Consider the following 65,497-nt stretch of genomic DNA (forward strand, 5'->3'; position numbering starts at 1 on the left):
CCTCCTGGTTTAGTGTCACTGGCAAACTTACTTTATGTACATTTGACTCCTGCATCCAGATCATTTATAATGACATTAAAGAGCACCAGCCCTAAAATGGAGCCTTGGGGAAACCCACTGGTGGTCGGCCACCAGCCTGAAGTAACCCCAAACATGACTGTTTGAGCCCAGCACATCAGGCAATTGCTCACACATTATACAATGGACTTGTCTAGCTGCATGCTGGACGTTTTGTCCAGAAGGATACTGTGAGAAACAGTACCAAAGATTTGCTCAAAGTCCAAAAACCCCCACTTCTAACAGCTTGAGAGAATCCAGCCGTACTGAAGAGTTACAGCTGTGCTCTTAGAGAGCACAACAGCGGATTCACACCACGGTAGAGCCAGGTTTGCCTTTTCTGTCTCCTTGATACTTGCAAATGACAATATCTTTCTAAAGGATGGGTGAAGGAAGGCAAACATATTTTACACCGTTAAAGACAATTAAGTTCAAATTAACTAAAAGGTTTTGAACTGCAAAATTGGGAGCTACTTTACGTAACATCCAGTGGAAAATAGAAATTAGCAGGGCTTAGTCTCACCTAGGGAGGTACAAGCCATTGAAGACAGCACTATGCTGCAGAACCATGCACAGTACCTTAGAGAAGTCCCTAATTAATTAATCCTGTTTCCTGCTTCAGCATCTCTTATTTTGGTGGAGAAAAATGTCAGTGTGCACAAAACATCCCTCTGAATCATATTCCATCAGCAAACTTTGCAGAAGAAAGACTTTGATGGTAACTCACACACCATCCGGAGGTAAGTCGTACTGCTTAATTCAGCTATTGCGAAGCTATTCAAGTCAGAATGGAAAAACATGCGATCATCTGGGAGAAAATGAATGGATAAGCAGAGTTCTCATAGTAGTCCTTGGTAGTGAGGTGTAACAACATGATTTAACAGCCTCATCACCCTTTTCAAAATACTAACTAACTAAAGCAGGCGGTTACATCTTCTCAAGCCTGCTTCCAGCAGCATCAGTGGGTAAACGAGAGGGAGTGCATGGATTGGTGTGCAGGAAAGAGACTGAAAAGAGACTTTGGGTGAGTAGAAAACGTGAGGCAGCAATGTTTCTTGTTCCTCTTTGAGGAGCAGAAGGGAAGGGGCATCCCTAAACAAATAAAACGTCTGATCACATGGAAAAGGTATATTTTATTATAAAAAGACACAAATGCTTCAGACACAGTCCCTATGGGGGAATTATTGTGGAAGGCACTGAACCTCACCATCCAACGAATGCAAAGTTCTGTGTTAAAAGCCATGCAAATTGAGCAGCATCACAGAGGAGATCAACAATCTACCAAAGGTACTCTTCCATGCCTATGAGCATTGGTCTTTAGACTTGTTCAGGTGACAGCAAACTTCATTTTGACACATCTCACACAGGAAACAGTTCATTCTGAATGGCCCCTATTTCCTTTTCTCTGTACAATCTCCTAATGAGTGGTTGGTACTTCCCTGTCTGCTGTAGCTGAGAAATATTTAGACAGTGCAGTTTCAGATGGAGTTAAAAATAAAGTACGTGAAGGCAATGACCAAATGTACGCGAGACCTGAACTGACATGGACTCTGTTGTACTTGACCTAAATGGTCAATCACATCTGATCCTGGACCTTGCAGTATTATCCTTAGTAGGTCCTTAGGGGTTGCACTACTGATTTCCACATGCAGAGCAATTGGAAAAGCTTTTCAGATCTCAGGGTGTCTGTCAGTTGAGGAGCATCCCATGCTGCAAATACTTTTGCTAGCACCCTGCACAAATAGAAGGTACTTTGTCCTGCTCCCAGTTATGCCATTAACTCTACTGTGTAATGCACGCTCAGTATGGCTGCAGAGTAACAAACCTTTCAAGTTATATTGACAATTTAGTTGCACGTCTATATCTACGTGTGGTCTGAGCATGGAAACTGCTTACCTGCTCTCTGAAGAACATTAGAGTTTAACCAGTCAAATTGGTCAGATTTTTTCTCTTTCTTCCACTACAGATTGGACTTCAAATGGGTTAAAAAGGCTGTAAGAGGTTTACAGAGACAAGTAAGCAAACTTACAGCCATTCTTGCCTATGAAGACACTAATTTTCTCACTTGGCTTGCCTATCCCATTTTAGTCAATATGCTTTTTTCCCCAGGCATGGAGAAAGATACAGATTTCAGCCTGATAGTAACGGAGACAGTACCTGAGAGCAGATTAGAGTCAAAGAGAAAGTGATACATTTGACTTCTTCAGGACATAAATAGTTCTCCTGTAGCACTTAAGACCTTATCAGATTCAGCTGCCTTCTCTCTGCCTTTGACCTAAAGCCCCAGTGAGATAAGATTTGATGACTGGCTCCATGGCTAAGCAGGATGTTTACCTGTTATATTACATATGCACTGCATATGCATTCTCTTGAGTTCAAAATTATTATACAAATCCCAATAATCAATTAAAGTCTCACAAGTTATGGGATTAGGAAGTGTTATTATTGTCATTTTAGAGATAAGAAAAGAAAGGCTTTGAAAGGTTACACCATTTTTCCCCGGGGTCACTTATGCTGTGATATACAAAGGGGTCCCCAGTATAAACGTTCTTCATAAGGACTCCTCTGCTTCAATGTTGAGGCCTGGGAGAAACTCCAATCAAGAGCTGAACTGCATTTTTAATATGCTGTGCACCTAGCCATAAATCAGAAGATTAATGTTGACTTAGCTATATCCAGCATGTTTAGCATCATTTCATAGTCTAATACAGAAGACGAGTGTCTGAAACTCCTGTTTTTCCATCCTCTTACTTTTGGGAGACATTAAAATCTCCTTACCACCTGGTTAAACTGGCAAATATCAGCTTAAGCACTTGCGTTCCTGGTACATCTATTAATATCCCAGCAAGAAGCACATGCCAGGTGCATTACTTTGAGAGGCTTGGGGCAAGGATTCAGTCTAAAATGATGCTGGTCTCATTAAGAACCATGTTTTCCTCTTTCTCACTGTGTTCCTCTAATCTTCTTACAAAGCAAACAAGCCAGGTGTTTTCCAAGTACTTGTGAGGATACCAGACTTTGAATCCAGCTTCAAATGTTTACAGACTGAGTTTTGGGCAGTCATTGTACTGTTTGTATGAGGCATAGTGTAAGAGGGCCAGCTGAGAACAAAACGCTTCCCTGTTGCTCTTTCACATACCCCAAAGGGATTTATGAAGCTAATAAGTCATTTCAAACACCCTCTGGCACTAGCAGTGTAGCCATTTAGTGACTCTCGGTTACATCTTGAGAAATACGTTTCTATGTATATAGGTTATACTTTCACACTGTTTAAGGACCCACAAAGACTCCGAGGTAGGAATGAGTTGCACGGAAAACAACGCTTGTGTGAATGACTTGTCACTCCAGAATGAAGTTAAAGGCTGTCCAGAAGTTGTGTGAATACTGTGCTAAATCTCTCAATTTAGAAACATTGCTGGATAACAGGAGCAGATTCCAGACTAATACAGCTGCACAGCCCCTCTATCACACAGCCACCAATTCCTAGCGAATTCTGCAATATAGTGACAGTAATGGAAAGCAAAATGATCTCTAAATAATGGTTTAAGATGGTTACTTGATAAAGGGCACCACAATAATTATGATCAATGGAGCATGGATTCAATATATATTGCCCATTTAGATGCACCAGATTAGCTTAACAGCTTTCTTTAATGTTCCGAGTATTTGGTGTGTGTGTGTGGTTGTGCATGCGTATACGAGAGGGACAGCACTGCACATGGTGTATTCCCCATTACTTAGTATTTATCAATGCAGATGAGCATCTTGCTGTATGGGAAAGTGAAATGTAAAAGTTAGACTCTCAGTTGCAAAGACAAAGCGTAAAGAGTTGTGCTATTTTTAATGGAAATAACTATTTTATGCTTTTAGTGCCAACAATTGCAGAAATAGTATTTATATCTTTGCAAAATAACACACACACAAAGAAGGAGAGAGAAAAAATGTGCAGCTGGACTGAGTGCTTTTTGCTTCCTTGGGATATACTGAAACACAACAAAAGCTTGAGGAGAACCAGAGGCAGTGATGGGTTCTGACTCACACGAGGGGGGTCTAGGGATGCCTTGCAGATTCCCAAGTTTTTGGTTTGTATCACAGGATGAAAATGCAAGGTTTTCAAATAAAACTCTGCTAATTTTCAGTCTAGAATAACTGATGAAATAATCACCTCTAGGACAGTTTCACTGCCTAAATATTTTGCCCACTGATTTTCCATCAGCTCCACCATTATATGAAACTGATAGTTGGGCTGTATCATGAGATCGTATAATATCCTTTGGTCAAACAAGTGACCCTATTTACATAAATCTAGTGCATGAGCCCTTTCTGCTCCTCACTGGCCATATTAGTGCAGTATGAATGCCTCTTGGGTTCCAAAAAGATGCAGAACATTGTTATTCCTAATTTTGCCTGAGAAACAGAGGCATAAGTGGGATGGCTGAGCTGGGAGCAGATGGCTGAGTTCCCACTTCCAGCCTCATGCCTAACCACTGGTTTATGTTGCCTCTTATTATGCAGTGAAACAACTAACAGTTGAGGTTTTTGTTTCAGGTTGCTTTTGTGTCATAGCTTTGACAAATTTAGGACTCTATTTTGACAGGGAGCAGAAGTGCAATGGTAATTGTCACAAGACAGTATTGAACCTCAGCAATGAAAGAAGCAAGGCTATTCCAAAACTGTAGAGTGAATGCAAAATCTAACTATGAAGGCTCCTAAACGTATACATAATTCCCCTCAAACCCAACAAACTAAAAGCAACCAAAAACCCCAGACTGAAGTGTTTGAGACCTTGAATTTTGTTTGGCTTTGTTTGCTCTGTGCAGGTTCTTGTTTGTTTCTGTAGGCTACATTAAAAAATGCTGCTTCCAACTTTGACTGGCTCCCTAAGATGTCATAAGGATTTTTACAAGGTGTATTTTTCCATATATTGTAATGTATACAAAGGAAAGGCCCATCAGCTGTCACCTAGGAAGCGAGCCCTTCTTCTGGAATGCACTGCAGTGCTCTATACCACCACTGGCATCAGCTGCCTGATGCTGCGCTCCAGATGGAAAGCAGTTCTGCAGAGGTGACAAAATGCACCAAGCCCTGTCCTGAAGGTGATGTAAGTCATCATGTAGATGAGTTCAAGAATGATGACAGAGGACCGACATAATGATTTCATATCAAAGCCACTACAGGATACGATTTGGATGGCCCGTGGTGCTGTATTTAGGGGATGTATTTGGGCAGAAGCCTCTCATGGCATTCACTCCAAAGTAATGGGCAGAGTAAATGAATATGAAATGCAGTGCTTTAACTGCAGCCCCACATGCTGGCTCTGCTTCGTGAACAACGATGGCGATCGGTGAAATGATAGTAATGTGGGATACACAAATATTTTGGGTGAAATATATAATCAGTTAATTGGTTTATTAAATTATAAAACTTTTGTTTGCTTGAAAGAGCAATAAAACTGACTAAATGAATATTCGCCCCTTTGAAGACTTCTTACATTAATTATGTTTATGCATCACTTGCAGCAGTAATGTTAGACAAAGGGAGCTTTATCTTTATATGCCATAGCTACATTGTATTGTGGTACAAATGATGGCACCGACTTTGTGTCTACATAATTACTGAAATCTTATCCCTTTTGTGTTTGCACATCATTTTCAGTTTTTTGGAATAGTTAAACTCCATTTTACTTTTTAATAACATTTTAGAAATCATTCTGATTCAGGTAAACAGAATTTGATTGCTTTGATGGATTGAAAATGGTTAGCTCAGCCAGAGCTTATTTGATTTGTTTCTTCAGGGATTACAAAGAATAGGATTTTATCTATGAACTGACAAAAGAGGCAATCTCTGCATTTTTGCCTATGAAATAGCAGATCCACTAAGCCATTGCTCCTTCACATAGTGAATGTATTAGTCACGGGGTTGCTTTTTATTCATTTTCAAAGTTTTTATTCCACATTGCATGGGGTGTCAAGCTCTTTTGTTCTTAAAAAAATCAATCTGGAAAAATAATACTGCCGAATGGAGTTGGGGAGATTCAGCGGCCCATTAGATTTAAAGCAGATTTGAAAAACAAACAAACTCTTTCTCGCCAGTAACGGACATCTTAGACAAATGCTCTTCAACTAATGCAATGGGTTTAGCAGCCTCAAGTACCTGAATGCTAATGACCTGCCAAAGTTCAGGCTGAGAGTTCTCCTGTGGGTTTCCCGAGAGCTCAGTTTCTGACCCAGACAGATTACGTGGTTTTCCTGGTACTGCTCTTCATTTTATCCTGTGTGACATGACATTTGCAAAGCAGACAGCATCGAGAAAATGTCAATACAGGGTATAGATATGATACAAGACACCCTGAATAATGTGTTTGCAATTGTTCTTACACTGGGCAGAGCATTCACTGAGTCCTCTTCAGAGATGCTGCCAACCACCTGGGGGCTTGAGCCCGATGGGTTTGGTTCGTGGATGAATAGACCATAGCGAGATACTCTGAAAAGCAGTGGGCAATTTTTAGGGGAATTTGTAATTCACCAGCTCGGTGTTTGCCTCACACTGTGTCTGGGGAAAGAAACAGAAGCGTAAAGTTAGAATCATAGAATCCTGGAATGGTTTGGATTGGAAGGGAATTTAAGGTTCATCCAGTTCCAATCCCTGCCATGAGCAGGGACACCTTCCACTAAGCCCCTGTGTCCAACCTGGCCTTGAACACTGCCAGGGATGGGGCAGCCACAGCTTCTATGGGCAACCTGAAGCCGGTCTTCACTCTTCATCTCTGCAGCCAGGTATTGGGTGATGCACACGACTTCTATCCAATCACCCTCCAGGTTTTGGAGGGTTTTTCCATTTATTTCTGTTTGGGGTAGTGAACAGAGAGAAGTTTCACCATTCAGGGTGCAAAGAACATTCAATTTTCACTAATAATTATCCACTTGCTTAAACCAAAAGTGTTCACTGGCTGGGACCTTGTGTCCTGACCCTACCCAGATTTCACTGCCATGCTCTGACTATTGGAACACAGCAGGATTTCCTGTGTACGCCTTAAAGCTCAATTAAATTTGACATCATATATAGCCTACTCTCAAAAGAGTCCCTTTAACAGTAACAGCAGGATGTTTCTCAGAATCTCCATTTATGGCCAGACAGGATGAGAAATGTACGGTGTGTTACTTCTGTATCATCCCCATTAAGGATGAGGTTTTAGATTTGCTCTGTGAAATTTAAAAGGCAGTTTTCAAGTGCCTCAGATGAGAAGACCAGCTAGTGGAGATCAGGGTTGGTCCATTTCTCCTTTGATTTCCACCATCTGAAGATTTGTCCCAGCACTGGGTTGTTTCTCTTCCCTTTAATATATGCATACAGCAAACATGACTCATTCTGGTAACTCAGGTTCTGGAGGACAGCAGCACACAAGCTGCTCTAGGAAAGGTCAACTGTCCTGAACTCATGTCACTGTACCAACAGCTCTAACTCTTACAACTTACTGCAACCTAATACAGCCAGAGATGACACAGGATGGTGTGAGGCTCCAAAATGAATGCAGGGAGTTCTGGCACGCAGGGGATCTCCTTCTACTGCTTCTGGTTTATTTCACTTAAACAGGAATGCTTTTTCCAAGGTTAAACTTTTAGAAGAATACTTGTTCTCTTGGTTAGAGAGAAACGTTTCATATACCTCACTTTTATAATTAGGTGCCACCTTATGCTGATTTATGAATTATTTTAGCTTTAACTGGTCTGTGTTTCTGATGGCAAAAAATGATAATCCATACTCCCATGTAAACTTCAAAGAACTGCTGATAATCCACTGTGCTTGATCCCGAGACCTGGCAGCAGAAATCTGGAGGAGAAAACAATGTGCTGAGTATGATGCTGCGAGGGCTGGAGCAGCTCTGCTCTGGAGCCAGGCTGAGAGAGCTGGGCTGGGGCAGCCTGGAGAAGAGAAGGCTCCTGAAGGGGAGACCTTAGAGCAGCTCCAGTGCCTAAAGGGGCTGCAGGAAACCTGGAGAGGGGCTTGGGACAAGGGCCTGTAGGGACAGGCCAAGGGGAATGGCTTTAACCTGCCAGAGGGGAGACTGAGATGAGCTCTTAGGCAGAAGCTCTTCCCTGTGAGGGTGCTGAGGCGCTGGCACAGGGTGCCCAGAGAAGCTGTGGCTGCCCCATCCCTGGCAGTGTTCAAGGCCAGGTTGGACACAGGGGCTTGGAGCAAGCTGCTCTAGTGGAAGGTGTCCCTGCCCGTGGCAGGGGTTGGAACTGGGTGAGCTTTAAGGTCCCTTCAACCCAAACCGGTCTGGGGTTCTATGATTCTATGACTAACACCGTTGAAAGCCTCCCCAGGTAACTGCGGTGTCACTCAGACTCCGAACAGCACCTCTGACATTGAACTCCCACAGCCACTGATGAGACTAACAGTCTTCCCTACTGTTACCAGGATTCAGTGGAGGCCACTGCTTTTGTCTGGGTGAGGAGTGAACCTTTACCCTCCCATTTGACAGGGATGACTCCATTCACAGGGAGCAAAAGGTTCACCATGAAAGAGTTAAAGCCGATCGCCTTTTCAAAAGCAACAGGCTTGATCAGGCACTTGATGCTGTTTTACAAGGCCAGGTGAGCTCATTCATGAACATCAGTCAGTTCATTGCCAGCGCTCTGAACTCCCTCTCCTTTAACCTGAGATTTGAGTTGCATTCGTCTTGGGCTTAATCCTGTATTTAATTAAGTGAAGGTCAGGACGAGGGTCAACTAGACTAGTGAACTTAATCCAAGACCCATAGGTTATACAATAGCTGCTTTGGGGAGGTATAATTGTAGATGGGAATTGAAAGAAGACAATATAATTGAACAAGTTATACGATAAAGAAGGAGGGGAAAAGCAGGAATTGCATTTTTTCAGACGGAGTGGCACTGGATGCATTATACAAGAACAGCCACTAGATAGCAGAACAGGCATGATGCTCTGCTGCTCTGTTGGGCCAAACGCAAGACAAACCAAACCTGTCCCAGCAAATACAGTGTGTGTAACAGTGTTCAGCTGGTATCACAAAAGCGAGGGGGTTTTAAGATGCTATTCCACACGTTGCTTCCTGCTGCTCTGATCTGACTCTGTGCATTTTCTCCCAGCATGCTGAAAGAGGTGCTGATCCCCTGGACAAGTGATAAACTGAGGAAACCCCTTTCTGCACCCCTTTTTCCCCCTGCACCCCACTGCAGTTGGTCCCTTTCAGAAGCTACAGGGAGGCAACCTGTGACCTTCACAAGGACCCCTTGCAACACAGTGTCAAGGTTCCTTTTCCCCAGTACTGACTAGTTAATGCCCAAGTATTGGATTGATCAGATCTCTGCTGGGCTTGGCTCCAGGAGACACCTGAGGAAGCCACCAAGGGTCACAACTTTAAGGTAAGGGGTAGTTCACCACAATCAGACTTCATGTGGTTCTTTTATTGCTGGCCCAAGCTGCTCTTGAGCAACCCTTCTCTGTGCATCTATCAGCCCAGCGTCCTGCCAAAGGCGGCTTCTATAGCCCGTATTACCTGAGTGTCATATTGATCAATCAGAATTAGTAAAACCCCTTACTTGGCACTCTATATGCTCCAGTTCAGTTTGGCAATGACAATGTTTTCAAAAGGCTAATTGGGTTGTCCATAGGATATGGTCTGAACCAAACCCCAAAGAGTAATGGTCTCCTGTATTCAAACTTAGAGAGAATGCATCTTCATACAGTTGGGTGAGGAAAATTTAAGTGGGTTCCCACCTAGATGCACCTCTGATGAAGCAGTAAAAAGCTGCAGTAGCATTGCATGGGTATAGATATCTCTTAATCTTGCTGTGAAAGTTTCATCCGTGACCTTGCTGAGTTTGAAGTTCTGTGGCCATACTTTTGCAAGGCCTAAATTACAAGTCTCTTTTATAGAGCAAAAAGCCTTGGAGCACTGATAGAGGGACTCATCCAGTTCCCACAACAAGGATTTAGATCTCCAGGAGGAGGCTGGAGCACTTCTGTAATTCAGAGCAGGAAAAAGGTGCTCAGAGCAGCTACAGTGCTCCACGGTTTGTACCACACCGTGGCAGCCTCATGTAATGACTCTCACCCTCGTCTCTTAATTCCTATGCAGTGAGACCTGCTTGGGAAAGTCTGGAACTTAATTATGTAAAAACATTCCGAGATACCAATAGTAATTGATCCTCATTACAGATTCAATTTGTCTGCAATTGTTTTCACTAAATAACAGAGCTGATTTTCAGTTATAGCAGATGAGGGAAGGGGAGGGTGGAGACTTAAACAAGGATACACTTTCTAACTCAGCGCCTCAAGGGGAAAACAAGATTTTTCCAGGGAAAAAGAAGGAGATGTTTTAAAGTAATTAGCTCCTAGGCTGAGATATTTTCAGCCTGCTGTGAATTTTCATGACAGTGTTGTTAGACTGCTGAAAATACGGTTTCCTACCTTATCTGGCAGAATTTGAACTATGATATGCAAGCAACATTGCAGGAGCGCTAATGATGTATCTGTAGCTGTATATGCACATGGATATACATCCCCGGGAATGTTACGCTGTCTCTTGCAAGAACTGAGTCTTTTGTGCTCTGTGAAAGGATGAACTGCAGTGCACTGCCCAGCTCTTCGCTGTTTTATCTGTTTAAAAATGAAAAGTAAAACAATAAATAAAGATGATATCCTCGTTTGAAGTGTGTTGTTCAGTGAATAAGGGACCTGGTGCATCTCAGAGAATTTGCTTTCAATGCCATCTCATTGTTTGACTCTGGACTAGGCGTATTTCCTGTCTCAACCTTACCCTCCTAGGTTGCAAACTGGGGATAATGATGCTGAATTCATTTGCAATGCTTGGAAGTGGAGCCAGAATAAGACCAAATGCTCTTATTTGATATGAATCGTGTAATCTTATCCATCAAGAAACAAGGTTGTGTTGGACCGTCTCAGGTACTCAGCCCATTCAGTACTCAGCTGCAGCCCTATTGCCAAGAAGCGCCTGCCACCAACATGACACCATTCTCATACCCTCTTCCAAAAGCTCACCTTGGTCTCCACAGAGGTCAGTGATGATGCTCAGCTATCCTTAGTCCTCAGCCCCTTTCCACGGCTTGAATCCCAAACCAATCATTCTGCACACAGAGTAGGGGCCACAGCAACAGTTTGAGGTCAGGAGCTGTGTCAAACGCAGTTACACCAAAGCCAGGCTGGATGTGGCTTTGGGCAGCCTCATCTAGTTGAAGATGTCCCTGCTCACTGCAGGGAGGTTGGAACCAGATGACCTTTGAAGGTCCCTTCTAACACAAACCATTCTGTGATTCTATGCTGGTGGCCAGTATTTTGCAAGTATTTCACATTAGGCTGAAATCTTTCTAGGAACAGGAAGAGTAAATACAAGAATTGTACTTTTTTTCACACCATAAGCAGAATCCAATTAAAGAAACAAATAGGTGGATCAGTCATAGCAGAGCCTTTCACCAAGGAGAACAGCTTTCACACTGTCCGCACTTACCAGTTCATATGAATTATAAGCCTGCAGTATAAGCATCTCCAGCCTAAATGAGAGAACCGTAAGGAGGAAATAATACTGTCCTGCCTATGCAATTAGAGAAGCTGACGCGTGAATCATTGTTATAACAAGTTTAATTATAAACATGATTAAATAGGCAATTAATGCATATTCTGCCCCGGATAAACAAAATTAAATTCCTGCAATATTAACATCTTCCACAAGGTTCATTGTTAGATTACTGGAAGTCATGTGGTGCAGGAACATTTTCATGTCCTATATTTGTTGAGAACAAGCACCAGCTTTTATTTCCACTTAACCAGATGTAAAGGACAAAACCTGCTGCTCCTCTAAACCACCAAATCTCTGGAAAAGCAGCATCCCATGCAGGCTTTCCAAGGACAGCTCACCCCAGCTATGGATGGTGACTGACAGAAATAAAGGATCCAAGTGTATGTGAGTCTTAGGCAGGCCGCTCTCTTTGTGCTCTCCACTGCCTGCCAAAGCTGCTGGTATGCTCCTAGAGTATCAAAACAAGAGCACGGCAGGGTCAAAGCTCTGGGGAATAAGTGCTTTGGATCCAGGGGTGGAACAACTCAATTACAAGTGAAATGCACAGGATTTACTATTGAAAAATCAAAAGGCTTTTTAGCGGGTGTATTTTGCTTCCTGGCATGCGTACCTCCAGTGACAGCCGATGAAGAAAGGGAGTAAAACCTTCAACATGTAGCAGTCTTTTATCAGTGCAGCCCCAGAAAACTGTATAAACATGAAATATATATAAACAGCAATTTCTGTTTAGTCACTGGTGATTTGAGGGTGTTCCGTAAGGAGACAGAGAAAATGCCGAATGTCCCTCTCTCTGGAAATCAGGTCCCTGCGAGAAGCCTCCAGTTAGGAATGTGGAACCATGAACCAGTTTTAGGAAACCCTGTAGCTCTGGTTTTCAGATGAAGAAACTGGTAACAAGAAACTGATTGAAACTGATAACCAGCTCCAGAAGGACTTAAGCTTTTGTTTGCAGCACAGTTGCGGTCCATTTTCACTTTGACTTTCCTTGAGGACATCATTCATGTTTTCCCAAGTGTCTAAGGAATTGAAAATCCTATATGTTTTCCCATGCTTCCTGGCCAGCTGGGATGGGATTTGGGATTTCTCACCACTTACGGATTTAAAGGTCTCCAATAAACATGCGATGGGGCTACACATATTCTTTATGTGTCTTTTCCCCAGCCCACATCTGTATGTGCAAAGTTTTTGGGGCAATTGCTGAAAAACAGGGAGCTGCTACAGTCACATGTAGCTGTAGTATCACACCCAGAGTCATTATTCCTGACTGTTGAGATAGCCTAGATTCTCTCTCTGTAGCTGTTATTATTGCTTTGTGAGTGCAGAAAGGATCCAAAGTAAATTGATACACCAGCCATGTGCATAAATCTGCCTCAGCAGAAATTGATTCAGCGAATTTTCTGCAATAGTGGAGTCTACCTCGCTGCCCCTGGACATTGTTCGTTGTATACTCAGCTTTTGGAAAATCAGCAGCATTTATACAAGGCAGGCTGCTCTGCCGTGCAGTTAACATCTTTAGCAGTGATGGAATAAGCAAACAGCTGGGTCATGGAGTCCAGGGAAAATCTCAATTTGGATAAGAAATTGCCACAAGTAATTTTAGCCCTGCACTGCCACAGTCCCTTATTCTTTCATGAATGAGGCAATCTTCATCTAATATAGCATGGCATTCACATCTCATAGGATACGTAATGATGCTCATACCGCAAGAAATTTTGTGTCTCTATTTACAGCTGTTAGTGATGCTGCAGTGTGTAAATTCTCAGGTAGATGATACAGGCAAATTCCAGCTTTCCCCCAAATAAAAGTGAGGACCAGATGCAACTTTGCTTATCATCAGACTCTGTCAGAGAGCAACATAGCAGCATTGGGCTTAACTGGAGTGTCCATCCATACCAGCAAGGAATTTTATGCTGGGCACTTGAAATGTAGGTACATAATATCCTAACTTGTGTTGCTCAGTGTAATGTGTCAGAATTAAGATCAGAAGGAGAGTGGCCCTGCTTTAGACACAGCTTATGCTAATGTCTGTGCTGAGGGCTAGCATTGTATGACTTCAGCATGACGTAGGCATTAGCACCAGGCCTAATGCTGACCTGCTGTACAGGGATGAGTTTTAGGATGCAACTTTAGCCTTGCTGGCCACTACTGGGCTTCAGGCAAATAGCATTTACTGATTGAATGGTGCTGCATTAGGCATGTGTACAAACTTACACCAGTAATGGCTGCAAGACCAGGCACATATTATGTTGTGAAAAGAAGTAGGTGACATACTAAGATACGCCTCCCAGATGCAGAAGACAGACAAGCATAGCCCTGACACATGAGTAAACCTGCATCCTCTACAGACCACTTACGCTTAGCGAGCCCTTTATCACATTGTCAAAATCAACCCCAGCTTGAGCTTTCTGATATCAATATAACATTAACTTGCCTTGGGTCAACCTTACCTATTAAAGAGCAGAATCCCCTGAGACATAAGCCCACTGAAAAGCCAGCTGAGTCCCCAAATTCTTTTCCTCAAAACTAACAGGTGTCCTTTTCTTTCTCTTATTTCTAATTGAACTTCTTGGCATTCTGGTCAATGCTCCCTAATATATTTTGGAAAACAATAAATCCTGGTAACATGAGACCTTGCTACAGTATTTCACTGTTAAGTCTTTGCTGAGATTTGGGAAGACCTGGGTTTGCGTGCTGAATTATGGGGTGTGCTGATGGATGATTTTGTTCCCCTTTGCTTTTTCCATCATTCAATAAGCACACAGGGAAAATCTCTGATGAGTCAGATTCCTACTGTGTCGGTATTTGAATGCTCTAGGACCCCATGTACTCCCAATAGATTTTAATAGATTTTAATCTTTCTTTGAAAGGAAATGATTATTTGCAATTAGAAAACACTGATGTTTTATTTCGTAATGTTTCATTTTCTTAAAAATGCAATTTTTACTTTAGTGAGTTTTCTTCTTAAAAGCAAACTTTGTCATAGAAAAACAATTCCAGTGCAATTAACAAAAAAAAAAACAAACACCAAAAACCCTGAGGATTTTCTTGTACAAAAGTTCTGTTTATAATTTAAAACTTTTTTCCTAATTTCATACACAACTCTCAAAAAGCAGAAATACTCTCTGAAGCATTCTTCCATGGAAAAAATCCCCTCCATTCTCCCTGGAAACGTATGGGAAAAACCTTCCCTTTTGAAAATTTTATTAAAATCTTTGCGTTTAACATTACTTGTTGATTGTACATCCAGATACTTCATAGAATCATAGAACAGTTAGGGTGGGAAAGGACATTAAGATCATCCAGTTCTAACCCCTCACCCTAGACCATGTCGCCCAAAGCTCTGTCCAACCTGGCCTTGAACACTGTCAGGGATGGAGCATATTATTGCTACTGTGACTTCCTGGAAAGCAATGGGGGTATTTCTGATATAGTCAATAATTCAGTATTCAGGAACTTCCTGAAGTGGTCTGAAATCCCATGTTAATGGGAAGCATTTGGAAGTTTAAAAGAAAGCAAACTTGGGAAGTTTCAATATCTCATATAAATTCTTAAAGACCTATTGAGGCATTTTTATATGATAGTGGGTTAAACATCATTGAGGTCTTAATATCACAAAGGCATAATGAGCTGCAAAGAGTTATCCAAGCCTCTGCATTAACAACGATTAAAAACTGTGAAATTGTATTTAATAGTTTATAGTCTAAGTTTTAACTCTAAGATCATGGACAATAATTCTTTTTGATTATTTTTTTCCCAATTTAACAGTACTATCCTTCAAGGACCAGAGGAGCATAACTCTAATGATTTTCCTCTCTATTTCTGAGAATATTATGCTGCTTTAACAGAATATCCTAAATGAACATAACTCCTTCTGTCACAGACTGCCCAAGCCTTTTACTCCAAGCTGACCTGCAAGATCAACAGTAAGCCTTTTATTCCTCTAAAAGGCTTTACGATGTCAAGAACTAATAATAATATGTTGCTTTACCCTAAGCATTTTTGGCCATTTGCAGGGTCCTTTAAGTTCAGTCATTCATGCTGGAGCTTGATCATACCATGGCTGCTAAAATGTAACATTACTGAGAAGATAGCATGCATTCTTTCCAAACCTGTACCCCATATCTTAGCTTCACATATTCACTGGCATTTGATATAAAAATTAGGATATATATGTGTGTGTATATATATATATATATATATATATATATATATATATATATAAGCTTCAATTTTACTTTTATTCTTGAAAGTTATGCAAAACCTGCATAGCCCAAAAGACTACTTGCCAGCTGTAATATAAAGAAGGATACTATGGAAACTGAGAACTGGTTATGGCAGATATCCTGTCAAAGGAATGATTTATAAAGTGGAAATACAAGCAGTAAGAGAGGCCCACCAGCTAGACCTGTATCATCTGAAGCAATCAAATCCTGCAAATATAGAGCAATTTAGTATTAGCATTTCCAAGTGCTCCCCACAATAAGGACTCTTGTATGCCAAAGTTTAATATTCAGAGCAGAAACCACAAACTCTAACAGCCGCTTCTGGTCAAGATAGCTAATAACAGTTCCCAGGCAATGGCACAGTTGTAATAGTATTGCACAAAGCAGCTGGGGATTTACTTGTATGTCAGCTTTACATCTGAGAACTAGAAAACGATGGTGGGTCAGACATCCATTTGCTTTATATATTGATATAATTTCATCAGAATTTATGATGTGGGAATTATTGCACTGGCAAGAAATGCAATCTAACCTTCATCTCGCGCAATGTAGTACCGATATTATGTTTTTGAGAGAAATACACTGACTTGTTGAATCGGATTATTCCATGTGCATTCCTAATGGATTTCAATATTCCCTTGGATAAGACAGTGCTATTTGTTTTGTATTTATTACATTTAAAAAAAAAAAACACCTATACAGAAGATAAAACCTCTTCTGACACCATATATTCTTCCATTTTGCAAACTACAAACATACATTTGTTCATTAATTTTAATGTCTAAACTTTTCCCTGGGTAACAGTCACTGCATTTACTCAACTACCTTTATTCCAACTACACACTTGAAATGTATAAAGAATTTTAAGTGTAATTGTTGGCAACTGTAGGCTTTTCTCCTTCTCCTGGATTACACAGCTTGTTCTTGCATACCTGTGATGATCGCATGGGGTAATTATTAGTGCTGGGATTTTCCCAAATGCCAGGGTATGCCACTAGTTATAGATGATATTTGGGATACTGCTTATTATGGAACTTCTAATGTAACAGAACTACAGGGAATTTTATCAAGAGATAAAACTTGGATCAGTCCAGAGGCTGCTTTATCAAGTCAAGAATGGGGAAAATAATAGTAAGAATCATTTATATAAAAAGAGAGGGAGAGCTACACCATCAAACAGCTCTGGAAAGATGTTAAAAGCCCCATGAACTCCAGTCCCTGCCCTACAGTTGGATTATCCCCAAGAACAGTAGTTATTTTCAATCCCATTCCCACCATTGCTAAGCTACCTCCTCCCAAGCTGTCATTTGCCAATAAAAAATACTCTCATGTGCCCCAGAGGAGACTCATTTCTGCTGGTGTGAGTGAACATCATATGCTGGAGCTCTTGAGAGCCCTGAAACACCTCCTGGGCAGGAAACACTCTGAGCAAGTCAGGCCAGCTAGAAATGGATGTGTAAGTACCAAGCGCAGTATGTACCTGTCAGCTCACTTCAGCACCATGCTCATTCCTTCCTAAGTCTCAAAAAAGGCAGGGATGCTCCACTAAAGCACAGTTTCCATTTGCAAAACTGGAAACAAAGCTTCAAAGAAGTTAAGCAAGAAAACCATCTCTTTTTGCAGGTGGAGCTTTATCCTCAGTTGTTACGCCATGATTTCTGTGCAGGCAGTGAGGAAACAGTGTGAACAGTGAATGAATACTGAAGGTGAAGGGCAGCACCCTAGACAGCATACTAGCTTACAGTATTATCCTTCTCCTCCCTCACAGTACATCACTTACACTCCGTGTTAAACAATAGCTACTGAGTAGAAACGGTTCCTTTCTTACCCCTTTAGAAAGCTCTTAAGATAGCAGATTGCTTTATATTCCTGCTTCATTTTATTGTCCTTCCCTCCCGCTGTGATGATCAGACAAGACAGAATAGGTTAGTATATCAATAGAAATGCAAACCACTGTGCATAATACGTAAATATTGATATTAGGAATGGGGAGACTCCACACACTATTAGTTCCAGGGTACTCAGTCATGTCCGGGCAGTTCTATAGACAAATATATGAAGAAGAAACAAGATATTTAGGTGCTTATTTTGCTTTTTTGCTTTTTTAAAACAAACAAAACCTCAAACCAACCAAAAAAGCAGTAACAAAAAAGTTCAAAACTCTCTCAAATCTTCTATTATGAAGATTCGACAACTTCCCAAGCAACCTAATCTATTGCTGTTGTTTTCCTGATGCATATAGATATATACGACATACAGCTACCCATTAAATCCACTATGTCTGGAACAATCCAACATAGCTATGGAAAACATATGCTCCTTATACAACTTAATTCCTTTTGCTGTACTTGATAGCAAGTAGGTATACAAAAGGTAACAGTGAGTTAGTGTCACTTATTATTGAGAATGCTGACTTGTCCTGTTTTGAAATGGGTGTTTAGAAGAAATGGTTTTCAATGTGATGTTAGGAAAGACGTACACCAGTGATTTCTTCTCATACTCAAACCATTCTCAGACTTGTACCATTGCAGAATGACCATCCTGGCTCAAACTGTGGCTCTCTATACAGTACCACCTTTTTTCCTATCTCCTAAACAGATCACAGAGGGGATACGTGTGAGCACCCAGGCTGAGGGCTTCTATAGAACAGACACGCTGTGCCAATGGATGAGATGAATGTATCCAGTTAGTGCTTTATCCTTATTAAGCAGCAAAGCTGTTATTACAGAAGCAGAAGCTGTGAACAAGATGGGAGATGCTTCCAAGTACAGCATTCCCTGGGCACAGCTGGCAGTGCTTCAGAACATGTGTATGGTGTCTCCTGAGATGGTCATCACTTCTGCACTCACCTATTTGTTTATCATCCTTCGCCATTCACTGAAAAATGACATTATGTAATGATGAAGAAGCAGCTGTAACACACTGAACTCTCCTAAGGTTTGGTTGGATAGTTTCCTGCTTGATTCATCCCACAAAGTCTCTTCCTGTTTGTACCTGAAATACACATATGTAGCAAATATCAGCATCCAGTACTAAGGAGTATTGTTTTCGTAAGATTTTCCCTGGGAGGAAAAGCTCTGTGTTACGAAGCCCACTTGCCTAAATCATGGCTAATATTAAACACTGCACTTGGAAAAGGTTTCAGCCCAAAATGAAGGGGAAAAAATAACGGTAGAGTTCGAGCATGCAGTCACATGAGTGCATCTGTCTGTGTTTTACAGAGGCAAGGTTGAGGTGTTACCTAAAAGCATTCCTTTCAGAGCAGTGTAGTGAAGCCTGAAGGAGCACTATTTTAAAACAAATCAGTCAGCATTTTATTGGTGTCGGCCCAGCTTTGTACTAAACACTCAGATTAATGTTAAATCAGAGCTCAGGAATTATTCATGAGATCTCATACAATGTAATTGCTGATTTTGGCATCAATAGTCTGTATCCCTTTATTTCCTAGATTAGCTTCCCTTCCTGAACCACTGTCTGTCATGCCAGAGACAATGTTTTTATATGACATATTTAGGAAAGAGGGACCCACCTATTTTACATAAAAGAACATCTGAGGAATATGCCCTTATTGCCGAGATGCCAGTCTGTGCTGACACATTCCTGTGAGAGGCAGAGCCTGCTGGGAGAGCAGAGAGCACGGCACTAAACGTTTCCTTTCAAACTGTTGAGTGAACGGTTAGTTTTATTCCAAACCTTTGTAACAACTAATGAAATTACCCTTCACCTATCTTTGAGGATTAGCATTAATGCTCAGAACAAACTGCATGACTACTAATCTCTTAATGTCCCTAAAGATATGTACAAAATGAAATCTATAAATAATAAATGAATCCCAACTTTTTCTAGAAACACTAAGTCATCCGGCTCTTTCCCTCTCTGAGAGTGCTGTGCTCTTGTGTGAGGTTGGGCTGATACAGGGAGTTGGAGAAAAGTGCCTTTGAGCATGGAAGTTGACGAGATCCATGCTTTGGGAATCCACCACGTTTTTTCCTCTAAAAACACTGCCTTTTCTTTCTTCAGCACATTGTTTACATCTAAATATCTTCAACCTCTGCCCCCTCATTCCTTCATGCTCCAAATATGAGTACCAATGGGTGAGCGATGAGAGCAGGAACCCCTGAAGACACAGAGTATTTCATGCTCATGTGGCTACAACCTATAGCTGCCAGAAAAGGAACACCACTGCATGTGCCATTTCTCCACATCCAAATTTTCATGCAAACTAAAACCAAACCACAAATCAGATGTAAATTCTCCAAGAAACTGTTAAAATTAATCAGAATTCATTGCATGTGCTACAAGCAAAAGAGTTTCCCAAGGGAGAAACCCAACTGTTCTCTTAGTTGGAATGCAAAGCCAGTGTTTTTCTAACTGATGATACTGGAGGGATTAGTCACTCTGATTTTCCAGTGCCTTCAGTCCACCCACTGCACTTCCCTTGCTTATAGAGACTCTCACTTGCATACTTGAGGATTTTAGTATCTACTTTGAAAGATGTGTCTTTTAGGCTGTAGGAAATCACAGATTTTGAATTTAATAGTTGAAGATTTCCTGGGAGAGCTGGTCTCTGACCTCCATCCCTGGGGTGTTTGTTTGCCTGACAAGCAAACCTGAAGTGTATTTATCACACTTGCACATATTTTACAATATAGCACAAACAGAAAACATATAAATAACTATTTCTGAAAGACTCTGGCATCATCACTTTGAACTGATTGCAATGATCCAGTTTGAGACAGACCTGGATCTGATGAAATTTGCCCACATTTTCAAGCCCCTGTCATTGCAGGCCTGACACAGTCTACTCAAGGGTTCTTCCCAGGTCATTATCTGATTTACATTTTCTCTATTTCTAATACATCTTCCCTCAAGGAAATGTTTCAGGCCAAAGATTTTGCCCTCTGCAAGGACTAACTTATAGGAGGCTAAGATTCAAGTCCAAAAGCATCCTTAGTTACTAAATTGTCCTGGGTTCAGCAGTAGCAGTCATTTGTTCTCTTTCTTAGTAGCTGGTGCAGTGCTGTGTTGTTGACTTTCAGCTTGGGAACAGTGCTGATAACACCGATGTTTTTTAGTTGTTGCTCAGTAATGTTTATTCTGACCAAGGACTTTGTGAGCCTCGTGCTCTGCCAGGGAGAAGGGGAAGCCGGGAGGAAGCAGAGACAGGACACCTGACCCAAACTGACCAAAGAGGTATTCCATACCACAGCATGTCATGCCCACTACATAAACTGGGGGCAGTTACAAGGAAGGGCTGGATCACTGCTTGGGTTGGGCTGGGTATCGGTCGGCGGGTGGTGAGCAGTTGTATTCTCTTCCCTTGTTATTGCCCTTATTATTATTATCAATGGTGGTAGCAGCAGTGGTTTGTGTTACACCTTAGTTACTGGACTGCTCTTATCTCAACCCATGGGAGTTACATTCTTTCGATTCTCCTCCCCATCCCTCTGGGAGAGGGGCGAGGAAGTGGGGGGAGTGAGCGAGCGACTGCGTGGTTCCGGTTTGCCAGCTGGGCTTAAACCACGACAGACTCACACACTTACTTTTTAATCACTGAGCCCTCACATCAAAATTCAGAAATCTAAGCTAGGCATTTAGGCTTCACATCCAGAGCAGAAGCAGAATTACATGCCTTGTGGAAGGAATGCATAAATCCAGTAAGGCAAGAGATGAGTCTCCAGAGTAGGCAAAAGAAGCATAAGTTTATCCTAAATCCTTCCCTGTGCCAAGTGGGAAGAACACTTTGCTACCACTGTCAAAGAAGTGATCCCATCATCACTGTATTTTGGGGAGGCTGCTCTAAGTAGGCAAGAAGTAGGGTTTTATCATCATCACCTTGCTCCCTCTAAAATCAACATCCCCCACTACAATGTACGGATTTGGCTTGATAATTAAGTCTACTGGGTCAATTCTCTCAGATGACAAATGTGGAGAAGCACCTATCTAAGGATCCCAGTTGGGCCTGGACATTAGCTGAGGACTGACAAAAGTCAGTGTTCTGTTCATGTAGCAAAGCAGCATTTTTTGAACACCAGCAACTGATACCATATAGGCACCCACTGGAGTTGACATTACATTAAAGTTAGGCAATAGTGGTATAATGACACAAGATTGTTCCACTTCCTTATGAAAATCTGGTTCCTTTGATTCTGCAAACGTGACCATGGGACAAGAAAACACCAGTGCTGATAGTTCAGACGTAGGTTTGCAACAGAAACTGTCCCAAAATCTCATTTGCTTTCAGCTGCATTTGGACACTTAAGGCATCAGAAGCCTAAAACCCTGTTGAGCAGGGTTTGTATGAATTGTTCTAAGAAAATTCTGTAAGAGCATATTGAGCATATTTTGTGGATAACAGTATATGCTCATACAAAGCACATATATCAGAAAACCATGGAATGGTTTTTAAAAATACTTTCCAAGCATTGAAAAGCTTGAAAGCCAAATAGTGATTTTGTTAAAAAAAGAACAAACCTATTTCTGAAAGTCTCCCATAGGCGTCGAGTGGAGCTTTAAGGATCCAGAACCCAAAACAGCAATAGCACTTATGTTTCTGCTCACAATTTTACAGTGGCCAAATGTACAGTTTTCTAACTTTACCAAAATGCATAAATTAATAACACAAAATAAAAATAGTATGATCCAAATTACCTCAAGGCTGAGACACCATGTGCCTAATTCCAGCCCAATTTTCATGGCTGTGTTATCTGAGCCTGCATATTTATAATGGAATTACTGACAAGTCTTTTTTCCTAAGGAGACCCTCCTGCTTTAAAGCCCAGTACAAACATAGTCGGACAAATTTGATATGCAGGAAAACAAACATCAATAAAGATTTTGATACACAGAATAATATAGAAATGACAACATATTTTTGACTCCGTACAAAGGCATGCATTCATCTGTAAATGATTACATTTCTATCTGTGGCAGAATGGTAGTGTGGGGCATACGAATCTCACCTTCAAAAGATATTCTTTCGTTCTACACAAAAACGCCGGCAAGCACAGGAAACTTCAATCAATGTCTTATATTCGAAAACTATGACACTGTCAAACTGGTGTCATTAAAGCTAACTAACCATATTAAACGAATATTAAAATATAGGTTTCTTTGCATAACATAATGAGTAAAACTGCTTTTAAGTTTTTCCCTGTGCTTTGAGGTGTAGGTGGCATTTTCATTCCAAAACTTTGAAGTCAGAACAAAATGTACAGGTAGAGGGTACTAGATCAAATAATAATCAACTTCAAAAAGCATTTTGGCTGTTAGATGTCCCAAGGCTAATTTCCTCTAGACATTTTAAATGTAAATGTCTAAACTCATTTAAAAATTGTAAATTGGTCTAGGTTCAATCAAAAACCATCCTGACACAGAACAGGGAGACTGGGCTAATTGTCATTTGTTTGTCAAATGAATTCCATTTGGAAAGCAATGAAACCTCCAAGCTAATTCTTTTAAGGTGAGCTGGTAGTTGTATTATCAGTTAAATGCAGTAAAATGGATAATCACATGATGATAATGAAAACTGAACCTATGTTAGCACTCAGGCTTAGTCTGCCACAGGGCATATAGTGATGGAACTTAAGTACTGTAATGTTCCATTGGGCACAATGGCACCAAGTCTGCTCTTTAGCCTTACAGACACTTTCTTTGCATTTTAAAAAACTTTATCAAAGCACCGTGGCAATGCAGAAAATGTCAAAGTGAAATGCACTGTAGGCAAATTGAGATTTCATTAAGTTTAAATTTATTGCTTTTGACTGATGTATTACCATGCTTGTTAAGAACCAGTAATTTGGAATATCTGCCTGCCTGGTAAAATAGCTTTGTCTCCTTGCGTAAGACTTTCTACGGACTTCGAAAGACCCCAGAGATTCAAGAAAAGTGTGGGTTCTTTTATTTCTCTAAAGAACAATTTCAAATATTTTCAGGTCCCTGACCCAATGGATCAACAGACTCCTGCGTGTGTCCCAAGTGTGTTGTTGGTGCACTTGGTAGAGAAGTTACAGCACTAATAGGTTCTTTTTTTGCCTTGCTATACAACATTGCACTCGCTGACAACAGAACCTTGGGAAGCACTGAACAATTCTGCTTGTTCTGCCTCTCTCTGAACGTTTATGTTGGAAATAAATGAAAGTGTTTGCTAGAGATAAGGAAACCAAGAAACTGGTGGCAGACTGTGCAGACGCATGCTTTTATATATATATATATATATATATATATACACACATAAATAGCGTGCATATGTGAGTTTGTACATAGGTATACAGACAGACAAAGCAGAGACACAGCTGAGTCTGTATCATGGCAGAACAAGTACAGATATTCTCTGTGTTCCACAATATATATGTTGTTTAGTTTGCAGGCTTCAGCTATGGCAAAAGCTATATTTGAGATGTTGACATAAAATCTCTTAATGGACTCTGGTGCTTTTCTCACCTTCAGGAAAGGATTGAATCAATAGTGCAGGACTAGCACAATTTCTGCCTGATGAGGAAGGTTAGGCCTTCAGGAAGGATTATTTCCCTTGGAGAGAGACCTGGATTAAATTCACTATACTCCAGATAGATTTATTTACACTAGGTGCCGGGGTTTTATGGCAGAAGTGACAAAGTTTGTGAAACCCAGGAATGCATTATCATGTTATCTGGTATCTTAGATGGACAGTCAATATGAACAGACTGCAGACACACATGTCCCAGTACCCAGTTCACCAAGAAATGAAATGGAAACAATAAAAGTCTTTGAACAAACAACAGACATTTGAGTCTGTGGGTTTAAACAAGAGGATTGTAGAATTCAAATGGGTTTCCCCTAGTGCGGCCAAGGCAGCCATACCTGTATTGGTGCCAACCCTGAGAGTCACACAACAAAGCTCGACTTGTGTCTACCTGTGTGCTTTAATCCCCCAGTGCATATAGGTACTGCTTCCCGGACTGGGGGGGGAGCTGAGGGACAGAAGAGAGTTTTATGCTCTACCTATTTCACCTACAGTCAATGCAGTTGAAAACTGAGGAGAAAGCGATGTGTAGGATTATACGAATTTAAACTGCATTTTGTTTTTACCATTTAAAATTAACACGCCGAAGCTTAGGGCAGCCTGTGTGAATCAACTGAATGAAAACAGTCATTTGTCACTGGAAAAACTTACTTCCCTCCTCATAGGGAAACAACCTGCTTCTCTCCACTCCAGTATTCAGATTCTCTCAAAAACTCCCTGCTGGTGACTGCAGATTTTACCAGTGCAGGACATGCTGTGGCTGCAGAACCATAGCCCAAATTCACCTAAGGGAGGTTTTCAGCAGGGGCACTCATGCCTCTGCCCAGTGGAACTTCCAAAAGCTCCCTCCAGGAGCCATCTTCTATCACCAGTGGTGTAAGGCCTGAGCAGAGGGCTCCCAGACCCAGAAGAGATCCACATGCACTATGAAGTCCTGAGAGAAAAGGGATCCCACCAAAGGTAGATGCAAATCTCAAACCCTACTTAAAAATAAAGGTTTTCTAGGTTTGTTTTTGCACATTGCAGAAAGGCTACACCAACCCTCAGTAAGAGAGCCAAAGCAGGAGCTAAGGTAAAGCTTTTTATTTGATAAAACATCTGTTTTTTTGCTTCAAGACACATATCTGCAGCTCCCTTTGAAGTCCAGAAGAGCTACACAAGTCTACACTTGAGGGCAGAATTTGGCCCAATGTGATAATGCAATGTGATAAAGCTTGTAATTTGAAAAAGAAGTGTATTCATTACATTTTAAAGAATTTGTGGGTTAACTCAAATTAGCCAGGAAGGACTAACGCCTCTGAATGATTCTCCCCCTCAACACACGTTTCAGAACACTAAGAATTACAACTTCACCCCACCTTTCTGCTTGCTTTTAGGGCATCAGCCATCATTTGCATTTTGGAGGAAGCCACTAGCTGGAGCTAAAGACCTGTAGAGCAAATTCAAAGGGAAAAAGAAAGGAAGGAGGGAAACCCACAAGCCTGAGGAGAAATCAGACTTTTTTAAGGCAGGCTTGGAACAGGTTTTTGACTGAGTTGTGGATACTGCCTGTCATCTGTTAGAAGGATAGAAAGATCAGCCTAAAAAATGAAGGTACCCATATGCTTGAGTTGATGGCTAGCTGAACTAAACTGGAGCAATGCCTGATATTTAACAGCAGAATGAATCAAAACAAGCAGATTGAAAAGAGCTTTTTAAAAGCACTCAAAGGAGCAGTGAAACAATGAAAGGAAGGAAAAGCTGAGATATTAAAGAAGTCATTAAAGGCAGAAATTAATTGTTAGGTAGTGTTTGGAACTGAAAGTGAATTCCCTAGAAATACAGAAAGCACCTAACAAACCCTCTGACCCGTTTCCTTTTAATTACTGATATTGCAAAGGCTCTTCAATAGGCAGTTGTTCAAACATCATCTGGGAAGATGCTTTCATGCGAGCTGCAAAAAAGATCACTTCTTGTAGATAAAGATCAATTTATCTGCAGCAATCAGATACAATACATCAGGTGGGAACTGAGCACTCCCTGGTTTTGAAGGGTCAAAGTAAACCTGAGAAACACAAAGAATATTCTGCACATTCTCCTAGTTCAGTGGCACATACCCAGGATTCGCTCTTTCCATGTAGGTGAAAATGGCCATCACTCTGATGCAAGTAAAATGTATTGCAATCTTTCCAAACCTTTGAAAACATCACCAAATTAATGCCTAGTGTGCCAAATGGGATGAAAAGGGTCAGCTTTCCCTGTAGACTTCCATAGAGGGAAAACAGGAGCAAAACGCTACTATAGAGCACTTAAGTTTCTGTGTGTGCCTTTTGCACACTCGGTTGCAGCAGATACTGAGGCTGGCAGGCAGGCAGGGCACTGCATCTGGGATGAGCATGTATATGCAGAATTTGAATGTTCCCACAAGGGTTACACGTGTCATGCTAATATCATGCTGCCCTCGCCATGATTCAACAAAGCACTAAAATATGGATGCAGATTTAAGTACTTGCTTAAGAGCTTCCCTGAAGCTGGCTGATAACTGCGTGTGAGTCTCAAGCCAGGTACTGAATGTATGGCTTAGTACATGGAGGCATGTTTTCCACAGTAAATTTAGTTTCCAGAGGGTCACATACGTGCCACAGGAACAGCCGTGTTAATTTCTCCATGGTGATGATTTTCCTAATTGAAATAAATCCCATCCTTTGACCAGTTGGCATTTACTGGATTCCCAGACCCAGTTTGCATAGGCAGCACCCACATCGGCAGCAACTGCAGCTCCCAGCTTTCAGCAGGTGCTAGTTAAGACATTCTGCTCTTTGAGCAGTGGTGGTACATTGTTTTGAACCAGCCAGGTGTGACTAGCTATTGCCATCCATCTGCTTTAAGGGATCAGTTTTGTTGCTGTCCCACTATAGATGTGCCTTCAATAGTTGTTCTCTGTCTGTGATTCAGCTACAGACAGCTCTCAGCTTTCCCAGTGATTTATTTTATGTGACATTCTCCTAAGTTTATGCTGTTGTGAAAATCTTAGCAGATTTTTTTCCTTTTCTCCAAGGATATGAAGAAAAGTCCACACAGATGCAAAAGGACACCTTGAAATCAATGGTTTTGTGGGGTTTATATACAGAAGTATATCTATTTATTTCAGACACTGAAAATAATATCTAATCATACATCATAATATCTAATTATACTGAATGCAACATATTTTTTTAATAATATGCAATACTTTATAATATACTCTTTCTTGATTCATAGCTGACTCCATTAAGCACAGATAGCTTCTATACCTTGAACTAGAACTTTTGTTTCACTCTTTAAATAGAAACAGAGCTGCTTTCACATGTGAACATGAGAGTTTCTTTCCTGGCTCAGGATAGCATCTTTTTTTTCCCAAAAGCTATTTCCACTCAACTACTTTCCCGAACCCACACCCTGCAGATACTGTAAACAGCTACATTTTCTCAACAATACTGCTATTTTGACCGTTCATCCTTTTCTTTGAATTGAACAAAAAGACCCTGAGTCGACATCACCTTCAGAACTCTTTTACAGCACTATGCCAAGTGTATTTACATGTTGCTCCATAGGATCCAGAGAGCAATTGCATTGTTTCATTGCTCTGGGCAGCATTGCAAATGAAGCTTTTATATTGATATACTTAATGATGCAGGAAAGTTCCTTTCTGGGTCACTTTGTGGTATCTGTTAGTAAGTTCTGAAAATCAAGATAGAGTAAGAACAAGGAACGTAAAGAACTCTGTATGTACGTATGTATGTTCTACTTGGGTGAGTGTTTGAAAATTCAGCTAGAAGAAAGTACAATATTCCTGAAGTAGTGACTGCCTTTATCCTATTGCACACACACTTTAAATCCCGTATCAGCCTGAACTTAGAATGGAGCAGGATGGACTCAGGCTTACTTGAGGCCAAAACCTTCTCTAGTAATGAGATTTAAAGAGCTGAAATGCAAACTGAGAAACTAATACAGCAAGTAAACTGAAAGGAAGGAGCCTTGCCCACAGGAAAGCACACAGTGACTCCATTTTCCTATGCCACTCATTTCACCCTTGCATGAATTTGGAGTCCATGGGCAGTTGTGGTATACCTCATCCTAACTCTTTGTATATTATCCTATAGCACTTCCTAGAAAGAAGAGGCACAAATCATTCAAGCTCTTGCATTGTGAATCTTGTCATATCGATACCACACTCTTTGGAGTACCGATGGGAGATGACACAACAGAAGGGAGTTGTGCTGCCCAGAAAAGCAGCATATCATGCCAGAAAAGCAGGTGAGGAGCAAACCTGTAAGCATGATGTTTGTTTTGGAGTGGAGAAGCAGAGGAGGGTTCAAAAGCACTAGGCACAGCATGTAAATGAACACCGAGAGCTGGCTGGCCAGGGAGTGCCTCTCAGTAATACGGTATCACGTGTATCCGTACGAAATCGCACCTATCATACAAAGACATTTGAGTCATTTACATAGCCTCATCAGCAGTGCGAAATGGCTCCTTGTGGAGTCAGACATTTGGAAACAGATAAAGCCCGTAAAGAATGCTTCTTTTCTCCCGAAGAGATTAATGTAGATGTGAACACATTAGCACTGTTTAAGGGAGAGTATTCTCTTTGACAGATAACTGGGATTGGGAATATTAGATTACCAAATAATGGACCTTTTAAATTCTGTCATCATTACTTATCAGGTACATTAGTTTAAAACCTGCAATTTTGAACTTAGCATTATTGAGCTTTTGAAAGATTAAATTACTGAGCTTTTGTTTGTGAATGGCTCTGTGAAATTTCCTGAAAAAGATAGTCCTCGTCCTTCATTGTGTAAATGTGAAAGCCAAATAACATACTTTATTGATATTTACAGACATACAAACGATAGGACTAATGCACCTTAATGTCTGTCTCCCTGAGTGAAAAGGCAGAGCGCTGTTAGATAATATGGTGCACTGTATCTCTTTTGTAAAGCCGTTTGGAAGAGTTAATCTTTATCCCCCCCTTCCCCTCCTGAAAACCTTATTCTCACAAGTAGCTTCTCATTGGCAGGACTGCAGTACAGGTAAGGGCCTAAGGGTCACTTTTACTCATTAGGTAGACCACAAAATACATAACTTCAAGTTACAGAGATAACTTGCATGTATAGGTTGGCAGGAGAGCTCCATGTCCAGTACATTTAAGAAGTAGCTATTTATGAGCACATCCAGAATTGCATTAGATAGGAAGGATAAAGCCCCACATTCATTAGGTGACTGGTCTGAGTCAAGGGTTTAGGAACACAATACCCTGCTGTGCTGTTAAGTCTCCCAGGTGCCTGCTAAGCATTTGTTTCAGTGGCTTCAGGAGCAAGGCAATTTTGAGAGCTATGTTCCAACATCCATTGACCACTCTGATGCTATAAGTACCACCCATACCCTGGACATGGCAATTTGTGACCTTCTTCCTCATACTGAATTGTGAGACTGAGTCTTCAAGGCAGGATTTTCAAAGCTGAAAAAGGAAATTAATTCCACAAATCCCTTAGACCTCATAGCAGCCTTCCAGTACCTGAACAGGGCTATAGGGATACTGTGGAAGGACCCTTCATTAGGGACTGAATTAATAAGACAAGGGGTAATGGGTTAAAACTTAAACAGGGGAAGTTTAGATTGGATATAAGGAAGAAGTTCTTTACTGTAAGGGTGGTGAGGCACTGGAATGGGTTGCCCAGGGAGGTTGTGAATGCTCCATCCCTGGCGGTGTTCAAGGCCAGGTTGGACAGAGCCTTGGGTGCCATGGTTTAGTGTGAGGTGTCCCTGCCCATGGCAGGGGGGTAGGAACTGGATGATCTTAAGGTCCTTTCCAACCCAAACTATTCTATGATTCTATATAATGCAGATTGGGCATTTTCCTTATACCAACACATCTGACAGCTCTCACTGAGTTACTCAAAGTTGTTTGGTAAGAGCAAGAGCTTTTGTTTTATCCAAACTTTGCCAACTTTTGAAGAAGCCAATAGAGTAGTGAGCTAATGAATATGAATAGTGATAAGCTACAGCCATGAAATGTAAAAGGAACTTTTGTGAGAATATATGTTTGTTTAATGAGGTAGGTCCAAATTATTCCCTTAAAACAAAATCAGAAAGAAAAGATATACAGTAAATATCCCTGACTCTGCATTAGACCCCAAATGTAGGTACCGCCTACACCCAAACGACTCAAAACACTTGGAAACAGTTTAAAATACATTTTGTTTTGGTTGTTCAGTTTTTATGTTTTCTTAAAATACCATGTTTTTTCTTGCCTCTGAGATAAAACCTGTTATATTTGAGAGACAGACTTCAAATAGATGAATGTTCTGAGCACGTTAAAAGAAAGAAAATGATTTCAAAACCAAAGCCTCTTTTTCTGAGTGATGCTTTCTTCCCTCTTCCCCCACAAATGAAATTTACTTTCAATTCAGATGCAAAAACTGGACATCTATTCAACTTATCAATTCAGTTAACAGTGAGGAGCATACTCTAGCTACAATATTCATGAATTGCTTATCAGGCCAAGCTCAAAAGCCTTCCAAACTCTTGTATGTTCTTAGGTGTCTTTAACACAGAAAGAAGCTTCATTGTTATACGTGGATACTTGCAAGAGTTGCAAAGTGTCACAGTCATCAAAAAGAAGCAACTGGATTACTCATAAAAAGTGAGTTTCATTCTCTGCTCAAAATGGTATTGCTTGTGTTAGCCGAGAGAGGCAGAGATCAAAACAATATACTTGCACTTACTTTTAATTTAGAGCAATTATGTTGAACTTCACGTAAATTGCTCAAAGTACCATTTGAGTCATATAAAGAAACCCCATTATTTTGTACAGGTTTAAACTGCATTAGGTATTTATAAACTGCATTAGCTGTTTATTTGGCTCCTAAATCAGTCACTGTACATCACTGCATACTGGTACATTTTAAAAGATATTAAGCACGGGCAAACAAAGGAAAAAAATAACCAAGCCAAAATGAGTATACAGATTTATCAGCCCCAAATTAGCAAAGCTATTGATAAGGAGAACACTAGATTACGAGGCTGGAAACATGACTGCATCATCTTTCTGTATGACATAAGGGTTATGGGTGCTTAAACAGATTTGTGCAAAATGAAATGAGTCAATATGGCTCTTTCCAGGCAAAGCTAACATCTGCTTTTGTATTTGGGGAGTAATGTGACTTGGAGACCCACAAATGCTTTTTCTTGCATTTACAAGCTCTTTTCATTATGCTAAAAGCTCATTACCATTTTAATTTCTAGATCACAATTCTCATTAATTGCTACTAAAAAAAAAAGGCTTAAGGTTTGAGCTGTTTGTAGTGCCGGAGAGCTTATAGGAGCATTCGGATGGATTCTTTCCACAGTGTATGGGAAAGTACTCAATGGCTCAGCTCTGGACTACACAGAACCCCAAGACGAGGGTGATAAAATTACTTCCTTTCTAACCAGTTGTTCATGAGGATTTTTGCACCTTCCTCTAAAGACACAGTTAGAAATGGATTTCAAGATCCATCACAAGATCATACGGTCATTTAGCTGAAACCAGTTTCCTCTGGTATCCTCCTTAGTAGGACAAGGTTTAAGTCCCAGTAGTGGTGAATGCCTTCAAGTTACAAACAGAACTGTTTGAGATAAAACCTCTTCTGTAGAAGATGAATGGAAAAATATGCAAACTCCTCAACATGATCTTAGTCAAATTTTCAGAAACCTGTGTATACAGCATACGCTTGTAAGCATCCTACTTCTGCCATCCCTGAGTTTTTTAAGCATTTCAAGCAATATTCGGTTGACATGTGCAATGCCACAAACACCCAGTACCATTTGCACAGGCTAAAAGACATCATCTCCTATCCAATGGAATTTCACAATACTCCGGTGAGAACTATGGGAAAGTAAGGAAAGCCAGTGTTCCATTGCTGTCCCTCCTTCGACATCCTCCTCTTCCACTCCTAACAATCTTTACACATAGAACTTATCAAATGAAGTCTTCAACCTGAGTGAGGCCATCTGCACACTGGCCTTGTAATGTTCTGCAATAACAGCCGCTGGCTACAGACAGAATGTGCTATATTGCATGGTGGCCACCTCATATGAACAGTACTGATAGCATAGTTATGTGTAAGGCATTAGCAATGTTATTTATGTCTATTAATAAAGCGTCTTTCAGATAATGAACAATAAATGTGCTTTAGTTGAGAACACAGAACAGAAAGATTACATACTAATAGCAACAGCCAGGAGAGAAACATGATAGGCAGGGACAAAGGAGAGTCAACAAGAGAGACAGAATTGGAAAATGGCAAAGATGCAAGCAAATATTTGCGCAGGCTAGCTAATGTCAACCTGCCTTTGCAGTGCCTGGGGTGTGTGGCCCCTTAAGAAGGGCCCTAAGCCCCCTCCTGCCTGTCTCTCAAGGGGAACAGGCTTACCCAGCTAAAAAATGTCCTAAGACTTTGGGAAAGAGGAAGTAATTCTATTTCTAAACCAGAAACATGGTTTAGAATCCTCAAATTGATACTTGAGATTGTTAAGTACGGAAACTTTAAAGCATAACTGCTAGGGTGCTGCACCGGAGAGAAAGCTCTATGGTGAATTCTGAGGGAGCAGGAATGTTGACACACTTCCCCTGAAGTGTTTGTATTTTGTTAAATGCAGAACTAAAATCCAACTAAACAGAAATATTCCACTTGAAACAATAAAGTTCATGTCAGTTCAGGCCTTAAATGCCTGTGTCTAAAGCTCAGGTAAACGGGAAGGTAAAAACGGAGCAAACATCACTGGGAGACGAGATGCAAATTAGAGAGTCTAATCTCTCTGCAGTGATCGGCACACTCTATCTGGTTTCCATCGGTCATCTGAGCTCCAAGTTTACAGGCAATGCACTGTCTGTCCTGAAATCTACATCGCCGATAAGGCACTCAGTTTTCTGTAGTGGAGAGACTCCTCCACGGAGATAACAGCTCTTTTTATTTGGGGAAAAAGGTAAGGGAATTTATTCACAAACATTCTGGAAAACTGAAAGCTTTTCTGTCTGTCTTTACTTTTTTAAAAAAAAAACACCACATTTGCAAAGTTTTAGCCTAGAACAGCCTGGGAATACAATTTCCAAGTCCAGAATAAAATGTTTGTGACTAAACAGAGTTTGTTTCAGATGACTGTGAAAGAGTGCTGTGAATGGAGTTAAATGGAATTAAAAAGACCATTAGATTGACAGCCTTTCCAACTACTTTTCCCATAAGGTTTTTTTTTCCTGGTAGCTCATAAACCTCATGTTTAAAGGCTCTATTGTACTGTTAAATGGAAAAATTAAAAACATAGCTGCTAAAGTGCTGTGCTGGACAGACATCTCTGTGGTCAGTGTTGAGGGAGCAGAAATCTTGGCATTTCTATGTACTGAGCACTGTTCATATAGTGAAAGCCTTTCCTCTTTTTTCATGGGATCTAATTTCAACACAGAAATTGTTCTATGCTTGCAATAATCATAGAATCATAGAACAGTTAGGGCTGGAAAGGACCTTAAGATCATCCAGTTCCAACCCCCCTGCCATGGGCAGGGACACCTCACACTAAACCATGGCACCCAAGGCTCTGTCCAACCTGGCCTTGAACACCGCCAGGGATGGAGCATTCACAACCTCCCTGGGCAACCCATTCCAGTGCCTCACCACCCTTACAGAAAAGAACTTCCTTCTTATATCCAATCTAAGCTTCCCCTGTTTAAGTTTTAACCCATTGCCAGGAGTAGCAAACCTGGAACCAGTCAGTAGATGACATGAAACCCAAACACATAAACTTGTGCTGCCTACACCATGGATATCAGGCATTGCAACTTCTACTTTGTCATCTCATAGACAGGGGAAAGGCAGAAGTGTTTAAAATCGAACCTATCTAACCCCTAAAATCAACTCCACTTGGAATCCATCCTGGATTGTGACTGCCAGGTAAGATGTCCATAGCTGATTTGGGTATTAGCTCTAAAGTAAAAACCTGAATTTATACATCTGTAAAATGTACAAAAAGTATATATACTTTTGCAAAAAGAAAACAACCGCTTCAGAAACACAGCCCCTCTGTGAGCAGGCCCCTGACGACAAATCTGCACCTCCTCTACATAAATCTGCTGCTGCTTTGTCCACTTATTAAACTGCTTTTCTTTTAATATAAAAGAAAGCAGAAAACCAAAGTGCCAAAAACTTGAATAAACCAGATTAAAACTCCTAAACCCGATGTGCAACAGGTGTTAAATCTAGCTGCAATATGCATTATGTTACCACCTGTGCTCATCTTATTCTGGCCAAAACAATATCCTCTGCAGGTGTGCAGAAGTAGAAACATAACAGTGCTAGAGAGTAAGGGGAGAAAGTGGCAGCTTTGGCTGAGGCTTTCGCATCAAGTCTGCAGTCAAAGAACGTTTAGCTGCATGCCAGAGGATGACCAGGTCTGTCTGCAGAGATTTCTGGGAACCACCTGCAGGCACGGAGATTGAGAAATACCTTTTGCTAGCAAGATTCCTCTGATCCATCTGGAAGTGATGGCACATGCCAGTTATATTATTTCCTGGGATTAATAAAAGGATCAGTCAGACAAACAGCCTTTCATATTCGTCATATTTATGAGCTGATTCTGACATTTTCTTTCCACTTTTTGTCTCTCTGCTTCAGCAGTTGCTGAAGAATGCTGATGAGATACTAATTACAGTAATTCAACCCTTAGCTGCTCCCAGTGGGTAAAGTTCAAACCCAAATGAGAGGGGTTTGGATAGAGAAGCAATAAATTTCACTGGTGAGCCTGGTTTCTCTGCTTCTGTGGAGCACCAGCTCGACCAGGAAAATGCTCCTTCCTCCATGATGAACACATGATATTCCTTCCTCATCAGTCCAGTGTTCATTAAGACTATGAGTGAGATCCTGGAAGACTTAAACTTGCTGCATTATTTCCTGTATAGGGATCATGTCCTTTCCATACCTCTCATTCAGCTGAGATAGGTTCTAAACAACACTTCTCCACAGTGACCTGCATCAGCTACATGGAAGGTAGGGCATCCAAGTCAGAGGGGAGAGATACACTTTGAGCATTTGCAAGACTTTGTTATTCAAAACACAGTTTGAAAATGGCTGTAGGAATTTAATTAGAAACTTCCATTAGGAGATTAGATGACGAGAACAAAGAAAACCAGTGAAAAGGCTTCTTATTAAAAGCAGTAGCACTGCAGAATATTGATAATATAACAAAGGAATGAATGGATATGCATAGCAAATTATTAAAGGTTACAGATAAATGTCCGAAAGTTGCTTAGTTTCTGGTTATCCCAGTATATACAGAAGGCACTGAGACAAGATGCCATATAGTCCCTGCCCCTGCAGAATACAGTGGCTGAGGACTGTCAGAGGTGTTAGAGTGCAAAGCTCAGCAGTGCTGCACCTTTACAGCCCTACTGCACAAATAAAGCATGAACAAACACATAGAAGTCCACAGGCTGCAGCACAGATTCTAGCCACAAGGATTAGCAAACGTAAACTCCTCTGATAAATAATCACGTTTAGCAAAAGGGGAATTTATGCCTGCAGAAGGACCAGAGCAAGAAGAGTCTCAGGGTGCTGTGACACTGCAGAATCCCTAAATACCCTCACTGGGCAATGTCAGCTCAGGTGAGCCCAAGTCCTAGAAAATTCTGCCCAGAAAATTGTCTTGATGGAGTCAGAAACTTTCACAGGGAATCAAACAGTCAGTAAATGAGTTAAGATTAAACTTTGATGCCTTCCTGGAACTCACATGAGCTGTTGCCAGTCATGACAGATCTTAGCATCTACTTACTCAAAACAGTCCTACTGTTTCCATCTAAGACTGGTCCATATTCACAGCAGCCATCACAACCCAACTTCTTGTGGTTCTGCCCTCTACAAGACTCTGATTGGTGTCTAGTTTTATAGCTTATACAACCAGGAGCCCATTCATATTTAAATCACTCTTTCAGATACAGTCTGGCCCACTCAACTTGGCCAAGAGCAGCCAATGGGTTTGTAGTATGTGTGCAACAAATAGCTGAGGCAAAGCATCTTCCTTTTCAAAACAGAAGTGCTAGATTTTACCAACCACCAAGGTAAGACTGTTGGTTATGTCTACATGAGGTTGCCATATTGAGCTAGCCCAAGGCTAATTAGGCAGCAAAGTAATTTATTGATGTAGGTATATTGCTGTCGGTATCCAAGTTAGGTTGTGCAGACTTTGCTCGTGTATCTTTGCATGATATTTCATAAAATACGGAATGATGAATTTGAATATTAATAAATTCCTTGCTTACAAGGCATATACAGAGTCCATTTCTGTATGTACTCTATTATTGCTCAAGACTTCTTAAGTAACCAAGACAAAACCAGTACATGATGAGGCATGGACTGCCTACCTCAGCCCTTAGCCTTCGCACAACCAAAGATCCTCCCATCCAAGGCCAGGTTAGAAGGGGCTTTGAGCAACCTGGTCTAGGGGAAGTTGTCCCTGCCCATGGCAGGGGGGGTTGGAACAAGACTTTAAGATCCCTTCCAACTGAAAACATTCTAGGATTCTGTGATCTTTTTTACCATTTTAGTGGACCTCAGTGAGGCACCACCAATGGCCTTGTGTCTCCTTGCACTGCCATAACAGGCTCGGGCAGCTGAACAATCTCACTTCTGAATTCCAGACCCTTCTGAATGAGACTAATGTGATTTCAAACAAAGAGGCAATTTTGCTGCAGGTTAATAGATCTACAGTTACCTCAGTATTAACTATACTGTAAACCAGGTAATACCTACCATCCTGCCAATGTTGAAGCCAAGGCATTACAGCTAGAAACTGGCAATAATTTGGCAACTTTTCTCTACAGAAAAGGAAGAAAACCATTACATTAGCACACAAAGACTTACAGATGCAAGTTTCCTCTTTGTTAATACAATAAAAGCATTTTAATGGTTACCGGTTACGAAAAAGTTAATAAATTTGAATATTTCCAAGAAAAAGTAAGGGTATTACAAGATGAATAGATAGCTAGATGGATGACTGTAAAATACTAGAAAATTGCTGATTGCTTTGCTAAAGGGCAGAGGCAAATTACAATCATTGTCTTTTGTTCTTGGGAACCCAAGGCATTTTTTTTTTTAGTCAAGTTATTTTAAAATGAACCATACAAGAAACTGTGATGTCCTAGGAAAAACTGAATATAACCCCGGACATTTAAATGGGTCAGGAAGCCCCCCTGAAGCAATACTGAAACACCCCAATATATCTGCCCATTTCACAGGCTTTACAGAGTCTGAAAAGAGCTAGAGGACATGCATCTTTTTAACACCACTACAATATCTTAAGGTCAATGTTATGGTAACATAAGCTTCCCCCCTTTCATCACAGAAACAAAATTGTATGGCTACTGCAAGATAAAATCCCATCCAGTTCAGCAGTACAAGAATTAAAAGTTCTATTCTTCTCTACTCCTTGCTGATGAAACTAGATGTGTTTACCTACTCAGACCTTGACAGTAAGTTCCCACAGTATTTTTTACTTTCCTGCTAAAACAAATAAATCCCCTCAAATCCAAACAGCACAACTCCACCTTTGCAAAACCTGTGATGGTTTCTAAAAAAGACTTTCGATATTACTGTGACCACAGCGCTCAGAAACTTAGAAGAGGAAGCAGATTTTCCCTCTGAAGAAAAATTAAGTCGCCTCCAGCCTGTTATGCAGAGTACAGTTGCCATAGCTGGATTCCTGCAGGAGCTATAAAATTCTCATCCTAGTGGCAATCTGGATTAGAATGCCTTTTTATTTTATTACACCCTCATTTTGTCATGAAGAAGTACAATGATTTCATGCAAGAGTATAATAATTCCCGGGATCACTACCCCACTGTGACCATGGTTGAGAGCTCCCGTGATCCGAAGCTCAGCAAAGGAAGGCATGTGTTGTTGTGTGGTCTCCTTAAATCCCTGCTCCATCAGCAGCCTAGTGACACTGAGGACAGCGAGGGAAGGCTCTCCTGTCACCATTCCTGATGGTGACAGTGAGGCTGAGAAGGAGCTGGACAGCCTGGTCCAGAAGCAAGGAATCACCTTGGGGACAACTGAGATCTTTGGAAACCAGCAGCTCTGGGGGCTTCTTGGGTCCCTTTCTTCTTTAGGGAAACGTTCCTGGAAATTCCACTCAAAATAACTCTATATTCCCCCAACCACACAGTATCTGCTTTAAACCTATGTTTATATGGTAATATTTAAATTACAAAGCACCAGCCTTTCACCTTAGGTTCTTGACTGTATTCAGACCTTCCTCCTATGGGAAATGAGTTTGGTGGCCTAAGCTGAGTCCCGAGTAGACAAAAGTCCTTATCTGTAAACTCCAAACATAGTTCAGCCCAACATGGCATGATTGGAAGTCCCTGCTCAGGAAAAGACAAGGAATGAGCTTGTGTCAAAAGTAAATTACCTAAGTAATCAAATCAATACTGAATTCAAAGTGGAAATATCTAAATTATCAGGCGGTGCTGCGGAGGCTACGAAATTGCTGTTTAGTACAATGTTTTCCAGCTATATTCAAAATGAGAAATGTCATTTAGAGGAGATAAACTACAAAAAATGAGGTCAAAGCTGCAGAGAAGCATAAGCTGAGAACCTTAATAAATTTAAAAATTCCCTTGAATAGCACCTTATCTCCCTTGGAAGAATGCATACAGTCTGGAACCTTGTATCTGCTCCCCTCCCAGGTATAAGGCAAAGAACGACCATGATCTGCATCTCAGATATATTTGAAGATGGCCAAGCATGTGGTAGAAATATAATTTAGAGATGGGTCCTGACACAAATTTGATGAGTTTAAAACTGGACACCGTACGTTGTGGCAAAATACCTACAGAGGAACTAACATATCTTTAAGTTAGAAGAGATTCAAGGAGATACAGAAAAGAACAGTTCTCCTTTGGGGTTGGAGGTGATAAAAAGATGTCACAGGCTGTGAACCTCTTCATCTAATGATGCAAAAGGCAAAAGAAAGTAGCCTGCACCACAAAAATAGAACTGTTGTGTTGTGATTCTTAAACCATCTCCTTGTGAAGTTAATGTGACACTAGATACTCACTTCTTCCCTGCCTGTTTGCTTTATAGTCTCTACCCTTTACTCACAACAAAATGGATGACAGTTTCATTACAGAATGGCATCACCCGTCAAACTTTGAATTACTGATCATAAAAATATCAGTTATTCTTTGAAGGATCGTTTGAGCACTCTGTTTTTTTATCAGCATTAGTGTTTAGTGCAACGTACACAAGGGGTTGAGGGGGGAAGCGATGGTGGAAAGAAATCAAACCTGGCTGAAGAGCTATGAGTTTGCAATACCCTACCCATACAAACAAGCTTCTATCGCAGTTATAGACAGCAGAAATAAAAGGGAGCTTTTTGGCTCACAGCTATAAAAAAAAAAATTATCATAGTGATGAAGTTCCTCAGCCATCAACAGAGCTGTGATAACGCTGTTTGATGATGATTTTCCCATGAATGTTAAACAGCCGCCACTGCGGAGGAAAAGGAGCTTATCTGCACCTAATACTGATCTCTAATTCCTGCCCTTCTTGAACCATCCATTTTCTAACAGCATTAACTGGGAAATTTACATCCCATCTTAATGCTGCTAAAGAGGACAGGAGATGAAGAGTAAATGACAGCAGTGTAATGAGGATGGCTTTTTTCTCCTTTCTCTTTAATGGCTGAAGATTTACACAATTGTCTGTAAGCTTATATAGAGAGCTTACCTGAACCTTTTGCCAGCATGGATTCAACTTACAGGAGCTTTTGTTAACTAAATACACATAAATATTTTTAAGGAGGTTTAATATTGTGACTTCAAAGAAAGCTAAAAGACAGGATGAGAAAAAATATTTTTTAGCATTTTGATTATGGATAAAAATTGCTAAGATTCCTTTCTTAAGCAGATGCAGTTGTATTTCCAAAATACACAAATCAGATTTTAATAAAGATTCTTTTTCTGCTACAAAATACTTTTTATCAGGTAGCAGGAGAATCTTTCTTTCAGATTAAAGAATTTTAGTGAAGAATTATCTCCAAAACTCAGAAATCAATGGTTATTCAAATACATTACGTAGAGCTGTATTTCACATGTCACCCACAATATGGATTGCTTTCTGATCATGTAGCTTCCATCTGAATACAAGGCGCTACACTGCATGGCTGAAAGGAGAGTAAGAATGGAATGTTCTAATATAGGAAACCACAGCATCAGTATGTGGCCAGATTCAGACAAAGTATTTCTATACCTCCAGATGATAATTTCAGTGGAAATTAGAACCAGTTCAAGATGTGCTGTTGATATGTGCTTTTGGGCTGGCTCGGGCTTTTGCTCAGACTAAATTTAATTAGGAAGAATTTTTTAAAGGTGGCTTTTCTCAATTTACATCATATATATATATATTGTTTCTTCAGGGTGTGTAAGAAAGGCTGTAGTTGAAAGGGAAAATACAAAATATTGTTTAGAAATGCTAGGGTGGAGGCTTCAACTCCCATCCCATAAGTATAACCCAGGGCAGCATAGGTGCCTGCAAGAAATGCAAGACAGGGGACTTGCTGTTTCTCAGAGACTTCTGTTATAATCTATTAAGTTTACTCTTCAGAAATATCAGTGTTTGTTTAATACACATTGCCATTATTTCCATATCAGACAAGTCACAAGTAATTAATATATGCAAGATAAATATGTATCTGTTCATGTAAGCACACCTACACACATATGTAAGTATAATATTGTATCAAAAGCTTATGACAAACATAAACATCTAGCATAATAAAATATTTAAAGTTCATTTTTATTCTTCTTCCAGCACCATTGGTGTACTCTTCCCCTCCCTTTCTCCATGGGAAAGCTGTACCTTGGGAAGAGCTTCTCAGCAGTGTACTGCATGTCTGCCCATACACCTATCATTGCTCAGCTAATGAAGGTTCAAGAGCCCTGAATCCTCGTTGGTTTAGAAATGACAGATGACAGCAGTCCCAGACCAATTACTATTGCTATGCTGACCATGGTGACATATATTCCTGGAAGCACATGTATCTCAGAATACAAACTTTCTTTATGCGCAATATTTGGAATTTACATTTATAAACCATACTTGTTTAAGACTTCAGGGCCTAGATTTTGAAAGATGTGTAGGTTTTTAAACTGCTTTACTACCTTTGATTATTCAGATTTATATCTGAGGACGTTAGGACATGCCGTAGGGAGAACTCAAGGCATCCAATGCACAATGTACAGGATTGATTACTGAATGAAATACTTTGCCACTGGGTAAAAATGAAAATTTGGGTGGCTGTCTTCTGTTCCTCTACATCAGTCTCTTGGTCCAAAGAGGCTGAAAAAATAACCTACTTTGTAATCTGTCATTACTGTGCATAAAACCATAAACAATTTGTGCTTCAATTCAACCTAGCCAGACCTCAAGCCCAGCACATTAGCCATAACTATCTTATAACCTTTTAAATACACCTCAATCACCTGCTACAATTAGATCTCAGAGAATAAAATAGAAGCAATACATACGCAGAATAAACAAGAAGTTAATCTGACTGCTTTTGTTTATTGAGCAATTCTGACAATAAAACAGATCTTCTTCAAAAGCTAACCAGGTTTAAGTAGTATGTTGCCATGACCGAATACTACTCAGATTCCAAAATCACTACTGAAGGTGTCACATAGAAGTCTCAACAGAAGAAACAAGAGAAACATGCATGTGATGCATAGATCAAACCTAGTTCAGAGGCTGGGAAGGTCTGTGTAATCCTGTTTTGGGTTTGATTTTCCTTTGAGCATCATCCAAGCCTTCACTACCGCTGGCTTTTTGGCAGACGGAAGTGTCCTGTCACAGACTTTCTGCCTCTTCCAAACAGGTCCGAAACTGAATCACTTTATCCACATGTATATTAATCCAGATATCTGCATGACATATTAGCATTCTCTAATCTAACTTTCCTGGCAGCCTATCCTTCCACATTGCATGCAACTTCCTGAAAGAACAAGGAAGCAAAGGAAGAGCTCAGAAGAAAATGTGCAGCTCAATACACAGCAGGATACAGATGTAGGCAACACCGGAAAAGAACCCAGGAAAAACAACAGGCATTCATGTCTCACTCTTTCTCCCAGGCTGTAATCCTGGAAGTATTGCACTACAGTTACACAAGAATGTTTTACAAAATGCTATTTCCATGGGGAAAAAAAAAGTACTCTTTTCCTGAGAATCAAAACATTATCATTTTCTTATAAAACCAGAATGAAATATATCTAGCAAGTGGAAAATCCCTCTGAAATAACTGGAAAAGGCTTGGGATTGTTGGGGTTTTTGGATGAATTTGAAACTGAATTACACTTATGAATGACTGCAGTATATTATGAAGGAAAGACCAGTTCAGTGTTAAACTACACCACAGAAAACACCTGTTTGGTCTAAAAATTGATTTTCTCATTGTTTCTGTAACAAAATCGGTCTGATAAAATGGATCTAGAAACATCAAAATTTCAGCACAGTAGATAGTTCTCGTTTTAGCCAATTCTTCCACACATGCACACAATCTTAGATCTAGCTTTAAAATTGGCTTACAGTTGGCTGTATGGTGAGAAGGCGAAACCCAAGGTCAGCCTGGCAGTGCTCTCAATAGCCCTGCAATGAATACCTAGTTTTTGTTTTGCTGTTCACCATAAATATAACAGTATGAAAGAAAACTAGTGAAGCAACAGTAGAGGTCTGCGTGGATTGCACACTTGAAATGAGATTAATAGATGAAATATAATTAAAATGCCATCACAAAATTTCGCTGTCTCCTATGCTGCAGCATATTGCTGTTGGCAATACAGAATGCCAAGTGTACCAAAACTATATCTTACTATAAACTGCAGATTTTTTGTGTGCTAGATGCACACAACAGGATGTTGTAAAGCATAACAGGATGTAGTAAAGATGCACCTTCAGCTATACTGCATAAACACCCTTAGAACAAACAAACAAACAAACAAATGCCTGAAATGCCATCCAAATTGCTTGAATACATCATGATGCTCCAGATTCTGTTAACACTAAGCCTTACAAAGAGAGATGGGAAATATGATGTGGCATAACTCTGCACTTAATCAAGGTGAATCCCTCTTTGCTGATTATCAAGTGAGGATAAATTTCCTGCTCCACTCTCTATCCTTATACATGAAGATACTGTGATCGATAACATCTAAAACTGTAATAAGAAAAAGAGATTATGTTAACTGTTGCTTCAGAAGTTTCTTTGTACCAAAGAAACAAACAAATCGAAGGCTTTAAAAATCAAAGGGCAATTTAACGTTGCAGTTCTGCATGAACACAGAAGGACTAATAAAGAGCTGCCTCCTCTTGTTGCAGGTAGATCACAGAACTCTCACTGTTTCGAGCATGTCAGCAGTGGTTTCCTACCACCACCACCTTATACCAGCCCTGGGAATACTTGGCTGGCTAGCTTTATCTTCCAAACTAGATTATAGGCTGCCTGTGCTAGCTCTATTATTGCACCTGAGACAAGCGAAATGCAAGGCAGCTATGCTCCTGGGAAGAAAGCATTCAACACACCTGAATATGCAAGGTCTGTTTTTCATATGTGATGTGGCTCTTCGGGCCCTACCAGCTATCTGGAATACCGAGCCAGAGCTCCCTCCCAGACTATAGGGGTCCTCGATTGTATAATGGAAATGGATTTTATTTGGCAGAGAAATTAAGCTAAATACAGAATGAACAGTCTACATCAGAGAACTCTGAATCAGGACCCAGAGCAATAAAAATCCTAATACACTTGACCAAACTGAAAATCACTTCCCACACAGAGGCTGCTTGGGGAAATGTCTGAAGCTGCAACACTGCATATGCCTGGGGAAGCCAATGATCAACTGGATCACACTGTAGCAAGAAGTATTTCTGACTACAATGAAGCCAGAAAGTGATTTGCAGGTGAGAGGTAACAGTGACTGTCCTGCAGTCCCACAAGACACTGCATGGGCACTGCAAGAGTCCCCTGAGCAAAGTGTGTGGTTCACTTCAGGTGATCCCTCTGATCTTGTCCCTCTTTCCCTCCCGTACACACTGGCTCACAAATGAGGATGTGGATGTCCAGGAAATTCAGTACCACCAGCTTTACTGTTTGGCATTTGATACAGCCCTAGTTTGCCCTAGAATTCTTCATGATCCTTGTGTGGCCACCCTTATTTCTACAGTGTGTTGAGATACATGCCTGGCCTTATTTTGCAAACCAATATATTTATTTCAGTCAATGTGATTAGGAAATAAAAAAGGAGAAAGAAGGAATCATGCCAAAGAATGATTTTCTATCTAACCACTCAATACTGGGGATCCACACTTGATCAAATAGATGGAAGCTATACACAGCAAAAGACAGGAGCAAATATTAACCAGCCCCAGTTAACTTTTGACACAAAAACCAATAGTGTTTTGCTTGAGGTTGCAGACTTAATTCATTTTTGTGAATGTGTCAAATTAAGATGCTTATAATGTAGCATTGTGAATACAGCCAGTGCAAATATCACCAATGGCATTTTTAAGTGGTCCAGTTTGAAAACGTGACCCTTAGAGACTTGATGAATAAAATTAGTCAACTCTGTAACTTTAAAATAGCTCTTTTCTAATTAAAGTGTGATGAAGCCTATCTAGCTTGGGATGCAGAATGCACAAGCAAACCAATTAGAGATAGTGGCAAAAACAAAATGGTGTCACAAAAAGATTTACCACATCAGTCCCTCCAGCAGCTGTACCATTTCTGCTGATAAAGGTGAAAACAACAGCTACTGCTGCAGCTAAGGATGAAGCTAATGTTAAGCTGACAAATCAACTTTTAGAGTCTTGGGAGATTCAGCAGAGCTATCAAGAGGCACAAAGGCTACTAATGCTTATGTCATACTTCTCAACTCTCATATTTTACCCAGGGGATGCCAGATTTTTTTGGCTTAAAAATTTCTTGATTTTTGTATTCTCCTGGGCAAAAAATCAAAGAGAGCCATTAACTCAATGAGAATTTCACATATCTTGCTGCTTGAGATTTTTTTTTCCACAAGACTCACACTGTTTGAGGTTGGGAAGTATGCTCTACTTTGATAATGACACCCTGAAGGATAGCACTGGTAGAAAGATGAACAAACATACAACAAAACCCTAGCTGCTGTTATTCAGTTCAGACATGCACTACATGTCGATGCTTGAATTCAGGTGGAGAGACCACCATATATCATCACAATGCCATTCAGGGAAGACTACATAATAAGATACAAAGAACAATTCAGCTGCTATTTGAACCTACATAGGGCAGAGAAGAAAACAGATTGGTCTGACTCTTGTAAGCAAGCATACAGCTAGTAATAATCTGTCAAATATTTGCACTCCTTGTGGTAATCTGGTTCACCACTTCTTAGAGGACGTGAATACATTCTTACTTGAACAAATCTCCCTGTCTGCCCAGTGGTGAGCATCAGTAGCAATGGGAAGAGACAAACAGATAATGATGCTACAATAAGAAAAAGCAACTATTTTTATGCCAGACTTTCCTCGTATTGTTCCAATCTTTCATATCTCAAAATCCTGTGAGGAAAAAAGAAAGAATTTTTTGCAAAACCTGAAGTTCTAGACAAAAGGTGAAAGTCAAGCAAATGTTAGAGGACAGACCAAGGTCTTGTAAGTAAAGTATTTCTTAGGCTAGGTTCAAATTGACCCCAAAGAATACAGATCCTTTGTGGTCAAAAGCACATGTGTTTGGGCACCTGAGGGCAGAATTACTAGATCTTCATAGAATCATAGAATAGTTAGGGTTGAAAAGGACCTTAAGATCATCCAGTTCCAACCCCCCTGCCATGGGCAGGGACACCTCACACTGAACCATATCACCCAAGGCTTCGTTCATCTTGTGCGTATTATATATTACCAAACCAACCAGTGTACTCTGTATTTATATTCAATCATATTCCAAGTGACAGAATCTTAGAAGCATAAGATGAGTAGTAAAGACCCGGACTTTAAAAATCTACATCTAGACTTAAACAAATCTATTCTCCTTTGCTTCAGTTGCAAATAATTCTCTAGAGAAACAGTATGTGCCTAATGCAGATATCGGTCAGAAATTCACATGAGCTTTAATACAGAAATACAGTTGCAAAGTTTCAGGACTCAGTATCCTATTGTAGTTCATCTGCAAAGTTCAGATCTGAAACTTAATTCAAATTGTGTGTGGTTCTTCAAAGCCACAGATTTAATTCAAGCTTAGCTGCAACATTATTATTATGAAGAAATAATGATTAAAAGACTAAGTTAGCCAGAGAAATTGGGAAAGATGTAAGGCAAAGCATAATTTTAAGATGTAGGTAAACATGGAAGAATTATGTCTAGTTAATTACATGCAGGAGAATAGAAATGATATGAGTTAGGAGCATGATATTATTGAAGGTACTAACACCCAGTATTATATCATAGATTATATGAGATAAGTTGAAGAACAGTAGAATCTTTACAGGTACAATCAGAAAAGGCTACAGTTAAGTGACCACCATACAATCTACCATCAATGGATGTGATACGAAAACTGGCGGTGCTTTAGGAAACAGCACTGGGATGGTAGTTGAAATCCTGTCTAATGACCACTCAGTTTTTCAGGGAAGGCAGGACAAAAGCTGACAGAAGGTTTTCTGAATCACTGAATCAGCAATACTTGCAAAACACAGTGAAAACATCTGCATTTGACATAGGATGATGCAATCATAATGGAGGAAACTTTTGGAAACAGGGAACCATACTATGGACTTGGTGCTGGAAAGAGGAACTAGAGGGGGAAATGTTCCTAAACTCTTCAAAACTCAGAAATAAATTATAAATTCCCCAAATTAAGATTTGATTTTCAGTCTGCAAATAACAAGAGGAAAGACATCAGAAGACATATTACGAAACATCCAACAGAAATGCATGTCTAATTGACTGAGGCCATTCTGCCTTTATAATGCCGATACCTGCATTGCTGACTTCGCCTTACCAAAGACATTTTCTAAACCTCTCAGTTGAAGCAGCACACACAAAATACAATCTGTTTTTTCCTGGGGCCAGCGTTTTATTTTTTTTTCTGGGCTCTGAAAGCATAGCTGTGATACAAATCTACATCTATGTGTGCCTGCTGCATTAGTGATCATACGCAATGGCCTGTCTGCTGTGCGAGATTATGGGGATACTGCAGGCAGGGGGCAAGGGATCAGCCAGGATGTGTACAAACTTCAAATTGCTGGCTACACCCCTGACTGAAGTCTACATAAATTATGTCCACCACGTTCCCATCATTTATTTCTTTTGTCATTCCTTCAAAGAACTCAGTCGTATTCTGTCTGACAGGATTTATTCTTGGTAAAACCATTGCTGATCTTCTTTTAATAACCCTTTCTCCTATAAATACCCAGCGCTTTCATCCCTAATGATTGATTCTCATATCTTAACTTTCAGCAATATATCTGAGGATAGCTATTGAAAAGCAAGTTTCATCTGCCAAGGCAAGTATAAAGATGAACTCAGGTGGCTCTATGCTTAAATGTCTATGTATCTATTTATCATCTGCTAAGGTACAAACAGCTCATCATTACAACAGCAGCCACTGAAGACGAAAACGGTATCCTTTGCTCCGTCAGTTCTAAGGCAGGAATCCAGTGTCTGGAAATACCAGTTAAACTTATTTGAACATGAAAAGGAAAAAAAAAAGAAACCTTTATCACAGACATTTTTCTGTCAGAAAACCATTTTCCACCCTCTCCATCAATACATGTCTGCTACAGCTAAAACGCATACTGAAAAATGCCGTTAGTTTGTTCTAATATAGACTCTCAACCTTTATAGTTTCAAGAGCCAAAATATACTGGTTTCCCATAACTGATTGGTGAGATTTTATGATAAAATTGCAGGTAATAATTGAGGCTGTCATATACTGTAGTATTCATATTCAGTTAGTTACTGAGTGGTTTATTTCTTCCTGTTTTAAAACACAGAGAAAAAAACATGGCTCTTGCTGATGCAAGTTTGCGTGCCAGTGTCCACTCCAGAACTAGCTAATGCAATTCCATGTCAGTATTCTGTAGGTCTTACTATCGCACTGATGAAGAAACTTCAGTTAGTCTGGAACTCAGCTGCTGAAATTTTGACTGACACCATGCATGAAAATCACATTACCCTGGTTGTAAAAAACCTTCTCTGGCTACCTGTAAAGTACAGGATTATGTGTAAAGTCCTAGTTATTAACTTACAAGTCCTTAAATTGACTTGGGTTTGAATACCTCAGAGACATTCTGGAACCATACATCCCCAGTCGTTTTCTTTGGTCTCAGTCAATTGGATTAGTTCTTTTTGGCTGAAGACATTGAGCTACAGGGCATTTTTAGTGTTTGCTCGCTCCTCATGGAATTCATTAACCACGGAGGTCAGACTAGCTGACTCTCTAACACGCTCGAAATCTGAACTTATGGTATGCATTTTCAGATTGTTCATTAGGATGTACAGAAGTTATATGATTGTCTCTATTCAGTGTCTATAGTCTTTTCACTTGCATACATACCCATGAGTGCCAGTACATCAGAGCTAGAATTAGTCTTGTCTCATTATTTTTCCTCTATGCACTTCAAGATAAAAGCACTCTGTACTATAGCAACTTTTCCCAATAACTTTGCAGGGATCCCCAGAGACTTGGCAGATGGAATCCAATGCTTAGACAAGACATTCCTATTTTTAAAGCACGTCTGACAACATGATCTAGATCAATATTTCCAGGAAGCACAGCAGGCGAAATGGAGAGCAACGCTCTTTTTAAGTTTTTTGAAGTCTTTCATTCAAATATGATGAGTATTTGCTTTTAAGATATTTATAACTGTCTTTCTTTTTCTCACCAGTACACACTCAAAGAAGCTCCCCTGGTTCCAGCTGGTGTGCACCACAGTAAACAAGCACTGAATTCAGACATTAGATCAAATTAAGCTCTGACATAAATAATTAATACGACTAGAAGAGACCATATTTTTTCTGTACTAAGGCATTCTTATGAACCCCTATGTGGTGTGATGATACTTACATTCCACAGTGGTGCTGGAGGTTCACATAATCTGAATTATAAAGGCATAACAAAAGGTAGACTAATGAGATATGCAGTCTAGCTGTAGTTGATTCCACCTCTCCCTGTGTCCTAGGGGAAAGTCTTAACTAGCTATAGAGAGGATGGTGCAATCAAAGGAAGGAGGCACGGATGCACCTAATCCACAAACGTGCTCCCTATATTGGTATATCACATAAAGAACAATCCCCTATCAGCAGCGTATGAGTAACTGTGTCTTGAGCTTGCATGCCAACAGTTATGGGTAGATGTCATCACTTTGAGAAATAAAAGCTGTTTCTATAGACATGCAAGACAGATTGGTGAATTTGCCTGCTTTAAATTAGGCTGAGTGGTTCATGATGGTGTAAGGAGGAGAAAGATATTTTAATAAAACCAGCCAAATCAAACCTTCCCTGCCCAATCGACTTCTCACAGAACAGGTTGACAGGGTATTAAAAGCTGTTCCATTGCATTCTGCATGTGAAAAGGGTGTCTAGCATCTAGATTTAATAGAGCCCTAAATAGCTATAGATAATTTATTCTAGTTATAGCTTTAAGTTCTGTTTCTTGGAGAATATGAGTCTTATAAAAATGGTTTCCATGCAAATCAAAACCAGCTGAAAGCTTGCCAAGGCCAAGATGTAATTTAAGATGGCATTTAAGCTGCTCTGTCTTTTCTGTCTCTGGAGATATCATCATAAAATAAAAGAATTCATCAGGTAATGTTTTCTTCATTATTCAGCTGCACAATTCTGAAGTGAAAAAGATAATTAGACATACAGTGCTGTCGACACATAGTTTATGAAGAGATTCTGATTAATTAGCTATGGTAAAAGGTTTTTATATAGTCATAATTAATTTATATTTCAAGAAAAAAGGCAAACAGACAGTACACAGATTTTAATATTTCTTTCCTCTGATAGATTTATCAAAGTAATTCTGAACTTCTGTTGAACCTACTGCACTTCATTGTTACTTTATAAAGTGGGAAGCAGACATCTAACAGCACAACTAATATTGACTTTCCTTGGAGTCAGACAGCTTAACACTCTCACACCATTTTGAAAACTGCTCACCAAGACACACCTTGGTCTGGAATACACTGAATCAGCAAGGCAAAATACAGATCTAACACACAAGTTGCCTTCTAAGTTCTATCATATTTCCTTCTACCAAATTGACCTGATTTATAGTAGGACTGAGGTCAAAAGGTGAGTATTCCATATTTCCTTTACTTTTGCACATTGAGTATTAGCTAAAAGAGTTAGACATATTGTCTTCATATATATTGTCATGTTAGCTCTAGACTCCTGCTCACGCTCAAACCCCAACTCCCCTAAGTGACCTCACAGGCTACGTGTTGATTTATGCTCTGGTGAGCCAACCAGCGAAGCACACAGAGAGAGGGATGATGCAAACTCAAGAAAATCCAAGTGTGTAGAAGAAATGCAACTTGTTCAAACCATCTGGTACAGAAAAAGTGAGCCTATACTCAGGCACAGATAACAAAGAGAAAGCCACAGAGACTAACTTGTTCATCTTTAGGAAATTACTAGCAGGGATTAATTTAATCCTAGCAAGAGAGATGAAAACCTCACTGTTTTCAGGTGTATTAGCCATAGCACCTATGCACTATGATATAAAGTTTCATTTTTTTCTGAAACAAACACATTATGGATTCATGTTTGGATATGAGGCTAAAGGTATAAATACACAGATACTGATCACAGTTTGCTCATTTTAGTTAGTCTGAGAGAGACTCAGTCTCTTTGAAGTAAAGTTTCTTCTTGGGACCTTCATCAACAACCACTGGAAAGAGTAGTTTATCCAATATAATTTGTCTGAGCCATTTGAAAATGCTCAGGTGGCACTTCAGCCATGGCCAGAATTAGGAAGACTGCCAAAACCCCCTGTTTCTTCTCTTTTTTTTTAGCAAGAAATTTAGTGATAAAAAGTAGCTTAAAAATCTTAAACTACAAGATCCCAAGTAATGTCCATTCAATTTCCGGCTAAGCTTATTTGATGCAGTATATTACTCAGAATGATTTAGAGCTATAAAAAAAGGTTACAATAGTGAAGATTCCTGAATAAATAATTCTCAATTAAGTGTTAGCACCTAATTATATTAACTTATAGTAATTACTGATTCAATTACGAAATTGAAGATTAACCTGAAAATGTAGACTGGCTCATTTATTTTTATGATAGCTATACACTAATAGCACATGCAGTTGGGATTCTCTAGGCACAAGCAAGGTAAGGGTTATTTTAACACTCGTTTTGGTTATCTTGCAGCACTTGATGAATATCTGACTAGAATACCTACTGAACTGTGTCTGACACCATGTTGTATTTATTATTCTATAGTCTCATGTATCTTGCACAGAAATAGGGGAAGAAATAGATCTCGATATTTATCACCTCTGCTTATGGTTTGTATTTTTTCCAGCCAAAATTTGCATGGGGTTTTTCATGTCAGAATCTGATTTTTATAATAACTAAAAAAGCAAACATATTTCCCAATATGCTCGTGTTTGGATTTTGTCTCAGTAACAAGAATGTTGGAGAATGCTTTCTGGCGCTAGTTTGGGTAGAGAGGGGAATAGCTTCAACTGTCAGCCCAAATGATTTCAGTTTAGCATTTAGGGAAATCTTCTGACTATTGAGGACAGTAAGAAGATACATTAAGGTGAAGACATAAGTAAAGCTTCCTTTGCATCAAAGAAAATGGACTAGATGAACTCCCGAAGTTCCTTTCACACTTACAATTTTATAAAGGTGTGTAAAATAAGGCTTTTGGTGGTTTGATCTCACATGTAATCTCATGATTCAGATTTTTCAAAAATGCAGTGAAATAAAAGAAATGGAAAGAAAATTATTATTTTAGTATGTTTAGCATAGCAGTAATCTTCCATATTTTATGTGACTAAGGAAAGAGCTTCGCCACAGATTTGTACTTCAAAATCACATGACTAAAAATATAACAGCATGCCTTGGTATCTTAAACAGGTAGTTTCTTCCAAGTCAAGTTTTCAGTGATGATTTACTTACTGGGCTACTTACAGTAAACATCATGATTCTTAACTACAAGGATAACAAGCTGTATTTTTGTGCACGGTGCACATCGTGTATGTAAGAAGTAACAAAGCAGTAAAGATTACTTCACGTGTACAGATTATGTATTATTTGTTAGTGTGTCACTTCCAGTACTCTTTCTTTTCCAAGCAAAAGTATAAAAAACATGTGATTAGCTATGACACTTTATGTGTTAGCTTTTACCCAGATAAATGTCAGATTTAGATAATCCTATGGGATCTCTGCTTCAAATGCCTAGAAACATGACTCTGGAAGTTTAAGAAAATATATACGTACGCATTATTGAGATTAGTATACCAAATAGTACAGTCCTGCAGTAATAATGTACAGGGCAGGATTGAGTTTAACAACCATCTCCAAACATTTCCTATGTGAATTAGTGGAAGCCAAGTATATGGTAAAGGGGAGTGGATTATTCAGTAAAGAGGACTGTTAAAGATATCATTTCTCCCTAATCCATCTTGGTTCTAGCATGTTTTTAAATATTTCAATCTCAAGTACGTTTGTATCTTTCAGGAAGATAAAATACAGTAGTTACAAAAGTAACCACTGTGGATAATTCTTTTTATTCCAACACATGGGCTTTTGCACAGGTAACTGTTTTTTTTTCTCTACCATTCCTTTTTGCTTATATTTTGCCCATTTTAAATATGAAATATCTATAGAGTGTTCAGATGAATAAACATCAGTATGAATACCACTGCTGTAAAGGCAAACCGTTTTTCTGTTCTATGAGCTCCTACAACTGATCAACATTTTTGGCTAATCATGGGTTAACAGTCTGCAAGCCTTATGAAGTATCCTATTTATTAGACACACCATTCTTCAGAACTGAACCTTGCAGGAAAATTTTGTCCTTATTCCTCAGGCATTCAAATCCCTTTCCAAAATTATTTCTGCTTTTGAATTTTGTCTTTTAAGACATAGTCAAAGTGACACTACCTTAAAGGGAGAATTTATGTCTTTCAGAGCATCTCAGACATACAAATAGTTTTAAGTGCATACTTACCAGGAAGGTTGCTGTATATCTAGATCTTACTTCTTCATCACATAGTATGTTGCTATACAACAAAGCGGAAAATTCCAGGCGCTGGCAATTCGTGCTTTTGATTTGCTTTACTCATCAGAGTCTCAAGCTGGAAAAATAAAAGGAATTTAAAGATCATAAAAAAAAAACCTAAAATTCTCTGTACAATCTCATTTGAGTTTTGGAGAAAGTCAGATTGAGTCATATTTAAACAGAAACCTGTCACTACCCAACACAATTTAAACAAATTACATAGGAGTTCACTGTCTCAGCACCACTGTCGTCTCACTCTTTCCACTTCTGACTCATTTACTGCATGTTTCAGTTACTTAGAACACATACTGTATCCCTCTGCATTCTCATAAACATTATTTCAAGAATTATTATGAAGAAGGTGGCAATTTGAGTGTATGATAGGACCATAGCAGAGGCAATCCAGCTTTCCAACACGAAACAGAACTTGACACTGGATGTGTAGAAAAAGAAGTGTGAACCGCAAGGTTAACTTTATACTTGAATCCTCCCTATCCCATTGCTGCTAAAATCTATTTCTTGCTGATGGTTAACTCACAAATGCAAAAATTACACATTCACATATGCCAGCTACACACAGCTGCATAGATCTTGCTGCTGATCCAACCATCTGCAAAATGCAGCAGCCAGGTAATGAAGAAATCCATAGCACTCTCAGGAAATAATACTTCATTTGCCAAGTACTGCCTGCAACTTAAAAGAGGCATCCATTCTTTGGGATTCTTATCTACAGCACTGGATTCAATTTGGGACCCTAAACGGACAGGCCAACCAGTTTTAGTATTTCTGAGTTTCATCAAGAGCCTGATGCAAACCAGACTGGTTTTGATTCATATACCAAAACAGTCAGGCTAGAAGAAACAATTTCACTGATAGTTATCCACAATAAAACAGCGGGCAGCAAGAAAGGTGCAAACCTTAAAAAACACCCAAAACAAAACAGAAATCCACATCAGACAGACTTCTGTTGTGTACACGCAGTCCAATATATAGAAAATATGTGATTGGGGTTTTCTGACACTTTGAAATATATGTAACTAGATATACTAAGAATGTAGAGAACACTAAATTTAGAATTCAGAGTACTCAGCACTGATTTACTGGGCCCTTATCAAAACATTCATTTCCTCAGCAAAAAAAGAAACAGACCAAAGCTGTGCAGTTTTGAAGAGGAAAAAAAAAAGAAAAGATGAAGAAAATATATTGGGTACTTACAAATGATGAGCTGTTACGAGATAAGGGATGATACAGATGATGTCTTCATCTCTTAAACTACATTCATCTATTGGAAACCAGCTCTCTGTAAACTAAAAATAGGCAAGACAACATTTAATGAGAAAAGAACAGGATTCTGTGTACTGTAAGTATAATTTTTTCAAACCATCCCAAACCCAAAGCTTTGGGAAAATCAGTCTTGAAAAATAATGAGATACAATAAAACTATGGTTTAAATGCGCTAGATTATTATGATCTGCCTGACACTATCTATGTAGAATTACGAAGACATATTGTCCAAAATGCTTGTTGATTTACAACCATTAATTCATCTTTTATTTAAACAAATAATTGCCCCTGAAGTGTTTATTTCTAATCAAACGCTATTTGGGATATTTAAAAATAAAATAAATAGCACCCACTTAACAATGTGTGCTCAGTAGGCTCTCATCCTCCAAAATACACACACCAGTTACCTTACCTTCTTTACAGTCCATGCTATCACAACGTGGGTCTATAGTTAACAACATGGCATGTCAACTTCCACTGCTGATACACAACCTCTGCTTCTGAAACCATCAGCACATGACAGTACAGTGTAAGTGTTTAAAACAAAAGGGAAGAAAGTGTCATCTGTCTAGGGGGCAAACAGAACCATTTAACTTGGAATTTGATTGGGATTAAGTACTGGGGTTTACAACCCAGCTTTTATTGCATTCCCTTGGTATCTTGATGGTTACCATCTTTTAGCTGTGCAATGGACGATAATGCTTGATTGGGTAGCATGAGAGGGGTTCTACAGAATGATTAAGCCTGTTTTTTTGTTTGTTTTTTCTTAATAAGAAAGATCAAGCCTTCTTCTCCAAAAATACACATTTGGTATAGTTAAGAGGACAGCAGTTTCGGGGTAGAGGTAGCTATGCTGGTTGCAGCAACTATAGCATTTAGAAGCTGCTCACACTACGTCCGTTCAGGATGTCCCCCCCTTTCAAGGCATTACCAAGCAGCTAGCTACAGGCAGTCCTCTGGGTGTCTGACATACTGCCTACAGTAAAATGAGTTGATTATTGTAACTTACAGAGACTCAACACATTGGAAGGATCTCAAGCTGGTCACTTAGGGTATCCATACAGCCTGACACCATGGTAGCCCAACAAAGACTATGACAGGATGCACTAATGCTCTTAAACACAGCACAAGGCATTGCTGCTAGAATACATAATGATTTTATGGTTAACAAAGATTGTTTTATGACAGAATAAATTGTGTTTTCTTTCCTTGGTTATAAAAGAGGATGTGAGAATTCCTGGGTTGCTCCAAAAATGTAAAGCAGGATCAGCAGTAAAGGATGTTGAAGCAGCAGCATTTCCCTGAGAAGCAGCCAACTTAGAAGTGGAATATGGATTAGTGTCATCAGGAGCAGCAGCAAGAGCTGCACAGGCACTCTGATGGGGCACTTCCCTCGCACATCATTCTGCAGCTGTACAGCTGAGCCACTCTGAAAATCACAGCTGAAAAATTTTGTCCAGAACTATCAAGCAGATTTGCACCTTCTCTACACTCTGCATTTTACAGCTTACTGAATAAAGATGAATGAATATCTTATGCAGCAGGTGTAATTTTGATCTCTGGCAAAGGATAAAGTAGCTCCACTACTGCAAACAGTAATGGTATGAGCTAGAGTTTGATGTGCCACACAGTATCGTTGCAGGAGTCTGTAATCTCCGGTTGGATGAGGAAATAAAAAGCTCTTTTTAAACAATTCAGTCAAGCTCTTCCTCAAATTCTGCTTTATTTGTGAAAAATGTAGCTGGGAACACATTTTGATATGTCCAGCTGGAGACCAGTAACGAGTGGTGTACCTCAGGGATCGGGGTTGGGACCGGTCTTGTTCAACATCTTCATCGCTGACATGGACAGTGGGATTGAGTGTGCCCTCAGCAAGTTTGCCGATGACACCAAGCTGTGTGGTTCGGTTGATACACTGGAGGGAAGGAATGCCATCCAGAGGGACCTTGACACGCTTGTGAGGTGGGCTGATGCCAACCTCATGAAGTTTAACCATGCCAAGTGCAAGGTCCTACACCTGGGTCAGAGCAATCCCAGGCACAGCTACAGGTTGGGCAGAGAAGAGATTCAGAGCAGCCCAAGGAGAAGGACTTGGGGGTGTTGGTTGATGAGAAAATGAACATGAGCCGGCTTCAGTGTGCGCTTGCAGCCCAGAAAGCAACCGTATCCTGGGCTGCATCAAAAGGAGCGTGACCAGCAGGTCGAAGGAGGTGATCCTGCCCCTCTACTCTGCTCTCATGAGACCTCACCTGGAGTATTGTGTGCAGTTCTGGTGTCCTCAACATGAAAAGGACATGGAACTGTTGCAACAAGTCCAGAGGAGGCCACGAGGATGATCAGGGGACTGGAGCACATCCTGTATGAAGACAGGCTGAGGAAGTTGGGGCTGTTCAGCCTGGAGAAGAGAAGGCTGAGTGGTGACCTCATAGCAGCCTTTCAGTATCTGAAGGGGGCCTATAGGGATGCTGGGGAGGGACTCTTCATTAGGGACTGTAGTGATAGGACAAGGGGTAACGGGTTCAAACTTAAACAGGGGAGGTTCAGGTTAGACATAAGGAATAAGTTCTTTACTGTAAGGGTGGTGAGGCACTGGAATGGGTTGCCAAGGAAGCTGTGAATGCTGCATCGCTGGCAGTGTTCAAGGCCAGGATGGACAGAATCTCGGGTGAAATGGTTTAGTGTGAGATGTCCCTGCCCATGGCAGGGGGGTTGGAACTGGATGATCTTAAGGTCCTTTCCAACCCTAACTATTTTATGATTCTATGATTCTATGATTTTAGAGGGAGCAAGGTGAAGATGGTAACACCCTACTCTTACCTACTTGGAGCAGCCTCCCCTTGTTATTCTATATAACAAGGAAACACTCAATGAATTTCCTTCTTTAACATGTCATTTTGAGATCACCTAAATACTCTCAGTAACTGTAAACTAAAACAAAATAGACTGGAAATCAGTCTTCCACATTGATTCAGTGGCAGTAGTAATTTCAGTTTCAATTTTTAACTGGCTATAGCCAACAGACCTACAGGGAGCCTATCTACTTTCCTTAGTTGAAACTGGCTGTCAAGCTCACAAATTATGAAGGCATTCATTACTGCATGAAATACCATTTTTTCTTCAAGAAATACAGAAGACCAATCCATACTTATACTATAAAGTTTTCCAAGTGACAAAAGGTATTTAAATTTAAGTTGCACAAGTTCAATAAAGTGCTTTGTCAATCTTAAAACATTCTGAGTTACGGTTGGGCAAATTTGTATCACTTTACTAGGTTCAGTTAAAAACAAATATTCTGCAAGTCTGGGTTTACCTTCTCAGAGGTCTCCAGGCAGGCACCTGAAATTGCAAGTACCAAAAGTGATAGCACAGTTTGGAAAACATAAGCTTCTATTTCCAAAGCACAGAATGATACTATTCTTACTGACTTTCAGACACAAAAAAGCTTTATTTATTCACGTCATATTCAGAAACACATCTAGTTTCTTTGCTCTTGCCCGGATTGAGTTAGTTCTCACAGCCTCTTTATTTCTGTCATTTGAGTTTGCTCTTATATGTTATTAATATTCTAAAAAAGTTGAAGAATTCAAAATAATGAGTTTTCCAATACGACTATCTATAGTATTTACCATTATAACATTAGCTTCAAAAGACTTTCATGCTATGTAAGGACTCAGTAATTCTTTCTTTTACAGGCTTCTGAATATTGAAGACTTCCTTGTGTTCTCCTTCTTAAAGTGAAATGGCTCTGACCACAAAGAACAACACAGCTTTGCAAGATTTTAAGGTAAAGATAAAATATGAAATACCTCCTTATCCATAGACTCTTCTTTCAATGGCATAATATAATCCTGTATCTATTACTTCCTAGCACATCCTGAGAGTAGGAGCTCATAACTTCCAAAGCAGTTCTTAGACTACGGGCCAGTAGCCTCAAACTGCGACCATTGGCCCTTGCAAATAGTCAAACTGACCATACAGGCATAATAACTACACATTTAAATTAGTCAATTTGTTATTATAATTACCAGTGTAATCTGAATTCTGTCTGTAATAAAATTTAGAACTACCCCAAATATGCTTCTCGTAGTAGATTGCAATTTTTAACTTCCTGACACTTAGCAGATGTCATAGAAGGGTTACTGTGATCCTTATGTCTTTTAATATGCCCTAAAGATAACTTAAGATGAAAAAAAAACATGAACCACAGGCAACCTCATTATCCATACTTTCTGTGTTGTTCATTTCCCAAGGACTGTTCTATAGGAGGGAAATTATCTATATTCTATGTATACTATAGCAGGACTGATCTATCTTCCATCTGCTGTGTTTCCCCCTCTCTAAACTGTACTCCCTCAAGAGTACAAGATGGCCACTTGTCCTCAAAGAGAAAAGTGTAATAAACATCTATATTTATACATTTCATCCCAAACTTTTAGAAAAATATACAAAATATCAACATAATTGTGATAGACTCTTAAAAATGAATGAGGCCTTAACAGTTCAAAATTTCAACAAATTCAGAGAAAAATCTCTTTTTATACCATCTTTTGGATATGTCATTTGCCATTTATATTTGATGGCCTTAAGGAAAAAAAAAGTTACAAAAAGGTATTAATGCAAGTAGATAATAAAGCTGCATTCTATAAATCTATAGCAGCTTACAGTAATCATTAAAGCATGCAAAACTCTTTCATCTATTCAAAAATATGCAGTGCACAGAATGCCTGCTAAGGTGCATGACAAGTCAGAGTTAAATATATATTAATAAATGAATTAGCTTCATAAATAATAGCCATAATGACATTTTAGGAGACAATAAGTCTGAGGATTGTCAGAAAATGGTTGATGTATGAGCTTCACGTCTCAGTGATTCTTCAAAATGAATAGGCTTTGCGAGATAGTTCAGACCCACGACCAGCCTATTTCCTTGAATAATTTACTTGTTGTCAATTTGTACAGCCACATTACACATGCAAATTGTGCTGCCTGTGCAAACACCACTTGGAGATGATAAAAACAAATTTACGAAGGCTATAGAGGAAGGATTTATTTCACTTTCTCGCCCAGGTCAAGCAATACATGTATCTGACGATTGTGTGTACCCAATTTTGTTGTAATTATATCAGCAAATTATTCTTTATAATCTTATTATTTTTAGCAGTCTCCTTGTGCTTGGGATAATTAGCTTTCTTCACTCAGTGTAAAAACAATTCAACTTGCCAGCTAGGCAGGGCACAGCTCCATTATCTGTTTTGGGTTTAAATTTATTCCCTATATTCTTGGACACTTTGTGTAAATTAAAAATTTCATAGTCCCTAATACTGTACACGCTGTTCATTCAGTGATGAATTAAGGTCCCTAAACCTCTACGTTTGCTATTAGATATCTCACCCACTTTATATGTTAATCTGTGCTAATGAATTCCACAACCCCTAGCCACAGCGAGATGACTAAAATTATTACCACTTACAGAGATATGCCTTTTTCATTTAAAGTTCAATTCAAATTGCTCCCATAAACAGTCTGCCACACAAAGATACCTCCTTTAAAGAAGAGTTACTTACCTGTAAGTAGAGTTCTCTGAAGGTAGCACTATCTTTGGATACACATTCCTCAGCCACATGACCTCTGGTTTGTGGCAGGGGGGGAGTGGATTCATCCCTTGATAGTTCAGACTTTTTTCTCAAGGCACTTCATTACCTCTGCGGCTCCTGTGCCTCAAGGGTTATTTATACCACAGCCTGTCAACACAACTGCCCCTTGCCTTCTAAGGTAGGGCCTGGACCAAGCTGAAGAGCAGAGAGGCTCTTTAGAGAGGTGGATTGGGTTGGGTGAACACCTACACAGCAGCTTTGTACTGAACGAGTCCCAGGTAAGAGTATTCTTCCCTCTCAAAACAGCTACCTATGAGCCTGTCATTCACGGCCAGAATAGCAAACCCGGAGAAACAAAAACACGCAGGGGGCAACAAAAAAGCTGGCATGGTACTATAGGTGTAGCACAACAACACTCCCCCGGATGTCAGCTTGCCCTTGGTGAAGCTACTTGCACTTCACAGACAGCCTGGACACACAACCAAAATCCCACCACTCTCAAAGGAAAAATTACTTATGTTTCCCCATACAGGAGAATGGCAGTACCCACTGCTGAGCAATTGTGTTTAAAACCAGTAGAGGGCATTGGTACACATAGAGACTAAATAGGTTCATTACAGCAGCGTGAAACATCAGCTGTTATTTATATATAAATGAAACAATAGCACATTTCAAATACGGTATGCAGTATCAAAACTTCAAAGTTAAATCAACACAAAATAAAGCTAAAAAGATCGAGATTCTTATGAGACTTTGCAATTACCTATTGTATTGCAGCACAAACACTAATTAATTTTACCTAATAACCATGAAAAGTTGAAACAGTGCTATTTCTTTCACAAACTAAACGAAGGAGAGGTTAGATGACTTGCCCTAGCTCCATATCCAAGTGCCAAAGAAGGAACTCCTAGCTGCAAGGCTCACTATTGTGCTTCTAAATAGCACCGACCAGTACAAAAAAACCTGAGAGGTTGAGAAAATGGCTTTTTGACTCTCTTGAAAAACATGCAGATGGTATATCATTTACTGATATGGCAGAAAGGTCTATTACTAGAGCAGAGGAAATGTACCCAAGAGCCCAATCTACCAGATGGACTTTGTGTTCATCACAACGAAATTGAGATTGACATGTTTGAATTACTGAAATTTGTCCTATGCTAGGTGAAGCCCTTCAGATAGGGGTGATGTCTACATTGCAATGAACCATATGGCTGCAGGTTCCCTAAAATATATCTCAAAGTAACAAATGTAGTTGTAGCAACATGGGGTAGGCTGGCAAGCACAAGCAGCTGAGTAAGTGCTATGGCACTTAATGAGAAGTGAACTTTCACTCTCTTGTTGCCCTACCATTGCAGGGATCCAAGCAAGTTAGGTTAAGGTTGGTATGGGTACACACAAAATTAGTCTATTTGTCATTTGCTGCTTGGATTGAAATAGTATCTAAGACATGTCACAGTCCTTCAGTGGCAATCTAAAAGTAGTTGGCTGAAACTTCTCTGTGATCATTCCCCTCTTCCTTATCCATACCCGCAGTCTCACCACTCCTGAAGCAAAATCTGATCTGATTTTGAATCAGGTGCTAAAATGCTAAACTATTCAATGGTCATAATGAGAATCAATCCACACAATTTACACAACTGAAAGCTGTGGTGGTGTCTTCACTTGACCGGACATCCTCAGTTGAGTAGAAGGTAACGTGTTATGAAGGCTGACCCTTTGAAAACTGGCCTGACAGTTTCAGCCTTCTAATGCAGCACCTGACAGTGTCTGTCAGTGCCCTCAACAGCCTAAGCAGGATCGAAACCTGAAGAGTTTATGCTTGCAGTAGACAAGGGTGATGAAAACTCTTTCTACCTGTGAGGTACTAAAGCTGTACTAAAATATCTTGCTCATTCCTCACAGGAAGCCTGTGGTAAGGATGACAACTGAGTGCAGACCTCCCAAGTTTCAATCAGGAATCTTGAACAAAAGGGCTTACTTCTTCCTTGAATATTAACTGTGTGCTAATACTTTAGAGGTGCCTGTTTTGAAACAGTAGACAAAGCAACTTTCTCATGTGCTGCTGATGCTTATAACCACAGACAGTTGTTTTCTGTATCTATGGACAGAAGTTTCATCAAATGCAAACCTCAGAGGAAAACTATATGATGCTATGACAATCCTTTCTGTAAAAGCTCAGGGCTTGATCCTACATTGCTCAGTTATGTAGTGAGCTCAAACAAGCAAATTTAGAAGCATCTGACCACACCTGCTTAGATCTTAGATCTTACCTGGAGGAAAAAACCCTCTGTAATCCTTTTAACTGACTTTAAAGGCTCACCTGATTATAATTATTTGAAAGGATTAATAAAAACTATTTAAGTTAGCAACAAATGGGAAGTTTAGGAAAAAATAGAGGTTATTTTATTGTCTTTACATCTCTCTTAAAATCATATTTATTTTCCTTTCCAACACTATTTGATTGTATTAAAATATAATCATGCCAGAAAAATTTCTCATTGTGTTAGCAAAAATGAATACAAGGTAGATACTATACTAACACAATGACTGTAATCTGCTAATACAATACGGCCTCCCCATTATGTTTAAACAAGAATTCAGTTCTTGATGATTTTGACATATTTCCAAAATACTGTCTCAAAAGGATAAAATGCAGCATATTTCCATGTGTAAGAAGTACCTCATGTCCTCATTTACTCCTAAACAAAAAGAAACAACAAATAATGCATAATTTATGTTGTAGTAGACTCCATTTCTGTAGTAGGAAACTGCATATATTGTTTGGAAATAAGCATGCACATGATTATTTAAGATTAGCTAAATGGCTTCAAGCACACTGCTGAATGTGGTGGTGGTACAGAGTCTATCCTAAACAGTACCAGAAGTAAAAACTGCACCAAAAGCACAGCCTGGTTACCCAAATGAATACAAGATATCCCCTTCTAAAGCAAACTTGCTTAAGACTACCTCAGGATAGCATGAACTAGAAGTACCACAGTGCTATACACTAATACTGTTACTCTACAGTAACACAGAAAGACCAAACCACCAAAGCTGCTCTTTTCAATTCCTGAGAGCATATGCTTTGCTCTACAGGGATTCCCAAGTCAGGAGACTCATATTCCTATTGCTACCATACATCTGACAAGGCAAACTAACTGGGCCTCAAAGCAGCGTCTGTAAATATCCAACACCAGATAGTACAGATAGGCAATAGAGATATAATCACCTAGAACCTGAAAATTCAGAGAGATCCTGGAATCCAAATTAAACTTGATTTTACATCTAATTGCAATAGGTTTTCCTTCTAAATTTCAAGTATTTTTTAATAATGGCATCACAAATACCTAACCTGCAAATACAATGTTGCACTAGTTTGATGTTCCATCGGAATCTCAGAGGTATGACTCAATTCATTCACAGGAGTCATTGTTTGGCAGGCCTCCAGGACAGGAGCTCAAGCGAGAAAGGAAGTTAGATCAGTTGACCAAAAGGAAATAAATCAGACTATTTGAATACTTGCTCAATGGGGAACAGAAAATTGGCATGAGAAGAATTTGACACTGAATCAAGTTTTGGAACAAAACTTTAGATGGACCACTCAGTAGATAAAGAACTGGCTGGATGGCTGCAGGCAAAGGGTTGTGGTCAAAGGCTCAATGTCCGGCTGGAGACCAGTAACGAGTGGTGTACCTCAGGGATCGGGGTTGGGACCAGTCTTGTTCAACATCTTCGTTGCTGCCATGGACAGTGGGATTGAGTGCGCCCTCAGCAAGTTTGCCGATGACACCAAGCTGTGTGGTTCGGTTGATACGCTGGAGGGAAGGAATGCCATCCAGAGGGACCTTGACACGCTTGTGAGGTGGGCTGATGCCAACCTCATGAAGTTTAACCATGCCAAGTGCAAGGTCCTACACCTGGGTCAGAGCAATCCCAGGCACAGCTACAGGTTGGGCAGAGAAGAGATTCAGAGCAGCCTTGCAGAGAAGGACTTGGGGGTGTTGGTCCATGAGAAAATGAACATGAGCTGGCTTCAGTGTGTGCTCGCAGCCCAGAAAGCAACCGTATCCTGGGCTGCATCAAAAGGAGCGTGACCAGCAGGTCAAAGGAGGTGATCCTGCCCCTCTACTCTGCTCTTGTGAGACCTCACCTGGAGTATTGTGTGCAGTTCTGGTGTCCTCAACATAAAAAAGGACATGGAACTGTTGGAACAAGTCCAGAGGAGGCCACGAGGATGATCAGGGGACTGGAGCACCTCCCGTATGAAGACAGGCTGAGGAAGTTGGGGCTGTTCAGCCTGCAGAAGAGAAGGCTGCGTGGAGACCTCATAGCAGCCTTCCAGTATCTGAAGGGGGCCTATAAGTATGCTGGGGAGGGACCTTTCTTGAGGGACTGTAGTAATAGGACAAGGGGTAATGGATTTAAACTTAAACAGGGGAAGTTTAGGTTGGATATAAGGAGGAAGTTCTTTACTGTCAGGGTGGTGAGGCACTGGAATGGGTTGCCAAGGAAGCTGTGAATGCTCCATCCCTGGCAGTGTTCAAGGCCAAGTTGGACTGAGCCTTGGGTGGCATGGTTTGGTGTGAGGTGTCCCTGCCCATGGCAGGGGGGTTAGAACTTGATGATTGTAAGGTCCTTTCCAACCCTAATTATTCTATGATTCTAACAATAGCAGCCCTTCCAATTTGACGTAGGAGCATCAGTGCTGTTCACAAGGGTGTGCTACCTTCTTTCTTCCCCAGATAAAAAGACGCTACAAATCATTTCAACAAAAAGCAGTAATTAGCCAACAACCTCTTTTGTAGCAGTCACTGACCTTTTGAATCCAAATGCTTCTGGGTTGCTTAAAGCCAGGGAGAAGCTCTTTTCGCCTTTTTTCTCACAGAACCACCAGTGAGAAGTCAGAATTTGTTGCAGGAGAACCTGAGATTACCCTGAAATTTGGCTTTTTATATTACA

The 65,497-nt window shown here is 40.0% G+C and overlaps 1 long non-coding RNA gene across 1 annotated transcript; it reads right to left on the reverse strand.

Moving 5' to 3' along the window:
- Positions 1 to 17,679: 17,679 nt before the first annotated feature.
- On the reverse strand, positions 17,680 to 54,990 carry LOC130603486 (uncharacterized). Its single transcript, XR_008973192.1, has 4 exons — positions 54,876 to 54,990; positions 53,610 to 53,736; positions 18,690 to 18,834; positions 17,680 to 17,738 (listed from the first exon to the last, which is right to left on the reverse strand). It is a non-coding gene; the product is annotated as an uncharacterized LOC130603486 (long non-coding RNA).
- Between the last annotated feature and the right edge of the window lie 10,507 nt (positions 54,991 to 65,497).

Source organism: Pezoporus wallicus, unplaced genomic scaffold (genome assembly GCF_028554395.1).
Source record: "Pezoporus wallicus isolate ANWC-B61680 ecotype Strahan unplaced genomic scaffold, APGP_CSIRO_Pwel_v1 contig_8188, whole genome shotgun sequence".
In the NCBI taxonomy this organism is placed as follows: Eukaryota; Metazoa; Chordata; class Aves; order Psittaciformes; family Psittacidae; genus Pezoporus; species Pezoporus wallicus.